The sequence below is a fragment of the Acomys minous genome (assembly GCF_964271855.1).
Source record: "Acomys minous genome assembly, chromosome: 16".
In the NCBI taxonomy this organism is placed as follows: Eukaryota; Metazoa; Chordata; class Mammalia; order Rodentia; family Muridae; genus Acomys; species Acomys minous.
The window spans coordinates 41,393,782-41,462,365 of NC_140498.1; the positions used below are offsets into that span (position 1 = coordinate 41,393,782).

A 68,584-nucleotide genomic window follows, 5' to 3' on the forward strand; every position below is an offset into this window, starting at 1 on the left:
AGTTCTTGTGGTCTGTGGCTCCCAGTCAGGTCCCTTTTACCTGGAAGAAGAGAGGATGCCATATTATACGTGTATTGACGTAAACTGGGACAATAGGAGCACATGTGTGTGTTAAAGTTATGTTGGAAAAGTCATTCCCAAGAATTCATGAGGCTCACCAGACCAAGGAAAGGATACAACTCCCTCACAGAACGAGATGAGCATCTCACACTGTGATGGTGATGTCCCCATGAACCTGCTATTTCACTACCTGAATTGTATACCCAAGGTGGAAGCAGAGAACTGACTAACCCAGGGCTTGTTGCTGATGTGCCTACTCAGCTTCCATCTGCTCGTTTGTCTCTATGCAACACTGTCAGTTGTTCATGTGGATCATGTCCTGCCCCTTACTCCTAGAGCCTCCGTGATCTCAAGCCTCACCTCTGCAGCTGGTCTCAACTCTTTTATGCTGCTTACATCTGTGAACTGCAGCAGCTGGACTCCACATATAAGGGGATTTTTTTTTTTATAAAACTATGACTGCTTCCTGTTAGTTTTTTTCTTAACATGGTTATCACATAAATACTTGAGACACTTATATTTGTTTATAAGGATTTACAACACGATCTTTAACATTTAAATCTGTTCTTAACCCTCTATCCTGGGTTTGCCAAAATCCCCAATAACTTTCTTTTTAGTTATCTCTTTGCTCCATCTGAATCTTCTTCATCTCTCCTGCACCTCTCCTTGTGGCACAGTCCCCTACTTCCTCCTCTAACTCCTCCTCCCCTGGATGGCAGGAAATCCAGCCATATTATGTCCCCTGCTCAATAATTGGCTATAAGCTGCTTTATTGACATATCAGGGGGATAATTGGGGAGCAGCATTTATACAACATTTAGACAGGAAATTCTCAGAACAAGGCTTGCAAACAGATATTGGGGGCACAGAAATCAACATCTGAATTACACAATAACCTCATGCCAGCACTCCACAGTAGCACCTTTGCAGCTAGGAGACCCTTGGATCATTATTTTACTTCTACAAAGACTTTCTTTGCATTTCTTAACAGTTCACCTGTCAGTCAGACCTCTGAAATATCGAGAATTCTCTTCTAACCTTTTAGTCTTTAGAAGCAATTTGGTAATCTATCTATCTATCTATTGGGATTTTATATTATATATGGATGAATGTATATATTCTATATAGAGAGATTTAACATGTGGTACATATTAATACATATTCTAAGAGGTAATATTAGTCATTATAGTAATTAAAATTGATTAAAAATAAAGAACCTGTATTGAGCCAGGTGGTGGTACATACCTTTAGTCCCAGCCCTCAGGAGGCAGAGATAGGTGCATCTCTGTGAGTTTGAGGTCAACCTGGTCTACAGAGTGAGTTCCAATATAGGGCTAAACAGAGAAAGTCTGTCATGAAACAAACAAACAACAAGCAAAACCAAAACACCACTTTTTCAGGATATTTGATCCCACTGTGAACCCTGAGACTGTGAACTGTAAAAATCTGATACTTGTTTGCTGTGGTTTGGTCCTAAAGTGAAAGTTTTTTGTTTCTTTGAAGACTCAGTTGTGTCATGTGAATGTGTTTTTATTTTGATCACAGATGTGGGGTGTTGGAGTGTTTTTCCACTGATGAAAACAGACTGGCTAAAGGGCATATGACATTTTGCAAGAAGATGTCTCCTGCAGCTGGAAAAACATGCTTGTGTGGACTCTGAGATGGATAAATAGAAGGCCACAGGCAGGGAAGGCTCTTTTGCATTGCTGTGCTTTGCAATGGTCCACATCACTTTGCTGGTCTTTGCTTTTCTACTCTTCACTTTGCAGAGAAAAATGCTCCAAAGAACTTTTTGTGGCTCTCTGGCTCTGTTTTATAGCTCCTGCTACTTTGATAGCACACACCATCTGAATGGTGCTGATTTGGCAGAGTCTTGTTTCTACTGAGTGGTGCTGCCATGGCTGCTGTTTGTTGTATGCTGGGCTGCTGGTATCCTGAGGACAAAGACTGGAATCCCTCCAAGGAGGTACATCTAAAGAGGTCCACAACCCACATTTCCTACTTTCTTCCTCCCCTACTTCTGGCTGGTAGGTAGGAAGGGAGGTAGAAGCATTTAAGAACACTAAATAAATTAGGTTTCCGAAAAATCTAAGCCTATACAGCCCTACCACACACCTTTAATCTAAGAACTTTCTGTACACAGGATTTAATAAAATTAACACCAGATCAAAGGCAGAGCAAGAAGCCAGGTGTCCGGGATTAAGTAGAAAGGAAGGACATTGATAGAAGAGTATTTAAGACAGCATGGAGAAGAAAGAAATGTTTGGCTCTTTGACTTTTGGCTTTTTCCTCCTGGCCTGTTGGTGAGCTAGCAAGCTTTAGGCCCTGAGCTTTTGGCTTTTTGGCTTTTTTCCTCTGTGACTTGACTGAGTAGGAAGGTAAACTGGGTGCTATCTCTGTATCTGTGAGCTAGCAAGTTTTCACCCCAGCATCTGGCCCCTGAATTTTTATTAGTAAAGTCGAATGATTTGGGAATTTCTATTTATAAAACAAACTAAACTAAACAAAAAAACTGTACTGAGCTGGTTGGTGATGACACACACCTTTAATCTCAGCACTTGGGACACAGAGGCAGGAGTATTTTTGAGTTTCAGACCAGCATAGGCTAAAGAGTGAGTTCCAAGACAGCCAAAGCTATACATAGAGAAACCCTGTCTCAAAAACCCAAAACAAACAGACAGACAACGCCTCTATTGACATGCACCAAATTACTGGGATAGGACTACCTGGCAAATTGCTGCCAATGAGGCCACTGTACCTTGTGAATTTTTTTTGTTACTCAATAAATTCTGACAATGGGGAACACAAACATATTGATGTTTATGACCTAGAATACTTGTAATAATATCAGTCACCCCAACTCTATCTTCAGAGTACTGAGAAGAGTTTTAGGTTTAAATAAAGAAGAAATTGGGAACTGGTCAGTGCTTCAAATTGCTTGCTATGCAGCCCTGAGGACATGAGTTCATATCCTAGCCCCCATGCAACTTGCTGAGCATGGTCTCACAGGTGTCAATGAACCCTGGGGTTGCTGGGGCCAGATACAGGGGGATCACTGAAGCTTTGGGGCTGTCAGCTTAGCTAGAAAACTGGGAGCTCCAGGTCTGGAGACGGACTCTGCATCAAAGGACTAAGAAGGAGAGTGATAGAGGAGGACACTTTGTCTGCCCTCCGTAGACACACACACACACACACACACACACACACACACACACACACATATGCATAGAACACACACACAAATCACACACACACACACATATGCATAGAACACATACACAAATCACACACACACACACACTCACACATATGCATAGAACACATACACAAATCACACACACACACACACACACACACACACACATACACACACACACAAGAATTGAGGCATGCATAAGTAAACAGTCTTGGTCTATCCATAGTCTTGCCTGTCATTAGCTCCACTGTGTCCTGCAAGGTGCTGGGAAGAAGTTCTTATTGCTTGAAGGAACAAGATGGTTCTCAGGGGGAAATTATGCTACAGGGTACATCCTCACTCTCATGTATCATTGCTCTTATCCAAGAGCAGTCTGTCCTGTGATGTTCTGCTCTTACTGGAAGCCAAGGACATTACAAATTTATGACAATGACTAGAGCACTTGAGGTGCTCTGCAGGGAATGGGGCACTGTCAAAACTGAGAAAGGCCCAATATTCTTGTGCCTGCATCCACAGGAAAGCTAGGTGCCACTGGCTTCTAGATAGAAACTCACTGAGTGATTCCTGTGGTGATTTGCAGAAGCAAAGGCAGCAGACATCAAACAAACAGAGATGCCAGATTTCCATCTTGCTTTTAGTAATTTTGTGAGCAGAAGTGAAGAGGCAAGGCTTCTTAGTAAATGCAACTTCTCAGTGCCTCTTCACACAGGATGGATGTGCAGACATCTGGCTACCACAGCCATTGCATGCAAAGCCACACACATCTCCCAGATGCAGAGTCACCCTGATTACTAGCCAGTCCACCCTCACTCCAGCACAAGAGAGCCTTTCTTGTCTGCCACAGTCAGCCTGGGGCTTACGGGCTTTATGAGCACCACTTTCCATCTTCTCAGTCCTCTTCAAATAACATTAGGGTGTTGGTGGATGGAGAGAAAGAAGAGATACATGGGGCCATATCATGCACAGTCAGCACCATGCTGGAAAATTTCTGGAGCATTCTTAGCTATTTCAGGCTTTTCCTGTAATCTCTCTGGTGGCAGAGGAAGGAGGTGAGTGAAGAATTGACTGCTGTAGGGTGAAGCCGAGTGTTTTGCCTTCTGCTGGGGAAATAGTGATGAACCCAAGGAACTCACGTAAAAGAAACTCACAAGCCTAGCAGTGGTGGTGCAAGCCTTTAATTCCAAAATTCTGGAGGCAGAGACAGCTGGATCTTTGTGGGTTCAAGGACAGCCTGGTATACAGAGAGTTCCAGGACAGCCAGGATTATTGCACATGAGAAGTAATCTCTTTCATACAATACTCATTGTATCTGGATGGTCAGCATGGAAATGGCAAGAGAAAAACAGGCTGTTTACATCTCTATTATATCTTACCGATGCCATCCAGATAAAACCATGCATGTGGGAAGCCATACTGGGTAAGCTTGTTCTGTGGCTGTATGTCATGACTAAATAAGAATTGTGTCATGGTATGAGACACACTTGAAAGTGAGCGCTACGAGCTCTGTCTTCAGTTGATAAGAGGTCTGCAGCTTGGATTTCTGTCTGTGGTAAGACATGTGACCCTAGCAAGGTAAAGGTTCTGAATTTTGCTTTAGAAGAAAATCACACACACACACACACACACACACACACACACACACACACACACACACACACATTTCTTACTCTATGATATGACAGAAAAAAAGCCAATGCCTTGTTAATGAGTTTGAAGGAAAGGATGCTTAGAGGATGGATTTATTAGGAACATTAAGTGCTAGTCTTTTCTATCAAATACTATAAAATTTTATTTACCACAATGAATTTATATTATCCAATCTCCTACATGTTACAAAATATTTGTGTAAACCTTCTAATGAACTCCACATTGTAAAATATTAACTAAAATTGTTAACCTTCACAATTTAGAAAGATGTTTGGAAAACTAAAAAAATTTTTTTGAGTTTTATTTTATTTTATATGTATGAGTGTTTTGCTGAATTTATGTATGTGTACCACACCTGTGACTGGTCCCCACAGAAACCAGAAGCAGGCACTGGAGATAAGGAAACAGGAGTTACAGATGGTTGAGTCATCATGTGGGCCTGGGAACTGAACCCTGGTCCTCTCTGAGAGTAACTCTTGCTGTTCACCTTTCTGCACCTCTCCAGCCTTTATGCAAAACCTAGGAAGGTTGCTACATTCCCAGAACTTGAGCAGCCCAACCCTTCCTGCTTTCCTTCATTTCTATGCACAGGACTCTTTTAAAACTAACCAACCAAAAAACCAAATGAATGAAACAGTGAGGCTTTCCCCAGCTAATAAAAGACAGCAGTGGAATAACAACCTACTGAACTTCCTGCTTGGTCAGGTTTGTCAGTGGCACCTGCTTTGGACCAGAAGGAAGGGTTTGCCATGCGTTGGAGCTTCTGAAAGCCTGAACTTATTTCTAACACAGTCATTTAAAGTGAGAGAAACCATACCTCATCTGGCCACTTCCTGATCAACAGAAGGTCACCTTCACTACTTATTGAGCAGCATATTGATGAAGGGGGTGAGAAAAATGTGCAATTTCTGTCTTAAGAATATTTCACCAGACTTCTATTTTCACAAGGGAAGAAATTTCTTTACTGTTCCCTACTGACCCAGTACAGAATTAAAAAACAAACAAATAAACAAGCAAGCAAACAAAAAGCTCAGCTAGCAAATGTTACCACCCTGGATCTGGATGTTGCTTCCAACATCTGTGATAGGCACTGTTATCTAAAAGGCTGTCTTCAATTTGCTACTCTCTGCAGATGAAGTCAGCGCTACAGGCAAACACATAGACATCATTCTGGGTCAGGGGATGAAAGGGTCCTGAGGGAGAAAGGGGGAACAAAGTCCGAGATGAAAACTACTTGTTCAGTTTAGCTTGTAAAACCTGATGACATGGAAGTCCAAGGAATAGTAAGGCTGGATCCATTGTTCTCTTAAAGGCAAGATAAACTCAAACAAGATGAGTACATAGTAGGGAAACAGATTGAGTCCATAGTTTTAAATTGCCTCAAAGCAGATGAACACATTGCTTTCAAGGTTGGGCCAAAGTTCAGATTCTAAAGGTCAGCTTGACTAGGCATTTCCAGAAGTCATGCCCACAATGGATATGGCTGAGTGGCACCAAGGTATAAAGAAACAAAGGAAGAGGCTCAGGCCACACAGCACAGGTAAGGATGGAGCACATATCTAGCCTGGTGCTGGAGGAGAGGCCAGAGGGGGAAAGGGAGAAAGGCTCGAGCCAGCAACTGTCTGACCATGGGGCATGGATAGAGAGGATTGGAAGATGGGGTTTCTCCAGGAGCATCTTTAGACATTGGGAAGCCCAGTATAATATGACAATGTGGAGTGTCCTGCTCAGCACTTAGTCAGAAGGCTAACACAGAAGTGACTTTGGGGGGGTCATAGTGTGGGTATGTATGTTAAACCATCCCAGGGCTCTTCTGAAGCCTCTTGAGCTGTGAAGAAAGAGAGTTCCTGGATGTTTCCTTGTCTCATCTGCCCATGTGGATCCCTTGTACCTGATGTCTTCTCCTCAGAGCCTTGTTGAAGCCTTGACTTCTCCCTGTGGCTCCCTCTAAGCTCCAGACTTGTGCCCCAAACCCTCAGGAGCCATGCTGCTGTTGATGACATTGGCTGTCCTTGCCAGTTCCACCTGCAGAGCCCAGGTTGAATGCCTGAGCCTCCTTTGTGGCCTCCACCTCCCACCCATGTCCTGTCTTTAGCATAGGGGCTCTGAGTGAGTGAGTGGTCTTGAACACTTTCCTACTGCCCCCCTTTCCCAGATATTCAGGGAAAATGTTTTGGCACCTATTTCTACATTCATGGTGAGGATCAGGGAGAACTCAAAAGCATCTGGGTCTACTTGTCACAAATAAACAGCATCAAGAGGTTAATAGGACACTTAATCCCAAGCTCCCCTGCACCACTCCCCATTGTGTCAACTCCTTGTAGCTTGTCTAGAGCCCTAACCTGAGGTGGCCTCCTCAGACATAGAATGCGTGGGCTTAGGGAAGACTAGGAGGCAGGTGGAGAAAGACATCTGACTTTCTACTTCAGAAACCATTATTGTGGCTTGATGGCCCCTCCTCCAGGTAGTTCTGGAAGGCTTAGTGCTTCTTGGAAGTAACAGAAACTGCTCACATAGTCTGAGAGATGTCCCTGTCCTCACAAGACATGAAATGTGCAGTTCACTCTGCCTCTCTGGACCTTTGCTCTACCCCCAGAAAGGCCAGCTATTCCCTGGGGAGAGGCAGGTCTTGGCTGTTCTCACCACTGTCTGCCTCTTGAGATCTGTTGCTCTTCTAGAGTGCCTCAAAGGCCTTGTGTTGTTGTTTCCAAGCTTGGCAAAGGCAGGCACAGTCCCCAAGTTTAAGAGAATTTCAGAATAGCAGTGAATATTGTTTTCTGCGTGTCCTGTGCAATACTGAAGTTGTCTCAGTCCTTAAAATTCAATGTTGTGGATGTTCCAAGATGGAGGCACCCAGCAAGCACTGTATCTGAGCTACTTCACAGAAACCAGGGACTTGAGTGGAGCCACAGACTGCTAAATCTAGAGAACTTTAGGTGAGTGGCATCTGGCATAAGGCAGACCACCAGCGGGCCTGGACCTGGGTCAAACAACAGACCATGGAGGTCCTGAACCCACTCTCTAGACACTCAAACAGAACCCACTTATGGGCTATAGCTGGCAGATAAAGCCCAAATTCAGTGTGTGAGTCAGTGCTGGAGTTTCTGGCCTGTGGAAGTCACAGGCAAACAGTGGAAGCTGCCCTTGGCCCCATCCACTTGCCCCACTCAAATTTGCTGAGGACCCCAGGCTGCATGAAAACAAGAGCAACTGGGTCCATCTAGCTCAGAGTGAGCAGCACACAGCCCATGGGGCAGAATGCTGCTCACTCTGTGCCTACATTGGAACCTGGCACAGAGGACAGAGCCTGCATACCCGAGCAGTTAGAACCCAGCTTGGACACTTCACACAGCCTTTGCAGGAATTCCCATGTGGCAGGGTCCACCTAGCTCAGTGAGAGCACACACAGTTCGTAGGGTGGAACAGTCCCAAATTGGGGCTGGAATCAGGGTACTAAGCCTACATATCTGAGCAGTTAGAACACAGCTTGGACATTTTACACAGCCCCAGCAGGAATTCCCACACTCTTGAGAGAGGCTGGACACCCCTGAGGTGTCTATATGCAGATCTAAAAAGTGCCATAGCTCAATGGGTCTGAACCAGGCAAGGTCTTGACTACGGGACCACAGGAAGTGCAGGTAACTGGGAGCAATTTGCCCAGCCAGAGCTTGCCAGCCTCGATCTGAGACCCTATAATAGCTGGTCTGAATTGCAGCAATAATTTGAAAGGGGCCAGTCAGAAGCCTACCTTTGCTGACCCAGCCTGGAGCCTAAGGTGTAGAGCAAAGTCTCTAGGAGTGGAAACTAGGTCACCTGCCTGTTCCAGGGAAAATCTCCCTGATTCCCACAGACAAGAGCATGCGACCTATAATCATTCACCAATTATCCACTCTCAACAACCAGTGAGGACACCAGAAGCCACATTCCATCCACAGAAAAGGCAAAATGACTAAAGGACAGAGTAAGAATGCAAACAACAAAATCCAAAACAGCTCAGCATCTCCAGATCCCAGCTATCCCAAAGAAAACAACCCTGAGAACCCAAACACAATCAAAATACAAGAAAACGACCTCAAGTCCTTAGTAAGGAAGATGATAATGAAAGAAATGAATGAAATCTGTAAACAAGTGCAGGAGGATGCAACCAAGCAGGTTGAAGACATAAAAGAGACATATAGAGAGGCACTGGAATAATTTCAGGAAAATACAAACAAACAAATGAAATCAATAAAACACTTCAAGATCTGAAGATGAAAATGGAGTCTATGATAAAGGAACACACAGAAGAAAAACGTGACCAAGAGGCCTTAGAGAAGAAAGCAACCAACAAAGAGATGACCTTCTCTAACAGAATCTAAGAAATGGAGGAACAAATTTCGGGACTTGATGGTACAATCATAGAACTCGAAACAACCATCAAAGAAAATGCTAAATCTGAAAAGTTCCTGGCACACAACATCCAAGAAATCAAAGACACCATGAAAAGATGAAACCTGAGAATAATAGACATTGAGGAAAGAAAAGACACCCGACTCCATGGCCCAGAAAATATATTCAACAAAATCATAGAAGAAAATTTCCCAATCAGAAGGAGATATATATGAACATACAAGAAGCTTATAGAACACCAAATAGAATAGACCAGAAAAGAAAATCTTCCCTCCACATAATAATAAAACCACAAAATACACAGAACAAAGAAAATGTTAAAAGCAGCAAGAGAAAAAAGGAAAGTAACATACGATGAAACCCGACTTTTCAGCAGAGACCATGAAAGCCAGAAGGGCCTGGACAGAGGTCCTGCAAACTGTAAAAGTCCAAAGATGCCAGACCAGACTACTATATACAGTGAAACTATCAATAACCATTGATGGAGAAAACAAAATAGTCCATGACAAAAACAAATTCAAACAGTACCTATCCACAAATCCAGCTTTATAGAAGTTACTAGAAGGAAAACATCACCCACACAGGGATGAGTTACAACCAAAACTACACAGGAAATTGATAACTATACCGTCGCAAAATCACAACCTCACAAACTCTCAACTGTAACAAACATAAAAATGAAGAGACTTAACAGTCACTGGTCAACATCAAATTACATGGAGAGATACTCAAGGAAATTCCTCTAAAATCAGGGACCAGACAAGGCTGCCCACTATCTCCATATATCTTCAATATAGTTCTTGAAGTTCTAGCCAGAGCAATAAGACAACACAAGGAGATCAAGGGGATCCAAATGGGAAAGGAAGAAGTTAAATTATCCCTATTTGCAGATGATATGATAGTGTACATAACTCCCAAAAATTCCACCAGAGAACTCCTATAGCTGATAAATACCTTCAGCAAACTGGCTGGACACAAAATTAACTTTTAAAAAATCAGTAGGTTTTCTATATACAAATGACAATCATGCAGAGGAAGAAATTAGGAAATCTACACCCTTCACATTAGCCACAAGCAATATAAAATATCTAGGAGTTATTCTAACCAAGCAAGTGAAAGACTTGTTTGAAAAAACTTTAAGTCCCTGAAGAAAGAGATGGACGATGACATGAGAAGATGAAGGAATCTTCCTTGTTCATGGATCGGGAGAATTAACATAGTAAAAATGGCCATCTTATCAAAAGCAATTTACATATTCAGTGCAATCTCTAAGAAAATACCTACACAATTTTTTTTCAGAAAATTGAGGTTTTTAATGAAGCACAGAATGACGCAGAAAAAGAATAAATGTCCACATAGTATTTACACATGTTACATTTTTTTCAGGGCTTGAAATCACTTGTAAGCTTCTGCAGAGGCACTGTAAACACACTGGAATAATATCCACATGCTTAAAAGTGATAAATTACATGATTATATTGTTTTGTATGGTTTATGGGCTTGTTTTCCTTAATACTAAGTCTATTTTTTTTTTAATTTTATTAAATGTTTATTGAACTTGGTAAAAAAAAATATGACTGAGCTATGACTTTCACTCAGAGGGTTCAGAATCTTTTTTTTTCCTTTATTAATTTATTCTTGTTACATCTCAATGGTTATCCCCTCCCTTGTATCCTCCCATTCTTCCCTCCCTCCCATTTTCCCCTTATTCCCCTCCCCTATGACTGTTCCTGAGGGGGATTACCTCCCCCTCTATATGTTCATGGGGTATCAAGTCTCCTCTTGGTAACTTGCTGTCCTTCCTCTGAGTGCCATCAGGTCTCCCCCTCCAGGGGACATGGTCAAAGGTGAGGCACGGCTTAGGCTGCAATTCAACAACAACAGAAATAACAAAAAGCCTACACGTATGTGGAAATTAAACAACTCTCTGCTAAATGACACCTGGGTCAGGGAAGAAATAAAGAAAGAAATCAAGGAGTTTCCAAAATTCAATGAAAATGAAGGAACAACATACCCAAATTTGTGGGATACGTTGAAAGCAGTGCTAAGAGGAAAATTCATAGCACTAAGTGCCTTTAAAAAGAAATTGGAAGCATCGCACATAAACACCTTAACGACACAACTGGAAGCCCTAGAAAAAAAAGAAGCAGAAACACCCAAAAGGAGTAGACGTCTGGAAATAATCAAACTCAGGGGTGAAATTAACAAAATAGAAACTAAAAAAACAGTCCAAAGAATCAACAAAACCTACACAATTTTTAAAGACATTGAAAGGTCAATTCTCAACTTCATATGGAAAGACATAAAAACCAGAATAGCTAAAACAATCTTATACAATAAAAGATCTAACACAGTCGCTTTTTCTATTATCCAGTGTTTCTCAACAGACGCTGTTTTTGTTCATTAGCATTCAAGAAATTCAAAGTCAATGAGGCCTTATGTAATCTATCTCTGGGGGTCCTTGATACCCCTCTCTGTTTCATAAACATGTCTTTTAAAGTATAATTGTAGCTTTCAATGACTGCTTGTCCTGTAGTATTATGTGGTATACCTGTAAAATGTTTTATATGCTAATATGTAAAATCTGTTTCATTTTATTAGAGCATATGATGGAGCACTGCTGGGCTTAATTTGTATAGGTATAACCATAATTTCCATAACTTCTAATAAATATGTAATAACAGAATCAACCTTTTCAGAATTTAAGGCTGTTGTCCGTTGAAATCCTGAATATGTGTCTATAGTATGGTGCACATATTACAGTTTACTAAACTCTGTAAAATGGAATTACACCCATTTGCCAAATTTCATATCCTTGGCAACCTTTATGGTTACTTCCTGTGTTAGGGTCTGGGTGAGCTGCTGAAGAAAGATCCCAGACTCAGGCAGCATGCAAAATCAAAGAGAGGTTGTTCTGCAGAGATTTTAGCATACAAGGATTGACACCTTTTTCAAAATGGCGGTCCTGAGGTGAGCAAGCAGACTCAATTAATAGACAGTCAGAAGGTCTTGTGATGGCGTTTAAACTGATTGGTTAGAAGTGAGTCAGAGTCTACGAGGGGATTCAGGATTGGCTACTGTGTAACGACTCTTCCTAGTTACTGGGGATTTTGTTGAGTCATTGATGTTTGGCTTCTTCTCATGAGTTGGCCTTTATCTTGATGATGTAGGGCCATCTGTGTTCTCTCTTGGGGACAGTAAGGCCATAAAGTAGAATAAACATAGTTTTTGGTCAACCTGATCTGTGAGCTGATTGACTGCCTGTGAGCTGTGGTTTTTTTTTCACAGATTGTTTTCTTGAATTCTGAGAAACAGAAACTCAAGCCTAATCAAGAAAAGTGGAAAACTGAAGCCTGTTATGGAGTCAGACTAGCTTGTAAAATTTTGTCCCCCTCATCTGCAGATAATAGAGTTTGTTAGAAAAAAGACAAGTAGGATATTTTCACATAATTTCCTTGGCTTGTTCACAGGTAGTAGAAATTTCTTTCTTTAACCTTTGCTCTTAACATGGTTTTTTGTTTTTTGTTTGTTTGTTTGTTTTTAAAGTTTTTAAAGCTACATTATTTGGGTTTCTTTAATGCTTATATCTCCCTTCTAACCCACCTCCCCTAGATAGGAGAGAAAAGAGGGTAATTGGAGCAGGAGAAGTAGACCTTTTTAGACTCACTTCCTTGGAGTGATTCAACTCTTCCTACTCAGGATTTCAGCAGATCCCATATAGCAAAACGGCAATTCATCAAAGGTGACTGCAACCACAGCACCCAGAATTTGGAGCAGAAGCTGAAACCCAGAGCAGTAGCCGGAACCTTGAAGTGTTCTCTGGAGTGGTTCTCTCCTGGAGTGTCTCAAAGTGAAACAACGAATTGCCAAACAATAAGAAACAATGGCAAAACCAAAAAGCCAAAAAGCTAAGACTCTTGTTTGGGACACACACACACACACACACACACACACACACACATATCCCTTCAGAGACAGTACTAGGATATTTACCAGTTGGCAAAGACCATGTCCCACAAGAAGCAGTTTCTCTGTTAGTGGAAAAACATCACCTGTTCTCTCACAACTATTGTTTCCAGTGGAAAAGCACCACACACCACAACCTCACAAAGGTCTGGTCCACATGCCACACTTGACATCAAACAAAACCATATATGCACCTGCTGTAAGCTTCTAGCACACTTCTTATTAATAGCTGATCGATTTCATCATTACCTTGTGTTAGAGGGCCTAGTAGACCCATATGAGGTCTTGTATGTGTTTATATAATGGAAGGTTTCTATTTCTGCTCACTTGTTGGAATTGAATCAATAGTGAGGTTAAATTGGAATCATCCTTAATTAGATGACCAGTTTCTATATGTAAAACTACTCTTTCAGCATATTGACAATCAGTTACTATATTAAGAGATTCCTGAAAATCTGGTAACATCACCAGAATTGCCTATAATTCTGGTTTTTACACTGAACCATAGGCACTTATATTTTTTTGACTTACAACCTGCCCTTTTTCAATTATTGGCTTCAGTGTAAAATATAGGAGCACCATAAATTAAAATCATCTTTACTTTATGAGGAAGAATCCAATTAGATCTTTTTATGAATTGAAGTTGCTTGCTTTGGGGTATCTGTTGTTAATTTCTTCCAAAAAAAAAAAAAAAAGCTCTCTGTCAGTGGCCACTGCCTGCCCATAATGAATCAATCTCAGCATTAGTAAAAGGTACCATCATCTCAGCTGGATCTATTCCAGATACTTGGCGAAGTCTCATATTTTCCTTTATGATCAATTCAGAAACCTTTTCTATGTGGGTTTTCAATTTTTGCTTTGCTTGTATGGTGAAAATATCCATTCTAAGATACAATCTTCCATCTGCATAAGAATTCCTGTGAGAGAATGAGTGGAAGCCAAGATAAGCAAAATATAGGCCTTCATGGGACCAAGGCAGTCTGTATATGAATCTTGTGATTTCCTTTCTATGAGAGAAAACTCAGTTTCAGCTTTATCTGATAACTTTCTTGAGCTATTTAAGTCCTTATCACTTTGTAAGGTTTGAAATAAATTACTTGGCGCTTAGGCAGTGCAACCATTTGTAGGCTGCAGCAAGCTAATATCCCTCAGCAATTTTTGAAAATCATTAAAAGTCTTAATTGGGTTCTTCTGGTTGTGTGTGTGTGTGTGCATGTGTGTGTGTGTGTGTGTGTGTGTGTGTGTGTGTGTGTGTGTGTGATATAATTTTCTCTAAGCCTATTTTTATCCTAGATAATTAATAGTTTTTGGGGAGCACTCTGTAATACCCAACAAGGCACTTCAGCAAAAATCTGTTACAATATATACTCATATCTGAATCAGCCAATAAGATATCATCCCTATAATGGTAATTTATAGATTGAGGAAATTTCTTATAAATTATCTCCAATGGATGCTGCATTAAATATCGACACAAAATAAGCTGTTTAATACTCTTTTTGTAAAACTTTCCCATGTAATCTCTGTACTGGGCAGCTTCTATTAAAAGTAAATACCAAGAAGGCAAACCTCTCTCTGACAAGTTCATGTAAAGGACTGTGAAAAAGCAGTCCTTTGGATGAATCACTATAACAGGCCATTCTTTAGGTAACAAGGAGGACAATGGGATTCCAGACTGTAAAGTTCCATTGGCTGAATAATTTTATTATTTGCTCTCAGATCTGTGAATATCCTTCATTTGCCAGATTTCTTTTTGATGACAAATACAGGAGAATTCCAAGGGCTGTCAGATTCGTCCATATGTTGAGCCTCCATCTGTTCTTGGACTAGCTGTTATAGTGCCTGTAATTTTTCTTTAGTCATAGACCAGTGTCAATCCAAAAAAGTTGGTGAGTCAACCACTTTAGCTGCAGGGCTGTAGGTGTTTTATCAGCAGTGGTTTCCCAACATACAGTAAAAGAGTCAACTCCTGCTGTATCTTGTTTATGGGCAGCGTGGACAGACTGTAACTGTCTTTGATAACCCTTTCTCATCATCTTAATTTTTTTTATCAGGAGTATCACCTTTTTTCTGGCTTGTCTCTGAAACTGGAGGGATGTTAATCTGGGTGTTCCATTGTTGTAACAGATCTCTTCCTCATAATATTATGGCCATATCAGCCACAAATGGCCTTAATTTTTCTATTTGACCTGATGGCTCTATATATTTAAGCCATCTGCTACTTTAATTTATTTTACACAATGTTCCAATCTCTAGACACTGCGTAGATACCTTTTGAAGTGGCCAACCTAGATGCCAGGAATCTTGGGAAACTATTGTAACTTCTGCCTCAGTCTCTAGTAACTCCTCAATCTCTGTAATTTTACTTTTGCCTCTTTATCATTTATAGTAGTTTGGGTTTTTTTTTCTTTTATTTTTATCCCTATGAGCATCTCTATCTCCATTAAATAGGTGTTCTAAGTCTTCAGTAGCCCTGTTTGTCTTACCACACCTTGAATTTTCTTCTTGTCCTTTAGAATAATCCTTTTCTGGTGGATAGGAAATGAATGGCTCATGCTTTTTCCCGGGCCTTGAGCATAGCCCCTTTGTCAGTTTTCTGAAATTAAGGAATTGCCTTGGATATCTTTGGATGACCTACATTCATAAGCCACATAACTATTCCTTCCACATCTTTTGCATTTCATAGGAAATATTTTTTCTGAATTATTATCATTGTAGAATAATTTATCTTTAGGAACATTTTGTTCACCATACTTTAGGGAATGACATGAATTTTCATAGACACAGAAGTGAGTATTTTGTGTTTTTATGTCTCCTGTAGTTGTCTGTCCAACTACAACTGAATCATGAGCATTTGTTTTAATCCATTGATGAAGAGATGCAGATTGTGCCCTCAAGGGTCTAACAGCCCTTTTGCATTCACCATTAGCATTTTCAAAAGTTAGAGATAAAAGTAGAATTTCTCCAGCATTTAGAACTGCTATAGCTCTATTTAGAGCTTTCTTCTCTGTAAAAACTTAGTAAAAGATTCATTTGAACCTGGGTTATTTTTATAAAGGATTCAGTTTGTCAAACTCTTGGTCAACTTTGTCCTAAACATTCAAGGCTGTTGTTCAGCATTCTTCTAAGACAGCAATCAAGCCTAATCTGTCCTATTAATTCAGAATATGGGCCTTCACCTAGTAACTGATACTTGACAATATCAACACCTCTAGTCCCATTTCATTGCTGCATAAGTAAGGCCTCATCTTTCCACCACGCCAGCCATTGTAATAGGGAACCTGCCTCTTGTATGGCTGTCATCAAATCTTTCTAATCTTTTGGAATTATGCAATTCTGTGTAGTCTAGTTATCAAGTATCTATTGGGCATATGGTAAGTGTAAGTCATAACTCTTTTTCCCTTCCTTAAACTCTTTTAAATCTTGTTCTTCTATAGGTTGCCAATCATAAACCTGATATTTTTGTAGATTATCATATTTTCCTCATCTCCTGGTAGTTCCCTTATCAAGGCTGGGAAAATCATTTTAGTTTTGTAAACAAATATAGACTACCCTGGAGTCTTGTTACAAAGTGGTGTTGCATGTTCTGGCTCTTTTTCTCCTTGTTCTATCTTAGTATCATTATTCCTAGTTATAAGCCCTTCTAATTTGCCTTCTAAAGTTTGTTTCCAAATTTCATATTTTTCATTTTGCTTTGTCTGATACTCTAGCACTTTCCTCATTCCAATCTATAAATTTTGTAATTTTTTTCTCCAAAGCAATTCCTCTGAAGAAGTACAGAAAGCAAAAATTATTATTAAAGTAAAAACAGTTCTCACAATCTGCAATAGTATCTCTTTCCTATTTGTATCTTGGGATCATTTGAAACAGCATTTAACAAACTCCAAGATCTCTGCCTTATTTTGTCTTTCATTTTTATATGCTTATTTGCTTCTAATCTTAAATTTTTTTGTCTCTGACTATAAAATTTTAAATCCAATTCTCTCACCTTATAACATAAAAACAGAAATTTTTACCTCTTCTGGGGATTCATCATCAGAGCTCCTCCATGAGAGTTGAGCCTCACCTGTGGAGGCATGTGTGCCAGGCTAGCAGTATGCCTTTCGGACCACACAGGGTTATAGGAAAGAACCACCATTGCTAAGAAATTGTTCCTCCTCTCCGTCTTACCAATAGGTAGAGTTTGGGAAATGGCTTGTCTCCTGGCCATGTGACATGATCCTTAGAGGCATCAGCTCTGCTTTCCTTAATCCACTCATTTCCCATCTGCCTCTAGTAGGTTCTAAGCTTGCGCTATCTCATTGGGAGCTTATTCTCCCCATCAAACTAGGATAAATTGTGATTTTTAAGGTTGTGGATACATTAAATTCATTGGGTGCTAATACGATGAATTAAAATTATTTTTTCCATATTAATTAACACAGTAAATTATTAAGACATTAGTTTTCTTTTTTATTTAATGAATTTATTCAAATTACATGTCAATTGTTATCCCATCCCTTGTATCCTCCCGTTCCTCCCTCCCACTTTCACCCTATTCCCCCCTTCCCTATGTCTGTGACTGAGGGGGACCTCCTCCCCCACTATATGGTCATAGGCTATCAAGTCTCATCCTGGTAGCCTGCTTATTCTTTCTCTGAGTGCCATCAGGCCTCCCCACCATGGGGAAGTGGTCAAATATGGGGCACCAGAGTTCACATCCAAGTCAGCCCCTGCTCTCTACTCAACCATCTATTCCTGCTAATGCCCTCTTCTGACACTTAGGTGTACATCCAGATAGAGCATTCATATACATGAAATAAATAAAAATCCTTTTAAATATATAGTGGTTTATTATATATCCTTAGCTAGGCCAGGAACTAACTTTATAGACCAGGCTGTCCTTGAACTCATAGAGATCAGCCTATCTCTCATGCCCTATTGCAGGGGTTAAAGGTGAGAGCTACCATGCGCAGCACTAATTTGCTTTTGTGTGCCTGTGATGAATAACATGACCAGAAGCTACTTGGGATAGAAAGAGTTTATTTCATCTATATTTTCCAGAATTTTCAATAGGAACAGTGTGTGTGTATGTGTGTGTGTGTGTGTGTGTGTGTGTGTGTGTGTGTGTCTGCATGCATGCATGTGCATGTGTCTATATTAAGATGATTATAGATTGTGGTCTGGGTTGTCCAATAATAAAAGCTGTCTCCTGTTAAAAAGGCCAATAATCTGGAAGTTGTTCAGTCCATAAAACTGAAAGCCTCACAGTCTCAATCTGGAGCAGGAGTCCCAGAGGAGTCCTAGAGGCTGCTGGTCTTCAGTATATGTTGAAAGCCCAAAGAAGTAAGTTCTACTACCAGTGAAGTCATTCCTCAGCTGCAGGACAGATGAACTTACCAGCAAGAGTGAAGGCAAACAGGCAAAAGCAAAAGCTTCCTTCCTCATTGTCCTATTGTGTGGGCTGCTACCGGAAGGGTGTGGCCCAGATTCAGGCTGGGTCTCCCACCTCAAGTTATATCATCAAGAACCTCTCACAGAGGTGCCCTGCTGCTAGGGTCTTAGTTGATTCCGTATGTAGTCAATGACAGCCAAGGTTAGCCATCATGTTATATTGACTCTGATTCCTTAAAGAATCTACTCTATAAGGGATTTATAAAAGGCATGTACCTCCCTTACAGCCCAACAACCCTAAATAGGATGCATTCCATAACTGATGGCAGATTCCTTTAAATGTTTTAAATCCAACATATCTGTTGGATGCCATGTCATTTCATCATACTCCTCAGCACCATTATGAGTAGGCATGTGTCTCATAGTAACTGGAAAATCTGGTGGAGTCTTGTGACTTTGGAGAGTTCCTCTATTGGAACATTTCTCTCCAAAAGACCTTTCTGTTCCTCTGCTCCCCTGATCCTCTAGTTTCTGTTTTTCTTCACCTTCTTTTACCAAAGGTGCTTTTTGCTTTCCCAGCCCTTCACCTTCTTTCCACACTTTCTTCAGTTGTTCAGTCAAGTCTGCAATTGTTTCTAAAAGGATAGAATATACTGATACTTCCAGTTTTCCCATCTTATCAGCCTTTCTTACAATCCTTCTAAAAATGAAATATAATAAAAAGACAAAGAAAAAAACAGAAATTTTGCTCTAAGTATAATGCAGGAAAGAGTTTTGCACTAGCAGTTGTGATTTTGCTGATACCCTGAAACAGCATTTCTATATTCTCAATTTTTGAATCTTCCCTCATAGCTTTAGAAATTACAGACTCATCAGGCCCCATGTCCAGCGCCACTTGGTGGCTCCAATTCCTTAATGATTTTCCTTTATTAGGGATTTATTAAAGGAATATACCTCCCTTACAACCCAACTACCCTAAGTAAGAGGGAAAGGAGATTAAGGAGAACAAGAATGAAACCTTCTGCATATCAGTTGGAGGGGGGGGCAATTCCCCTGATGTAGTTCCTAGGAGTCTAGCAGATCAGCTATCTGACAGAAGAAGTTACACCATCCATGGACCAAACCTGGAGGGTTCCACCAAGCTCAGCCCTGCTGCCAAATCTTCAACTCCCCACGGCCCCCCTCCACTGTGGGACAGAAATTCCAGTTTCTATCTCAGGTTCCCCAATGTCCTTCCCCCCCTTGCTTCCTCCTCCTAATTGATGATCCTTTGGCAATACAATATCCCAGCCTGAATCTCAGGCCCCTGTCTTTTGTCCTGGGTTGATCCTTCCTCCCTCTCAGTCTATACTGAGATGTTTATCAGTTTGTAGAGACTAAGTCTCAATGGGGTCAAGCATCCCAAGATTGTGATCACCTTGGGCCCAGACTAAGGCAATATTACACTCTCATCACAATGTTACCTATCACTTCAAGAGGAGTTTACAGAGTGAGTTCCAGGACAGCCCAGGGCTATACAGAGAAACTCTGTATCAAAAATACAAAACAAAACACGAGAAACTAACAAGTGTAAAGAACAGAAAGTAAAAGAAAGGAAAAATACAATTAAGACATGCAAACTAAAGCCAAAAGTGATGGTGCACACCTTTAATCCCAGCACTCAGAAGGCAGAGGCAGTCTGATCTCTGTGAGTTCAAGACCAGCCTCCTCTACAAAGAGAGGCCAGGACAGGCAGGCCTCTGTGTAACAAAGAAACCCTCTCTGAAAAAAAAACAAAAAACAAAATAAAAACAACACACACATAAAAAAACAAGACATGTAAGCTAATAGTCACTTTATAAATGATCCAGTTCTTTAATGTGATCAGAACTACACTTGTCATCATGCTAAGTACTGATGTAATTAATTACAGGGGTAGCTTTACTTAGTCTCCTATATATGTCTTCACAGTTAAGCCTAAACCAAGCAACTAGAAACAAGCAAAGCTTGTCTAGTTTATACACATTTAATAGATAATGGTCCTCAATCTCCTCAGAGAGCTACTATATATGGCATTAAATGCTTAATTTTTAAAAATCTTTTTGTGATGAGAGACATGCCAGCTCCTTGAGAGGAGCACAAATTTTCATTGGCCAACCAGAGTCCATGACAGGCTCTGTTCTGCACTGTACCTGACTAGGCCTGAGTTTCTGTTTCTCAAAATTCATAAAACCACTTCCTGGACTAGCAACAGCTCAAGGGCAGACGATGAGCTCTGGGTGAGGTTGACCAGAAGCTCACTTTGGTCTCACTTTATGGTCTTGCTGTCCCAAGGAGAGAACACAGATGGCCCTAACCACACAAATTAAAGATCACCTCCTGAGTAGAAGCCAAACCTCAATGACTCAACAAAATCCCCAGTAACTAGGAAGAGTCCCCAAACAAGTAGCCAATCCTGAATCTCCTCATAGACTCTGACTCACTTCTAACCAATCAGTTTAAAAGTCATCACAAGACCCTCCAACCGTCTATAAATTAAGCCTGTGTGCTCACTTCGGTGTTGCCATTTTGTGAAGGTGGTAACCCCTGCATGCAGGAAATCTCTGCAGAATAAATGCTTGTTTTTTGTATACTGAATGAATCTGGGATTGACCCTGACAGAGAGAGACTTAAACACGGAGGATGGATGAAGGGGATTGATATATGGGGTTTCCCCAGGAGCACTTTTAGGCTTTGAGGAGCCCACTGTAATATGAGAACATAGGGAGTGTCTTGCTCTGAGCTTAGTCAGAAGGCTAGCACAGTGATATTGGGGGGTCACAGTGTGGGCAAGTGTGTTAAACCATCCCAGGGCTCTTCGGAAGCCTTTTGAGCCTGTGGAGAAAGAGAGATCCTAAAAGTTCTGTGTCTCATCTGGCCATGGGGATCCCTAACATGATATCTTTTCCTCAGAGACTTGGTGAAGCCTTGACATCTCCCTGTGGCTGCCTCTAAGCTCTGGACTTGTGGCCCAAACCCTCAGGAGCCATGCTGCTGTTGATGACATTGGCTGTCCTTGCCAGTTCCACCTGCAGATCCCAGGGTGAGTACCTGAGCTTCCTTTGTGGCCTCCACCTCCCACCAGGGTGAGTGAGAGAGTGGTCTTGAACACTCTCCTACTGCCTAGATTTACCAAAAATACATGGCAAACGTGTTGGCACCTATTTCTACATTACGAATGAAGAAGAGGAACAACTCAAGGGCATCCGAGTCTCCACATCAATACTGAATGAAATCAATGGGTGAGTAGGACATTGAATCCCAGGATCCCCTGCACCACTCCTCATTGTGCCCACTTCCTGTAGCTTGTGTAGAGCCCTAACCTGAGCTAGCCTCCTCAGGCCTAGAATGGCTGGGAGGCAGGTGGAGAGGGACCTCTGACTTTCTAGTTTAAGAGACATCACTGAAGCTTGAAGGTCCTCCTCTAGGTAGATCTGGAGACTTTAGCTCATCTTGGGAGTAACAGAAACTGCTCACAAGGTCTGAGATGTCCTTGTCTTCACAGGACATGAAATGTGGAATTCACTCTGCCACTCTGGACCTTTGCTCTGCCCCAGAAGTGCAGCCATTCCCTCTAGACAGGCAGGTCTTCACTGTCCTCATCAATGTCTGCCTCTTGAGATCTGTTGCTGTCCTAGAGTGCCACAGACACCTTGTGCTGCCAAGCTTTATAACAGCAGGCACAGTCTCCAAGGTTAACTGAATTTCAGGTGAACAATGCATATTGTTTTAGAGTTTGTACTGTGCAATATTGAGGTTATCTTAGTCCCTAAAATTTTTGACACTGGGTGACTGGGGAGGAAGCCTGGAGGATAGAGTGTCAGCATGCAAGTGTGAGGCCCTCAGTTTGGACCCCAGCACCCATATGAAATCTCAGAGCAGCAGCAGGGTCTGTACCCTAAATTTGTGGGACAGGGAGAACTGAGGGGCTAGCTGACCAGGTGCAGATGCCTGACCTGCACTCTCTGAGGTCCTATGATGAGGGAAGGGTCTGAAAGTGGCATAAAGAGGAAGGACTCTGGGCAGGGCACTTCTGGAGATTGAACTGTGACCAGGACACTGGGGCACAGTGCACATGTCAGAAAGAACTGGCATTCCTGAGGTTGTACTGACTTGATTTCTCCCCAGCATCCAGCTGCTGTTTGGCAACAAGGAGTTTGGTATTTATGGAAACTGGTCACTACATAATGAAGAGATTCTTCTGGAAGATGGAGAGCACGTGATACAGGTGGATGGCAGCACTGGTGACTGCCTGGCTACCCTGACCTTCATCACTAACAAGGGGCGTAGTGTTTCATGTGGTCTTAAAAAAGGAAAGAACGTGTTTAGTGACAATGGAGGTAAAAACAAGTATCTAGAAACTGTCTATGGTGTGAATTCACCAGGCCACTGCATTAAAGGGATAGGCTTCATATGGAAACCTGTTACAGAGCCCATGGAGAGCTCTTAATTTTTACAAAGAGAAGGAAGACCTGTCAGAAGAAGGCAAAGACAGTGAGGAAGACAACAGCAGAGATGATGATGATGATGATGACAAGGTTGCCAAGGAAGAAAGTAAGAGGAGTAGCATGCTCAGGGCTTAGTGCTGCATCCTCACAATACAGCATCTCTTCTCAAACACCTGGAGGGATCAATATCCTAGGTGTCCCTGTATCTCTGTGTCCAATAAACTATGTGCATCTATGTGAGCCTGTGTGGTCCTTGTCACCAAATGGAATGGGCTGGGGATTCCCCAAGAACCTCTTTACCTGCCCACTTTTGGACCCACACCTGTGCTGTGAGTCAGGGTTTACACAGAAGGAACCTGGCCAAGTCTTCAGAACCGAGGTCCCCAGCATGAGGGCAGCATCCAGCCACTTCCTGTCTCAAAGCAGCATGGGCCTGGAAGGAGAGCTCAGTGTGTGCTGACCAAGCTGGCAGGGACTGGCTCTGCAGTGGTCCCGTTTAGCTATATGTGAGCAGGTGTCACTGCCTCCTGTTCCTCTCCAGATCCTTGTGCTGTCCAGTGTCCTCATCCTCTCCCTTCTCCTGTCCTGGTCACTATCCAACCTTACTAAGCGGGGCTGTCTGCAAGGCCTCTCGCATCCCTTGGCTCTGATTCCTTAATGATTCCACTTTACTAGGGATTCATTAAAGGCATGTACCTACTTACAACCTGGCTACCCTAATTAGGAGGGAAAGGAGATTAAGGGGAACAAGAATATAACGTTCTGTGTATCAGTTCCATGAGACATTTCCCCTGGAGTATTTCTCGGGAGTTTAGCAGATCATCTATCCTACAGAAGGAGCAGCGCTGTCCCTGGACTGAACTTGAAATCCAGACACCATGAGTAGGGACCTCTGTCTCCCTCTCTGGTTCCCCAGTCTTCCTCTTCTCTCTCTCCCCTGATTCTTCCTCCAAATCAATGGTCATTTTTTGCAATACCATACCCTGGTGGGGAATTGTAGGCCCCTGTCTTTTGTTTTGAGCTAATACTTCCTTCCTTTGAGTCTATACTAAGATGTTAATCCGTTTGTAGAGACAAAGTCTCAATGGGATCAAGTATTCCAAGATTGCTTTCACCTTGGTCCCAGACTAGGGAAGATTACATTCCCTTCACACCTATCCAATTGCAGATTAAACCTAGGGCCTCATGCATGATAGACAAGGATTCCACCACTAGCCACATTCTTAGCTGGCACTTATCTGTCTGTCTATCTATCTATCTATCTATCTATCTATCTATCTATCTATCCATTCATGAGATAGAGTCTCACATAGCCTTAGTTGGTCTAGTTTGCTTTCCTGTTGCTGTGATGAATAACATAACCAGAAGGTACTTGGGATAGGAACGGTTTATTTCATCTTTATTTTCACGATGTTTTAAAGAAATAGTATAGGTCTCTCTCTCTCTCTCTCTCTCTCTCTCTCTCTCTCTCTCTCTCTCTCTCTCTCTGTGTGTGTGTGTGTGTGTGTGTGTGTGTGTGTGTGTGTGTGTGTGTGTGTATGTTAGGATGGTTACAGGTTGTGGTCTGAGTTGTCCTAGAGTAATAGCTATCTCCTGATTTTAAAAAAAAGGTCAATAAACTGGAAGTTGTTCCATCCATAAAACTGAAAGCCAGGTGCTGCAGAGATAGCTTAAAAGTTAAGAGCACTGGGTGCTCTTCCAAAGGTCTTGAGTTCAATTCCCAGCAACCACATGGCGGCTGACAACCACCTATAATGAGATCTGGTGCCCTCCTCTGTGTGCAAGCATATATGTAGGCAGAACACTGTGTACATAATAAATAAATACATCTTTTTAAAAAACTGAAAGCTTCACAGTCTCAATCTGAGGCAGGAGTCACAAAGGATTCTTAGAGGCTGCTGTTCTTCAGTTTATGTTGGAATCAAAAAGAAGTAACTTCTACTACCACTAAAGTCATGACTCAGCTACAGGACAGATGAACTAGCCAGCAAGAGTGAAGGCAAACAGGCAAAAAGCAAAAGCTTCCTTCTTCTAAGTCCTATTGTGTGGGTTGTTACCAGAAGGGTGTGGCCCAATTCAGCCTGTGTCTTTCACCTCAAATTATATAATCAAGAACCTCTCTCAGAGGTGCCCTGCTGCTAGGGTCTTAGTTGATTCCATATGTAGTCAATGACAGCCAAGCTTAGCCATCATATCACCTTCCATTTCCAGATTAAAAGCTCATACCTGAGGGACCAGGGCAGGAACCATGGAGAAACTCTGCTTATGGCTTGCTCTCTGCTTTACTCCTTGTAGCTTTTTTATAGTTTCAAGTCAGGAATTGTCTCCTGGAGGATGTGGTGAACATATTTAATCCCAGCACTCGGCAGGCAGAGTCAGGTGGTCTCTGAGTTTGAGGCCGGCCTGGTCTACAGATTGAGAATCTTCTGTGAGCTCTGGCTGTCCTTGGACTTGCTGTGTACACCAGGATGAGTGCAACCCAGAGGTCCACTTGCCTCTGTCTCCAGGTTGCTGGGATTTGAGGCAATTGGCCACCACATCTGACATATAGATAGCTTTTAAAAAGAACATCCAGGACTACCTGCCTGAGGAGTAGTTCCACCCACAGTGGGCTAGGCCCTCCCACATCAATCTATTATCAAGACAATGCTTCACAGATGTGCCTATAGACCAATCTGCTCTAGACAACTTCTCAATTGAGGCTCCTTCACAGGACTCTGGACCATGTGAAGTTGACAGTTAAAGCTAACTAACAAAGACATTCCATCCCTAGTCCACTTGAAACACAACACATCACTTTAAGCCATAACCTTTCATTTCTCATTCACTTGATTTCATGTTATTATCACAATATAGATGAGCACAATCCACATTCTAATCCCACTCTCTTTCAACTTTTTCAGTATTGTATGACTATAATATCTCTTTAAAAGGTCAAAGACTCTTAACAGTTGTCTCCTGAGAGATTAAAAAAAAAAACAACTTATGTATTGTTGGATAGATGCTTCAGGAATGAAGAACACTTGCTGCTCTTGCAGAAGACACAGACTTAGTTCCCAGAACTTACAAGATATCTCATAACCATCTGTAACTCCAGTTCTAGGGCAACTGACATATCCTCTGAGTTTGTCCAGCACCAGGAATGCACGTGGTGTACATACATACATGCTGGTGAAGCACTCATATATACATATATATTAAATAAGTCTAAAAATAAAAATAAAAATCTATGTACTTTTTATTCCACAAGGGAAGAACCACTTTATAGGAGTAATCATATTAAAAGAAAATTCAAAATCCAGTAGTGTAAATCCAAATTCTGTAGCTTGGTGTCCAACATCTGGAACTCACTCATGGTCTGCTGGGCTCCAAAGAGCCTGTGCCTTCCTGCTTCTTCTGCTCTGCCATCCACAGAAGACACAGCTTGTCTGTTTGCCCAGGCCAGCTCCACTCCACACCTGTTGCTGTGCTCAGCAGATGTCCCATGACCCTGTCATCTTCAGTATCCAGGGTTTGCACTGTACATCAGGTTGCACCTTCACCAGTGGCCTCGCTTGGCCTGTCTTCAGGAAGTCTGAACTCACTGTTAGAGTGAAGCAAAGGTTTTGCTTCCACAGATTCCAAATTGAGATACATTGTCCTCAGGAGAGTGTTTAAGGAGCTCTCAAACTTCTCTCTGAAATTTATAAGCCAGGCCTCCGTTGTCTGTATTTCTCTCAGTATTCTTATCTTCCAAGGCCCCCACCAACAGCCCTACTCAACCCTGAGCACTCAATGACTTTTACAGGTCAAAAGTTCCAAACACTTGTAAAATTCTCAGACACAACATGGTGAGGGTCATTACAGCTATAGCCCATTGCGAAGCAAGATATGTTCTAGTTTCATCTCTGTTTTAAGGGTTTCTGTCTTAGCTTCTCTTGGTGATGGAGAGTAACCTTAGGATGAGAAGGAAACCTCTTCTCTCCATGTCTCCATGGGAGACTGTGTTCACCACAGCAGCAGACCTGAGCGAAGGGTCTTGCTATGTAGCTCTGGCTGGTCTGGATCTGGCTGTGTAGATCAGGATGACCTTGAGGTCACAGAGATCCACCCTCTCTGCCTCCCAAGTGCTGGGATTTAAGGTGTGCACCACTACACTCAGCTAAAGTGTTGTTCTTAAGGCAGGATCTCAGGTCTCAGACTCCAAATCTTCCTGCTTCAGTCTTCTAAGCCCCCAAGATTGCAGGCATTTGCCATAATGAGTGGCATGCTTCCATTTCATTCCAGATCACTTTCCCCTGAATAACTTTCTCTGAAGATGTCACTCATTAGCTGCCTTGTGGCTATGGTTTTCAGTTGTCTCTCAGTGGGATGAGGCTGTCTCAGGAGATCTGATCCTGACAGTGCCAGAAGGGAAACTCAGCCCAGCACTGCTCCCAGCAGCCTGATTACATGTACATTTCAAAGGCTATACTTTACAACAAAGTATAAAGATTGAGGATAGCTTAATATTTGAAATTTAAAGGTAAAAGTGTAAAAGCTACTTTACTTTTCTTAAGAACTTCCTTATGTAAGTGAAACTGTGAGGTGACATAATCAGTGGGCTGTAGAGCACTTAGAAGAGAGGAGCGTTTGTTATGACATGCTCAAAACTGTGGCCCCTCTGTTAACGCCTGCTCGTCTTTAGCATAACAGAGGTCATTTTGTTTTTCTGTCTCCATTTTGATTATTAAGGTGAAATTAAGTTCAGGTTCTCAGGCTCTACCCGCCTGGCAGCCTGAAGAGCTTTTTACTTACAATTCAATACTTGCTGAGCATTCTGCTGGAATTAACGATATATGTTCTACTTAAACAAAACCACAGTACCCTACTATGTTCCCTTCTCCCGGAACAGTGGGGTGCTGGGAATTACCCAGGCCTATATCCTAGTCAATCAGCTTAAAATGCATGGTCTAGCTATCTTAATACCATGTACTCAAGCAAACTAGATTCTTCTTCTGTTTAGCTAATGATGTAATGCTGCCCTCTCCCTCGCTTCTCACCTGGTTACCTGGCTGTTACCGGGTTATGGTTTTTCTTATAAAAGGCCTGCCTTAGAAACAGGCTGGCATCACAGTTAGGCTCCCGAGTCCTTTCTGTGGCCCTGATTGCAGTCAGCCTCGCCGTGGGGTGTGCGTTCACTCAATAAACCATCCTTGTCTGACTGAGACTGGAGTCTGAGTGGTTTGTGCGATTATGCTTACACTACCACAGTGTCGATATGGCCACACCCAATGTTACCAGCGTTCTGGCCCTAGATGATCACAGTTCATTTGTTGCTTAAGCATCCTTGTTTGAGATGTGTGGAAAGCACACGTTATTATCTCCATAGGCCGCTTTGGCTTTATCAGTTGCATTAAAGGTTTCTTGACTCTCAATCAGCTGGAAAGGCAAACTAGATCCTACGATGAGAGACTTTCCTTTCACACATCCTCTAACTTTTTGCTTCTCTCTGTATTACCTCTGTTCACACTGGGTAAGACAAATGACCTCATCGTTCAATTCAAGCAGCTTGGAGGTGGAGAGCTTGTGAAGATGGGTGTCAGTAAGAGCTTGTACCCAGCAGCATTGTATATACTATCTGGGTTTGGTAGCACACACCTGTATACTTGGCACCGGAGATGGATACTGGAGGAACACTGGAGTATTCTGGCCACACAGTGTAGCCAAATGGGCAGACTCTGAATTCAGTGGGAGACCAAAGAATGTGGTAATGGAGGACACTTGACAGTGACTCCTGGCCTTAACATACACGGGCACACATGTGCATGTGAGTACACACAGTGGACACATAAGTATGTACATCTCACACACAGACACATGCACACACACATACATATAGACACACACACACACTGTGGGTGATGCCCTAGTATATCAAGCCTTGGCTGTTCTGGACTTGCTTTGTAGACCAGGCTGGTTTCAAATTTACAGAGTTCAGCCTGCCTCTCCCTCCCAAGTGCTGGGATTAAAGGTGTGTGCTGATATGCCTGGCACATTAAGGCTTTTTGAACGTGTGTGTGTGTGTGTGTGTGTGTGTGTGTGTGTGTGTGTGTTTCTATATTTGTGTGTGTATTAACTTGTTCTATTAAAATCTATATTTCTGAAGAACGCAAACAGATGGCAGTGTAAGGTTTTCCAGGAAAATATAGATAAGAGATAACTAATGAGTAAATATTCAAAGAAAAAACACTAGGAAAATAAGTATTTCTTGGAGTCATTTTCCAAGAGTGTGACTGTAAATGCTTTAGATAAGTCTCCACACTGTGGCTGTCAAGAGACTCTTAATTAGGCAGTTAGAATAACCGTCTACTTGTTTGGAACCAGCTGCTCCCCCAGCCTGCCTTCAGTGACTCATCACCCGCAGCCACGTCATCACCAATTACCAAATTCAACACATTTGCCACCAGTCACTTACCCTTAAAAAGTCCCTGCCTTCACCTCTCTCTCTCTCTCTCTCTCTCTCTCTCTCTCTCTCTCTCTCTCTCTCTCTGTCCTAGGTGGCCTTTCAACTCCTGCCCAATAAATCTATTGCATGAGATCTGTTGTGTGATTTGATCTTTGCAGCATTCCTTAGCTGTGATCTGCCAGGACACTCTCTGGGGGGGAAAAAAACCCTAACTTTGGTGCCAAGACTCAGTAGGATATCCTGGTGCCTGGCTGCCCCCCTCTCAGGGGTCCAAGCTGCACTAGAACCCTATCCCTCATCTCCTGGCCCACCCATCACTTGGCCTTCATCCATCCACCAAAAATAGTAACTTACCTCTCTCTATCGTAGTAAATGCTTCCTTACATCGTTGGTATTCTTGGAGGCAGAGGTCCCCACACTCCAGGCCCTTTCCCTTAGCTCCACCTTTGTGTTTTAGCTCGGTCTTCACCTTTGACTTCCCTCAAAAGCTCTGGTAGCAGGTGCCAAGTCTCATCCAGCTTTTAGTCCTTGATCCTCATGCAGTGAGGTGACCATGCACTGACTGGCCTGTGTCTTCCTTGTTCCATCCCTCTGAGTCCTGGGGACACCTTGGACTTCAGGCATCTCTTCCACACCTATGGGAACAGAGTCGTCCAGAGAAAACCTCCAGCCTCTTCACCTGGCACCCAGCCTGAAAGGCTTCGATTTATTCACCTTTGAAATAAAACCTGGGGCCCGTATCCCTTAGGTAATTAATTCAGGTGTGGCTGACTAGCAGCACCTAGATCCTAGTGTTATCTGGGAGCCATACAAATCCTGTGAGCAACTGAGGGAAACGGAAAAGGAATTCCCCATTCCCTATTTCTTCTCTCTCTGCCTCAAGCCCTGTTTGTTTTTGTCTGGCCTCCTCCACAGATGGAGTCAATGTCTTGTTGTTAAATGACAGTTGATAGATCGTAAGTTTGTTGCAAAGTGTGAGCTGCAGCTGGACCTAGCAGGAGCTGGAAAAAGCAAAGGAGAAGGCCAGCCCCAGCGAGAACACACCCGGACACACCTGTTCTCCCAGGCAGTGTCCTTTGTGAGCCAAGCTGCTGCTGCTGCTGACCTGGCTCTCCTAGGCTCTGTGTGCATCCTTCGTTCCTGGTGGCATCCAGAGCCTGCTCTTCAGCTGCAGAGGCCTACGGAAGGGAAGTAGGCAGAAGAGGGAGGGAGGGTGGGAATGGGAAGATAAGAGCTGGGGAACAACAACTGGGATGTAATGTGAATAAATTATAATAAAAAAAATTAGTTCCTAAGATCTACTCAGGTTCACAGTAATACTGGTCTAGCTTCTTTGTCTTTGCTCACATTAAGCTTTAGCTATTTTCATAAACCAAACCATACAAAAAGCTGCAGTATTCTATAATAGTGCTGTGGAGGAATGTCTTGAGTTGATGTAACAACTGTCAATAAAGTGCTGTTTAGCCAATCAGCTGGACAGAAGGACAGGAAGTGGAAGGCAGGAATTCCTAGAGAAAGGGAGAAACCAGAGTTGACAGTTGAAGGCTGAGAGTTGGAGGAAAGAAGCTGCCAGAGAAGGGACCAGATTGGTAAATGCTTAGGATATATGTAGGTTATGAGGATTAGGGTAGTTTGTTTTGGTTTACTGTTAGATTAGTAGCAGTTTAGGTTCTGCCCTGCATAGTGCTTGCAGCTTTGAATTACCTTTCAGTCTCTGTGTCAGTTATTGGCCTCCTAGGCTGAACAGATACAATTTATTGTAACAAATTGGCCCCCAATGAATTTAGTGTATCCACATCTATGAAAAGTCATACTTTGTTATAGTTTGGTGGAGGGAATAGCTCCCTAAGAGATAACCCAAATCTAAAAAAAAAAAAGACTGTTATGGATCCTTTTTGGCTTCTTTTTCTTTCTTTCTTTTGGCTTTTGGCTCTTGGCTTTTGTTGTTCAGGTAGAAAGGCAGAAAGCTGAGAGATGCCAGGCTAAGTTAACAACAATGAGAAGGAAAGAAGGTACCAAACTTTTTTCCATAGAGTTGATAGTGGCTGAAATTCAGAACTTATTAGCTGGAAGGTGTTTGTCAGCTCTCTCTAGAAAGGGTCCACCTATGTGAATTAGCAATAACTAACTTCAAAAGAATGATGTCAGGGTTTTGCTTATTGCAGCCTAAATTGGCTCAACTAACCCAGGACTTAGAATTTTTTGGTTAACTCTTGAATATTACTTGAGATTTCTGTAGATTCTGACTGGAATTTGTTCAAGGTTGTAGAAGCACATAACCTTAATGTTAACACAATAGAGAAAAAGACAGGTGGATCTCTGTGAATTCTATACCAGCCTGGTCTCCACAGGAGGGGGGGGGCCGGAGGAGGGATGGGGGGGCGGGAGAGACAGCCTGCTGATGAGTTACTTGCAAAAACAGCCTAGGATTTAAACCAACAATTTTTTTTCCTTAACAGACAGGCAAACTGCATGCCTCCCACGTAGAAAAGCCCTTGTATGTTCAGTTGAGGTGTCACTGCTCTGGCAGCTGGCTTATCCCTCTAAACATGAGCTAGTCACATGGGGGACAGGTGGCGGTCACACCAGATGCAAAAAGACACAGAGGACTTACAGGTGACAAAGTACACGTCAGCTTAATTAGGTCCCAAAAAAATCAAAGACTACAATTCATATACTTAAAAGGGAAGCTTAATGCCTTTTCTTTTGCTCAGGGCAACCGGCTTGTCTCATTTTCTCTGGAGAGAGGTAGCAGCCTTGCCTATACATCAGGCACCATAGAGCCTAGAGAAGGAGATTTAGTTTAAAAGGTGGACGTGTCCACCCCCTATAGAGAGAAGGGGTGAGACAAAACACTTGCAGCAAATGTAAAAACCCAAGTACAAGATGCCTGGGGTATGCATAAACTCTAAAATGAGAGCTTATATAAAGTTTAAAAGGTGGAAGCATACATTCCCAATGGAGAGAAGGAGTGAGACAAAAACACCTTCAATAAACGTAAAAACCCGGGTACAAGATGCCTAGGGTATGCATAAGTTTATTTAAAGCTTAATGCCTTTTCTTTTGCTCAGGGAAACAGGATTGTCTGTAAAATGGGATACATTTCTTGGGAGACAGGTAGTGGCCTGGCCTATACATCAGGCTCCATAGAGCCTAGAGAAGGGCATTTAGAACTATACCATCTTGTTTTGATTTCAATTAAATAATGATTGTATGTTCTTTAGTAACAGTATATTATACTTCCTCCTTGAAAGAGGTCAAAATGAAACAGACCTGGATGAAAGGGAGACTGCCAACTTAAGTCAGTCTATACATGCATGAATTCAAAATACAGAACCAGCTTCAATTGTTCTGTGCACCCTGCACATCTCATGCATTTATAGTTTTAGAACTATATAATGCTTGTGAGAAATTATATATTTTCAGAGCAAAACAACCAGACACTGATAATAGATCAGACCCAAAAGGATTCATCTGAGATGCTGGCATCCTGCATTCTTCGTGTTCTGGCCACAAATGCCTCAGTTGCTCTTCATCATCAGACCAGACCTGCTCCCAGGATAACTTCGATGAAAGCTCATGATTCCAATTGGTCCAGCATTTCAGACTGTCCCACGCAGGACTTTTATTAAGCCTAGAGTTTCTCAACATTTTGAGACTGGACCACAAATGCTATCTCTAGCTTGTTTAACCATTTCCCCATTTTTACTTGGGCTCCTACATAGGTATTATTCATCCCAAATCAACTGGAAGAAGCCTTAAAAAGAGAACGGCATCCTATTTCCCTTAAGGGGGGTTGGGTAAGGTTTTGGGCTATGAATGTTTATTTTCATTGGGAAGTGATTGTGTTATTATTAATCTTATTGAAAAAGAAAACAGTATTGGACTCAGGGATTTTTCTCTGAGAATATATAAGTATATAGGGGTGATAGGACAAAAGGTAGATTATTGAATCTCCTTTTCAACTTAAGGCCTTATTTGTTACTCACAAAGTTATTTTTAATTCATTGGTATAGAATTTGTATATTGATGTAAAATAAGTTTCATTTTATTTCATTGTACTACTCAATTTTATCACAAGAATATACATCCTAGGTTCAATAGATAGATAAAGTAAAATATTTAGATAGGTCATTAAAAACCTCAGAGACCTACAGAATATGGCATTTAAAGACTTTTTTAAAAATTGTTTTGAGGATTCTTTGAAAATGAGATAGGTTGACTCCTGGCAATACCCAGCCTGCCTCAAAGAAGGTAATGAGCATCGAGGAACCTCCTTATGGAGATGGCTTCAGATGTGGCAAACCAGTCACTGGGGAAAAATGTCCTTGTTTTCTGCCAGACAGAATTCTGCCAGAAATAGGCAAGCTTGGATACAAGTGGCGTTGACGGCCAAACTCCGCCAAGTAGGCAAGTCCTCAATAGTCCCTGCTTCACAAATATGTCTGTCAGATATACTGGACCAGAAGGCTGAAAATGATGGTCCAACATGTTAGAGAGTTTTGAGTGACTGGGCAGCAAAGTGTCCCTGTCGTTTTTTCATTTTGGAAGCTGTTAACTTGCACTTCCTGTTTACATGGATAATTAATTTTATTTCTTCTCAAGTCTCTAATGGGGTTGAAGACAGCAAAACATTATGAGTATAACATGAATATAGTGATTGTTTTGTGGGTTTTGTGTGTGTGTATTGTATATTGTTGAAATAATATAAATATATAGGTAAAAAGTTTTTATTATTAGACTAAAAAGGGGAATTGTGGAAGAATGTCTTGAGTGGATGCAACAATGGTCAATACGGCACTGTTTAGCCAGTCAGCTGGGCAGAAGGACAGGAAGTAGAAGGTGGGACTTCCTGAAGAGGGGGGAGAAGTCAGAGGTGAGAACTGACGGAGAGTTGGAAGAGAGAAGCCGGAGAAGGATCAGATTGGCAACTTCTTGGAATATATGTAGTTTATGAGGATTAGAGTAGTTTACTTTGGTTTATTGTTAGATTGTAGCAGTTTAGATTCTGCCCAGCATAGTGCTTGCAGCTTTGAATTATGTTTCAGTCTCTCTGTGTCAGTTACTGACTTCTTAGGCTGAACAGATACAATTTATTGTAACATGTGCACTATAAAGGGACAAGTAAACTTGCTAGTCTCCCTATGGACTGTATCTATGGTACATAAGTAGTTAGACAAACATGTTAAATCAGCTTTTGTCACTCTGGGTAGATCTTTTTAAACTGCTCCTGTACCATTAGGACAGCTTTCATGGCTATGATGTCATGGTCCATGTGGACCCATGGTGACTTCCTTCTTGCTGGCTTCCTGGTCTTCCTCTCCCTTCCTCCTGGCTGCATGGTCCTCTGAGACCCCAAGCCCTGGAACTTAAGCTGTGCCTACTTCTCTTCTGCCCCAGCTATAGGCTGTCAGCAACTTTATTAACCAGTCAGAGATAACGGGAGAGCAAAGTCTACACATCATTTGGTGCACATGAGGGCAGGACCAGATCTGCGGGGAGAGGAAGTAACTAGCATTAATAATACCAGACTAACCCCTAACAGGATTCGTTCCATTTGGAGTATTTTGTCTCCTCTAAAGAGGCAGCTATTTTTATCACTAGCACAGAAGACTGAAGTTTAACACATCAGTTAAACTCCGAGAGGGTTCCTTTAAGTCCAGACTTCATCCACAAAAGAGAAGAAAGCCAAGTCCCTCCTCCTGGAACTCATAGGCTCCCCACTAGGGTGACTCAACTCAACAGCAGGCTTCCGTAGGAAGCAAATGAAGAAGACCCTGGCTGCGCTTTGTGGTGAATGAGGTGGCACAAAACTGAAGGCTATAAACAAAATACAGTGGAATGTCTTGGGTTAAACCACAGCCCCTAAAGGAAAAAGCAGCATATCTGTGTTGTAAATATTGACTGTGTATGTAGGTGATGTCTGCATGTGTGCTTGCCCTTGTGTGTGTCTTCTTCAATCACATTCCACCTGGCTAGGGGCATGGTGTGTGTGTGTGTGTGTGTGTGTGTGTGTGTGTGTGTGTGTGTGTGTGTAGAGGGTAGAGCTGGCCATTGAGTGTCTTCCTCTATGACTATCTGCCTTATTTCCTGGAGACAGTCTCTCACTAAATGGAAGCTCAGGGTTGCACCTAGACCATCTGGCCCAAGGAGCTCCTGGGTTCTACCTGTCGCTCCCTCCAATCTTAACTAACAGATGCTCCTATGCTCCCAGGCTATTTTTCCTTTTATATGGCTTCTGGACTCTGAACTCAGGACTTCCTGTTTGCACAGATAATGCTCTTTCTTACTTTCCCTGCCATTTCCCAGGCAGTCCACCTTATTTTCTCAGATAGAGTCTCCAAGTGAACCTGGGACTTGCCCTTTGAGTAAAACTCTGATCATCCCATGTCCCCTTGATGGGGAGGCCTGGTGGCACTCAGAGGAAGGATAGCAGGTTACCAAGAAGAGACTTGATACTCTATGAGCGTAGTACCAAGGGGGTACTACAGGGGGAGGAGGTGCCCCTCAGTCACAGTCATAGGGGAGCAGAGTAGGGGGAAAGCAGGAGGGAGGGAAGAATGGGAGGATACAAGGGATGGGATAACTATTGAGATGTAATATAAATGAATTTAAAAAACAAAACAAAAAACTCTGGTCAGCAAGCCCGGCAGGCTTTCCTGTCCTTGCTCCTACAGCTGTAGGGTCAGAAACCTGTGCTGCTACTCTTAAATTTCACATGAGTGCTGAGACCCAAACTGAGGACTGCACACTTGCACAGCTGACACACTGTCCACCAGGCCTCCTCCTCAGTTACCCAACATCGAATTCTTAAGGACTAAGATAACCTCAGTATTGCACAGGACACACACTAAAACAATATTTATTGTTCACCTGAAATTCTGTTAACCATGGGGACTGTTCCTGCCTGTGCCAAACTTGACAGCAACAACACAAGGTCTCTGTGGCACTCCAGGAGAGCAACAGATCTCAAGTGGCTGATGCTAGTGAAGACAGTGAAGACCTGCCTGTCCTGAGGGAATGGCGGCCTTTCTGGAACAGAGCAAAGGTGGCCTGAGTGGCAGAGTGAACTGCACATTTCATGTCCTGTGAAGACAGGGACATCTCTCAGACCACGTGAACAGTTTCTGTTACTTCCAAGGAGACTAAGGCTTCCAGATCTACCTGGAGGAGTGGCCGTCAAGCCCCAATGATGCTTCCTGAGGTAGAAAGTCAGATGTCCCTCTCCACCTGCTGCCCTGAGGACTGTCCTGTCTTACACAAGCCTGGGAAATCTAGCCCTGAGTAAACTAGCTTAGATTAAGCTGGAGTAGGAGAGGCCAAGGGGATGCTGGGTAATATTGGAGGTGTGAAGTCAGCAAATCTTCTCAGGGCTCCAGGCAGTAAGCTATTGGAGGAGGGTACCACTTGGGCATGACAAGGAAGTTCAGGAAACGGAGTTCTACTCACCCTTTGATAATGTCTAGATGACCTAAAAAGACCCGGATGCCCTTGAGTTCCCCCCTGATCCTCACCATGAATGTAATTCATGCCAACATGGTTGTGCTATAGATCTGGGAAAGGGAGGCAGAAGGAGAGTGCTCAGGACCACTCCGTCACTCTGAGTCCTTTACACCAAGGACAGGACATGGGACCAAGGGGGAGACCACAAAGGAGGCTCAGGTACTCACCCTGGGCTCTGCAGGTGGAACTGGCAAGGACAGCCAATGTCATCAACAGCAGCATGGCTCCTGAGGGTTTGGGGCACAAGTCTGGAGCTTAGAGGGAGCCACGGGGAGATGTCAAGGCTTCAACAAGGCTCTGAGGAAAGGACATCAGGTGTAAGGGATCCACATGCCAGATGAGACAGGGGAACATCTGGGAACTCTCTTTCTCCACAGGCTCAAAAGGCTTCCGAAGAGCCCTGGGATGGTTTAACACACACCCCCACACTGTGACACCCCTATGTCACTATGCTAGCCTTCTGACTAAGCTCTGGGTAAGACACTCCATGTTGTCATAATGCTCTGGGCTTCCCAAAGTCTAAAGGTTTCCATGTTCCAATCCTCTCCATCTTTCCTCTGCAGTTCGCTCTCTATTAGGGTCAAGCCCTGATTCAGACAAAAAAAAAAAAAAGAGCATTTATCCTGCAGAGATTTCCAGCATGTAGCGGTTACCACTTTCTCAAAATGGCAACACCAAAGTGAACACACAGGCTTAATTTATAGACAGTCGGAGGGGACTTTTAAACTGATTGGTTAGAAGTGAGTCAGAGTCTACGAGGGCATTCATGATTGACTACTTATTTGAGGACTCTTCCTAGTTACTGGGGATTATGTTGAGTCATTGAGATTTGGCTTCTACTCAGGACTTGGCCTTTAATTTGATTGCACTGGGCCATCTGTGTTCTCTCCTGGGAAGAACAAGGCTATAAAGTAAGATAAACATAGTTTCTCGTCAACCTCACCTGTGTGCTCATTGGCTGCCCTTAAACTGTGGCTACTCAAGAAAGTGATTTCCTTAATTCCGAGAAACAGAGACTCAGGCCTCATCAGGAAAAGTGGAAAACTGAAGCCTGCCATGGAGTCAGTCAGGCTTAGGAGAATTTGTGCTCCTCATCAGGATCCAGCATGTCTCTCAGCGCAAAGAGGGTTTTGTTTTAATTAAACATTTAATGCCATATTCAGGAGCTCTCTGGGGAGATTGAGGACCATTATCTATTAAGTATATATAAACTAGACAAGCTTTGCTTGTTTCTAGGTGCTTAGTTTAGGATTTTCTGTGAAAACTTATACAGGAGGCTAAGTAAAGCTACCCCTGTAATTAATTACGTCAGTACTTAGCATGACTATGAGTGTAGTTCTGAACACATTAAAGAAATGGATCAAAAAAAAAAAGACCTTGATCATTTATAAAGTGACTATTAGCTTACGTGTCTTGTTTTGTTCTGTTTTTGTGTTGTTGTTCTGTTGTTTTGTTTTTCCAGACATGATTTCTCTGTTACATAGAGCCCTGGCTGTCCTGGACTCTCATTGTAGACCAGGCTGGCCTAGAACTCACCGCAATCCGCCTACCTCTGCCTCCCGAGTGCTGGGATTAAAGGTGTACACCACCACACTTGGCTTTAACTTGCATGCCTTATTCGTATTTTTTTCCTTTCCTTTCTTTTCTGTTCTCTTTGCTTGTTAGTTTGTTTTGTTTTGTTTTTTGAGACAGGGTTTCTCTGTGTGGCCCTGGCTGCCCTGGAATCACTCTGTTAACTGGTCTGGTATCAAAATCACAGAAATCCATCTGCCTCCTGAGTGCTATGTTTGAAGATGTGCACAAGCACCATCAACAGATACCTTAATTATCTTTAACAGTTTACAATAAGTTAGTAGCTTTTATAAAATTAGTATTTTATTACTTGGTATTTATTTTACAGGAGCCCAAACTTAAGAGATTTTGAGCTTTTAAAGACATTGAGCCTATAAAATATTGAGAATTTTAAAAGATGGTATGATCTATATTGTGAAAGTAACATGAAATCAAGTGAATGCGAAATAGAAGGTTATGGCTTAAAGTGATATATTTGCAGCCAGGTGTGGTGGAGCACGCCTTTAATCCCAGCATTCAGGAAGCAGAGGTAGGCAGATCTCTGTAAGTTCGAGGCCAGCCTGGTCTGCAAAGCAAGCCCAGGACAGCTAAGGCTACACAGAGAAAACCTGTCTCAAAAAACCAAAAAGAAAAGTGATGGATTTGTGTGTCAAGGGATGGAATGTCCTTGTTAGTTAGCTTCGGCTGTCAAGTTGACACAGTCCAGAGTCATGTGACGGAGCCTCAGTTGAGAAGTCTAAAGGAGATTGGTCTACAGGCACACCTGTGAAATAAATTGTTTCTATCCCAAGTAGCTTCTGGTCATGTTATTCATCACAGCCACAGAAAAGCAAACTAGGGTTGGGCATGGTAGCTCTTGCCATTAACCCCTGCACTAGAGAGTAAGAGACAGGCAGATCTCTATGAGTTCAAGGACAGCCTGGTCTATAAAGATAGTTCCTGGCCCAGCAAAGTATACATACATATATATATATATATATATATATATATATATATATATATATATATATAATAGAAACTATATTTCTTAAAAGGATTTTTTACTTTATGTATATGAGCACTCAGAATGTACACCTGCAGGCCAGAAGAGGGCATTAGAGGGTATAGATGGTTGTGAGCCACCATGTGGTTGCTGGGAATTGAACTTAGGACCTCTGGAAGAGCAAACAGTGCACTTAATTGCTGAGCCATCTCTCCAGCCCCAATAAAACCATATTTAACAAAAACAAACAAAGAACAATGTGAAGGAATGTCTTGGATGGGTGTAGCAGTTGTCAATACAGAGCTGAGCAGATGGACAGGAATTGGAAGGTGGGACTTCCTGGTGGAGAGGGAGGAATGTTCTGGACACCAAGAGAATGGCCTTAACATTTTACTGTGTCTTTTAATAAAGAAAGAATAATTTTTCATTCAACACAGGAACCTTACTTTTACTTCCAATAGTAAGTAGAGCCAAGCAGTAATGGAGAAACATCCCTGGAGCATGGTGGGTAACCTGACCCTAACTGTAGGTCTTCTCACCTCTTCCTCCCATTACCAGTTTTTATGGTGGAGGCCTATGCTCTGGCAGCTCCAACAGCTGCCTTGACTGTCTGTCCCCAGTGGCCAAAAAAAGTGGCAACTGATGAGGAAAAGCATGTCAGTCGAGTGCACAGACACCAGGTTAGACAAAAGGAGGAGGGAAGGGATGTCAGAAAGGCTGCCTGGAGGATGGGACATTTGAGCTCGTCTTCAAGGATGAGGGAGCATCAGCTGAACCAGCAGGATAAACACAGCAAGGGCAGACCTGGAGTGACATGGAGACCAGCTTCCACATCGCACCTGCCCACTGTCCCCCACCAGCCCTGCTTGCGGGACATCCCACAAGAAGGAGCCGCTTTGGAGCCACTTTGAATAAAACTTTGCTTTTGAATGGTTTAAATGAAATTTAAGTTCCCAAGACTTCCCTAGGACACTGACATCCTGCTTGGCAATAAGAGACATGGATGTGGGTACCTGACATTCTGCAAGTTGAGACACGAATGCTAGGCAAGCCACCTTGCCTCAATTGAATACCCCAACCACTGCGAACAGGAAAAATGTACCACAGGACACGTTCCTAAGGAAAGTCTCCTCTCTCTAAATCCTGATTGGTGGGATGACTTGCCACAGCTGTCTGTGGATTATAGACTTAAAATCTCTGTAGCATTGTGGCTCAGGGTTCAAGTTCAGCTCCTCAGTCTGTTCTTTAGCTCAAGTACAGTAAATTGTTGTCATCTGCTTAAATACCCAGATGACATGGCAGTCAACTCCTATGCCTGTACTGTTGTTCCTGACTGGTCAATTTTTGCTGCATAATTCAGTAAAGATTTTGCTCTGCTGGACTCTTGTCACTCATTGGGTTGTTTGGTTTTTTTTGGATCTCTGACCTGTACAGTAATTCGAACTCTTGACTATTCTAACCTCTGTGAAATTCTAGCATCACAAGTATGGGTGAACACGCCCAGATGTCTAAGGCTCTTTTCTTTATGTTTTAAAATGTGTGTGAGCAGTTGTCTGCATGTGTTTATGTATGTGTATAACTTGTTCATGCTTTGTGCCTGAAGTGGGCATCAGATCCCCTAGAGCTGGAATTACAGAGGGTTGTGAGCTGCCCCATGTGGTGCTGGCAACCAAGCCAGTTCTTCTGCAAGGGCAGTCAGAGCTCTCTTAACCAGGGCCAACCATCCAGGGCCTGCCTGCCTACCTTCCTTCTTTTCTTTTCTCCTTCCTTCCTTCCTTCCTTCCGTTCTCACACCTCCCTCCCTCTGTCTGTCTCCTTCTCCCTTCCCGTCCCCCACCAGCCCTGCCTGCAGGACATCCCACAAGAAGGAACCGCTCTAGAGCCCCTTGGATAAAACTTCCCTTTTGAATGGTGTTAAATGAAGTTTAAGTTCCTAAGACCTTCCTGGGACACTGACATCCTGCTTGGCAATAAGAGACATGGATGTGGGCACCTGACATACTGGTTGGCAAGTTGAGACACGAATGCTAGTCAAGCCACCTTGCCTCAGTTGAATAACCCAACCACCGGGAAGAGGAAAAGTGCACCACAAGACAGGTTCCTAAGGAAAGTCCCCTCAGGCTGGAGAGATGGTCAGAGGTTAAGAGCACTGTCTGCTCTTCCAAAGGTCCTGAGTTCAATTCCGAGGAACCACATGGTGGCTCACTACCATCTACAATGAGATCTGGGTCCTCTTCTGACAGACAGGCTGACATGCAGGCAGAACACTGTATACATAATAAACAAATATTTTTTAAAAACAAAAGAAAAAAAAAGAAAGTCTCTCTCCCTAAATCCTGATTAATGGGAAGCTTGCCACAGCTGTTTGTGGATTATAGACTTACAATCTCCGTAGCATTCTGGCTCAGGGTCCAAGTTCAGCTCCCAAGTCTGTTCTTTGGCCTTAATACTGTAAATTGTTGTCATCTACTTAAGTACCCAGGTGACATGGCAGTCAGCTTCTACACCTGTGCTGTTGTCCCTGACTGGTCAGTTTTTGCTGCACAATTCAGTAAAGATCTTGCTCTGCTGGACTCTTGTGACTGACTGAGTTGTTTTGGTTTTTCGGACCCCAACAATTCACACGAACATCTTTCTCGTAGTTTCCTTGTTTCTCTTATAATTTTGGGATTTGAGGAGATGTCTTAGGTGTTAAGAGCAGTCACATCAAAGGACTCACATTTGCTTCTAATCAGTTCCAGGTGATCTGATGCCCTCCTGCCTCTAAGGACCCCATCTCCAATCAGTGCACAGACCCATCAGACACATATATATATACATAATTTTATAACCTGTTATAATTGTTATAAAAATCATTCTCAGTACGTGAGTAGTGAAGCCAGGGCCTTGTGAAGCTCTCTGTCACACCTTTGTTGTGTTTGTGTTGAGTCAGGGTCTCCTGTAACCTATTCTTACCTTCACACTTGCTGGCTGAGGTTAAATGTGGTGACTATTCTTGGTTGTCAGTTTGACTACATTTAGAATGATCTACAATCCAGAAATGGAGGATACACCTGTGAGAGGATTTCTCTTTCTTATTCCCCCCCCTCTTGGCTTTATTTGAAGTAGGTGGATCCAATTCTAGTCCGAATCTTTGAAGTAGAAAGACACACGCCTTTGATCTAGATCTCTGCTGCTGGAAAGCACAATGCCTTGGATCCAGATCTTTAGGCAGGAAGACACGCCTTAAGTCTGGACCACACCTTCTCTGGAAGCCTTACCTGTGGACATGCAGAAAGGAAGGTTTTTCTCTGAGGCTGTTTGTCTTCACCTTACTCAAGCCCATTTCTTCACTGGCATTACAGCCTACTTCTTTGGGATTCCAGTGTCTACTGAAAATCAACGGAGACATCCAGCCCTTGTGGTCTCAGTAATTTCCATCCCTAACCACTGTTGGATTAGTTTGACCATATCCTTTATGTCATCCTAATAAATGCCCTTTCTTTATTTATAGAAAGAGACACTCATTCTATAAGTTCTGCTACCCTAGAGATCCCTGACGTATACAATAAATTTGAACTCCTGACCGTCTTAACCTCTACCAAATTCTTGCATCACAAGCGTGGGGCAACATGCCCAGCTGTCTAAGCCTCTTTATGTTTTAAATTGTGTGTGAGCAGTTGTCTGCATGTGTATATGTATATGTATAACTTGTTCATGCTTGGTGCCTGAAAAGGGGTCAGATCCCCTGGAGCTGGAGTTACAGAGGGTTGTGAGCTGCCCCATGTGGTGCTGGCAACCCAGCCAGTTCTTCTGCAAGGGCAGTCAGAGCTCTCTTAACCAGTGCCAACCATCCAGGGCCTGCCTGCCTGCTTGCTTTCCTTCCTTGCCTCCTTCCTTCCCACCTTCCTTTTTTTCTTCCTCACTTTCTCTCTCTCTCTCTCTCTTCCTCTCTCTCTCTCTCCCCTCTCTCTCCCCTCTTCTGTTTCTCTCTCTGACATTAAAAAAAACTTAAAAATTGAAGCCAAAAGACACATACCCAGGCAACACTCATATGCCCATAATAAATAAAAATTAATAATATTTAAACTGTCCAAAATAAAAATGTTTTCAAAATAATTTTTGAGGCAAGGCCTCACTAAATTGCTTAGCCAGGTTATGAACTCTGAATCCTCCTTCCTCAGTCTCCCAAGTACCTTGGATTACAGGTCTGTGCCACAAAGCCCAGTTAATTTAACTTTAAATGTTGATTGGAGGTTTCAGTACCCTGGAGTCTGGAGTCAGAACAAAACTCAGGGAATACACTTAACAGGGATGGAGAAAAACATCTCATTTGCATCACCCTGTTCTGCAAGCTTCCCTTGACAGTAGGATCATAGTACACATCTCAGAGTGGTTGCCACATCTGTCACAAGCTGCATGGGCATCTTGAAGTGTACATTCATCGACTTACACTATATGGTTGCCATCAACATGCCATGAGAGATAATATAATCAAAATGGAAAGATCTATGAGTCTAAAATTCTGCAGTGGGTACTTGCTGCTGTGCAGGGAGAAAGGAAGCCATGAGAATTGGCTGGAGACTCTCCTGCCCGTTGCAGTCCACTGAACTGCTGACTAGCTAGCTCTGTTTTTTATCATTCCTTGAGCCTGGTGAGATGAAACTTATTTTCTATGCTAAGCAGGCTTGGCATTCTTGTAGACCACCAATGGCCATGTGAGACTCTATTTCATGAATAGATAGATAGATAGATAGATAGATAGATAGATAGATAGACAGATAGAAAGCAGATGGTAGATAAATACAGATTTGTGGATAGATAAACAGAGGGGTATGTCATACAATCTAAATGGGGCTCCTTGATGGAGTATTTGTCTAGCATACTTGGGGCCCTAGGTTTAATCTACAGTTGGATGCGAGAGGCATTCCAGACAGCCCCGCTTAGTGAGGTTGGATAGTGACCAGGACAGGAGAAGGGAGAGGATGAGGACACTGGACAGCACAAGGATCTGGAGAGGAACAGGAGGCAGTGACACCTGCTCACATATAGCTAAACGGGACCACTGCAGAGCCAGTCCCTGCCAGCTTGGGCAGCACACACTGAGCTCTCCTTCCAGGCCCATGCTACTTTAAGACAGGAAGTGGCTGGATGCTGCCCTCATGCTGGCGACCTCGGTCCTGATGACTTGACCAGGTTCCTTCTGTGTAAACCCTGACTCACAACACAGGTGTAGATCCAAATGTAGGCAAGTGAAGGAGGTCCTTGGGGAATCCCCAGCCCATTCCATTTGATGACAAGGACCACACAGGCTCACATAGATGCACATAGTTTATTGGACACAGAGATACAGGCTACTTGGTTTGCTTCCTCCAGCCCAGGGTCACCTGGGATACTGGTCCCTCCAGGTGGGTGCTCCTGTCTGAGAGGAGATGCTGCATTGTGAGGATGCAGGGCTGAGCCCTGAGCATGCTATTTCACTTACTCGTTTTCTTTCTTGGGATCTTTGTTGTCATCATCATTATCTTTGGCACTATCATCTTCATCTTCATCTTCGTCTTTGTCTTTTTCTTTTTCTTTTTCTTGATCATCTTCATTATCTTCATCATCATCATCATCATCATCTGCATCTTTATCTTTCTCACTGTCTTTGCCTTCTTCTGATACATCATCCTTCTCTTTGGAGTCTTCAGAGCTCCCCATGGGCTTTGGGACAGGTCCCCATTTGAAGCCCATCCCTTTGATGCAGAAGCCTGGTGAGTGCACACCATAGACAGTCACTAGATACTTTTTTGAACCTCCAGTGTCACCAAAGGTATGGCCCCTTCTAATACCAAAGGAAGCCACACGCCCCTTGTCAGTAATGAAGTTCAGGGAAGTCAGGCAGAGCCCTTCGCTGCCATCCACCTTTATCACATGCTCTCCATTCTCCAGAAGAAACTCTTTATTCTTTAGTGACTGGGTTCCATAGACATCACTCCACCTGTTGCCGAACAGCAGCTGGACGCTGGAGAGACATCAAATCAGTACAACCTCAGGAATGCCAGTTATTTCTCACATCTGCACCATGCCCCAGTGTCCTGGTCACAGTTCAGTCTCCAGAAGTGCCCTGCCTGGAGTCCTTCCTCTTTCTGCCTCTTCCAGACTCTTCCCTCCTCATAGGACCTCAGAAAGGCTGGCGCAGGTCAGGCGTCTGCACCTGGTCAGCTAGATCTGTCAGTGCCATCCATTCCTGAGCCTGAATCTTTTGCAGGGTCTACCCAACTCATAGCTTCCCCTCTGGAGCCTCCTCCCCTATCAGCCCCAAACTAGGCAGCAGCCACACTGCTAAGGTCTGGAGACCTCATGGGCTGAGACCAGAGACACAGGGTCTGTTCTCACTGCATTTTCAGTTGGGAACACGAGAGCCCTGGAAGCTGTTCTACTGAGGAAAGAAGCAAGATAACCAGTCCAAGTCTTCTAGACCATTCCTATAGCCAACTTCTTTCTTTGCTTGTGAGGTAAATCAGACCCCATAGAAAATACAGGAAGAATGTCCAATATAATTAGAATCTCAGATCATCGTGAGTAATTTTCAGTACAAGTATGTGTCCCATGTTACATGTTTTATTGGCTTGTTTTTGACAGTGATTCATTCTTTATTGTGTGCACATGTGTGCATTTATATATTTGTGCATGTCTATTCATGTGCCAAGGCTTTAGTGGAGGTGTGAGGAGAAACATTAGATTTCCTTCGCTTATTTCACTAAATGGGTCCAGGGATCAAACTCAGGTGGTCAGTTTGGCCACTTTCCTGACAGAGCCATCTTGCCAGGCCTTACTGCTTTATGAACCTAGGGTCCTGTATGTTCTAGGCAAGTCCTATGCTACATCCTCTCTCTCTCTCTCTCTCTCTCTCTCTCTCTCTCTCTCTCTCTCTCTCTCTCTCTCTCCTTTCCTTTAATTTGTTTGAGACAGGACCTCACTCTGAAGCCAGGATTTCCTTGAACTCTTGATCATGGACATCGTCCTGGCTCAGCCTCCTGGGTTCCGACATATAGGGCACCATGCTGGGCTCAACCCATTCTTTGCTTTCTATTCTGAGACAGGACTTTGCTAAATTGTCCAGGTGACTTTAAAGTGACTTAGTAGCACAAACTGGCCTCAAATTTGCTATTCTCTGGCATCAGCCATCTGGGTGGCTGAGATTACAGGACTGGACCACCAGGCTAGGTTCCAATGTGGAAAGTCCAGCTATGCTCTCTCTAGGAGTTCTGAGGATGAGGTGGAATATTCCAAGCTGAAGGCCAGCCTGCAGTGCATAATGAGATCCTGTCCCACAAAACTGAGGGCTGAAAACTATACAGAAAGCACAGTGGTATGCTTTTAGTTAAACCCTGATCACCTTAAAAAGGAAAAACAGTTTATCTGTGTTGTCAATATTGAATTGTGTGTGTGAGTGATGTGTGCATGTGTGCTTGCCCTTGTGTGTGTCTTCCTCAATCACACTCCAACTGGCTATATGCAAATGGAATGTGTTGTGTGTGTGTGTGTGTGTGTGTGTGTGTGTGTGTGTGTGTGTGTGTGTGTTTATGTGTGTGTTTTGCAATTTTCTGTATGCCTGTCTGTGCATGAGTATGTAGAGGAGAGAGCTGGCCACTGACTGTCCCTTCTATGGCTATCTAACTTACTGCCGTGTGGAAGCTCAGTGTTGTAACTAGTCTAGCTGGACTAAGGAGTTCCTTGGTTCTCCATGACCCACAGCTGTAGGGTCACAGGCCTGTGCTGATGCTCTCAGATTTCACATGGGTGCTGGGGTCCAAACTGACGGCCTCATGCTTGCATAGCTGACACTCTTTCCTCCAGGCCTTCTCTCCAGCAACACAACATAGAATTTTTAAGGACTAAGATAACCACAGTATTGCACAGGATACACACTAAAACCGTATTCATTGTTCATCTGAAATTCTATTAACCTTGGGGACTTTGCCTGCCTTTGCCAAGCTTGGCAACAGCAACATAAGGTCTCTGTGACGCTCTAGGACAGCAACAGGTCTCCAGAGGCAGACACTGGTGAGGACAGTCAAGACCTGCCTGTCTAGAGGGAATGGCTGGCTTTATGAGGCAGAGCGAAGGTCAGAGTGGCAGAGTGAGCTGCACATTTCATGTCCTGTGAAGACAGGGACACCTCTCAGACCATGTGAGCAGTTTCTGTCACTTCCAAGAGGCACTACGCCTTCCAGATCTACCTGGTGGAGGACCTTCAAGCCTCAGTGATGCTTCCTGAACTAGAAAGTCAGGGCCCCTCTCTACCTGTCTCCTAGTATTGCCCAAGCCCAAACATTCTAGGCCTGAGGAGGCTAGCTCAGCTTAGGGCTCTACACAAGCTACAGGCAGTGGGCACAACAGGGAACAGTGCAGGAGAGCCTGGGATTCAGTGTCCTACTCACCCCTTGATGCTGTTTATTAGTGTCAGGTAGACCCGGATGCCCTTGAGTTCTCCCTGGTCCTCACCACGAATGTAGAAATAGGTGCCAACACTGTTGCCATGTATTTCTGGGAAAGGGAGGGAGAAGGAGAGTGTTCAGGACCACTCCGTCACTCTGAGGCCCTTACGCCAAGGACAGGACACTGGAGGGAGGTGGAGGCAACAAAGGAGGCTCAGGTACTCACCCTGGGCTCTGCAGGTGGAACTGGCAAGGACAGCCAATGTCATCAACAGCAGCATGGCTCCTGAGGGTTTGGGGCACAAGTCTGGAGCTTAGAGGGAGCCACAGGGAGATGTCAAGGCTTCACCAAGTCTCTGAGGAAAGGACATCAGGTGTAAGGGATCCCCATGGCCAGATGAGACAAGGGAACATCCGGGAATTCTTTCTCCGCAGGCTCAAAAGGCTTCCGAAGAGCCCTGGGATGGTTTAACACACTCGCCCACAGTGTGACACCCCTATGTCACTGTGCTAGCCTTCTAAATACTGAGCAAGACACCCCGTGTTGCATATTATACTAGGCTCTCCAAAATCTAAGGGTGCTCCTGGAGAAACCTCATATTCCAATCCCCTCCATCCGTCCTCCGTGGTCAGACTGTAGCTGGCTCAAGCCTTTCTCCCTTTCCCTCTCTGGCCTCTCTTCCTGTACCAGGCTAGGTCTGTGCTTCATCCTTACCTGTGCTGTGTGGCCTGAGCCCCTTCTGCTGTTTCTTTATACCCTGGTGCCACTCAGCCATAGCCAGTGTGGGCGTGACTTCTGGAAATGCCTAGCCAGCTGACCTTCAGAATCTGAACGTGTGCCCAACCTTGCAAGCAATGTGTACATCTGCTTTAAGACCATTCAAAACTATGGACTCCACCTGTTTCCCTACTGTGTACTGATCTTGTTTGAGTTTATCTTGCCTTTAAGAGAACAATGGATCCAGCCTTACTATTCCTTGGTTTTCCATGTCATCGGGTTTTACAAGCTGAACTGAACAAGTAGTTTTCATCTCGGACTTTGTTCCTCCTTCTCCCTCAGGACCCTTTCATCCCCTGACCCAGAATGATGTACATGTGTTTGCCTGGAGCGCTGACTTCATCTGCAGAGAGTAGCAGATTGAAGACAGCCTTGAAGATGACAGTGCCTATCACAGATGTTGGAAGCAACATCCAGATCCAGGGTGGTAACATCTGTTTGTTGGGTTTTTTTGTTTGTTTGTTTGTTTGTTTCTCTGTGTGTTTGTTTGCTTGCTTGCTTCCTTTGTAATGCTGTACTGGTTCAGTAGGGAACAGTAGAGAAATTTCTTCCCTTGCGAAAATGAAAGTCTTGTAAAATATTCTTAAGACAGAAATTGCACATTTTTTCACCCCCTTGATCAATAAGTAGTTAAGGTGACCTTCTGTGGATCAGGAAGTGGCCAGATGAGGTATGGTTTGCTCTCACTTTAAATGACTGTGTTAGAAATAAGTTCAGGCTTTCAAAAGCTCCTAAGCATGGCAAAACCTTCCTTCTGGTCCAAAGCAGGTGCCACTGACAACAGCAGATCAAGCAGGAAATTCAATAGGTTGTTACTTCACTGCTCTCTTTTATTAGCTGGGGAGAAAGACCTCGCTGTTTCACTCTTTTGGTTTTGTTTGTTTGTTTTGTTGTTGTTGTTGTTGTTGTTTTGTTTTGTTTTTTGTTTTTTGTTTTTGTTTTTGTTTTTTTTTTGGTTGGTTTTAAAAGAGTCCTGTGCATAGAAATGAAGGAAAGCAGGAAGGACTGGGCTGCTCAAGTTCTGGGAATGTAGCAACCTTCCTAGGTTTTGCATAAAGGCTGGAGAGGTGCGGAAAGGTGAACAGCAAGTGTTACTCTCAAAGAGGTCCAGGGTTCAGTTCCCAGGCCCACATGATGACTCAACCATCTGTAACTCCTGTTCCCTTATCTCCAGTGCCTGCTTCTGATCTCTGTGGGGATCAGTCACAGGCGTGGTACACATACTTTTTTTTTTCTTGCCATTCCCATGTTGACCATCCAGATACAATGAGTATTGTATGAAAGAGATTACTTCTCATGTGCAATAATCCTGGCTGTCCTGGAACTCTCTGCAGACCAGCCTGGCCTTGAACCCACAGAGATCCAGCAGCCTCTGCCTCTGCCTCCTGAGTGTTGGGATAAAAGGAGTGCACCACCAAGCCCAGCTAAGTATTCTCTGCCTTTAAATTAAAAGTGTTATTATACAGCATTTATATAAAGTTTAGGCATATAGCTATATACATTTTAAATTTGTTTATTTATCCTGTGAGGGAGCACATGTGCCACTGTACGTGTGTGCACGTCAGAGAACAATTGACAGGAGTCAGTTCTCCAGCATCTCCTCCTCCATGTGAGTCCCAGGGACTGAACGCAGGGCATCAGGCTTAGCAGCAGTCAGCTTTACTTGCTGAGCCATCCTGTTGGCCCTACACACATTTTAAACCTATTTATAGTTTATTATTATTTTATTAAATGTGTGCATACATTTTTAATCACAGCTATACTGGGTGTTAAATGTACTTGGATCACTTTTGAATTTATAATTATTTATAAATGGTCCTTGAAAAGACTTCAACATAAATAGCAAATACTTAAATGAACTTTTTCTGAGTACCCATACAAAAATATCAGAAAACAGAAGCAACTATCTTTTTTTAATATTTATTTTATTTTTAATTATGTGGAAATTTGTGGTGGGAGCAGGGGTCCTCAGAGTCCTAGAAGGCTGTCACATCCCTTGAAGCTGTAGCCACAGCAGTGTGAGCTTCCAGACACAGGTGCTGAGAACTAAATCTGGATCCTCTGGAAGAGCAGGAAGCTCCCTGAACCACTGTGTGGCTTCTCTAGCTCTATAAGCAGTTATCTTAACAAAACATACGATCTTGATAATTTTGCAATGTCATGCATGCGACATTAGATCTTAAAATATCCAATCACATAGCAATACTTACCACTGCGGCTCCTTAAATGAGAAAGCCCTTCATTGACCTGGGTATTTGGTTCTGTTTAGGGAGGTTTAGGAGCTGTAGCCTTGATGGGAGACGTTGATCACTTGTGTGGGCTCTCAGAGTTTAAAGATCAAAACATTTCTAGTTTATCTTTTCTGCTGTGAGCTTGCAACTGAATGTGTCAGCTCTGAGCTTGCTGCTGCAGAGGTCAGACTTGCCACCGGCTACCACACTGTCCCCACCATCATGGCTTCTAACCCAAATAAACCCTTTCTCCTCTAAGTTGCCTTGGTCACGGTGCTTTATCATAGGACTCAGACAGCCACAAAAATATTTTATCTGTGAGTAGACACCACCAACACCCCATCCACTGTGGGGCAGAGGGAGCATATATCTGTCCTGCTGACACTAATGGTACAGCCACTTTATTTTCTGCCTCCATCAGCCAATTATCATAAATTAAAACACAAATGACACACATTAAATTGCACATTTAAACCATAAAAAGACAGTTCGGTGCCAGAGGATGTTGCTCAGCTGGTAGAGGACATGCCTAGCATGTACAAGGCACTTGGTTGGGTCCCCAGCATCATGCAGACTGGACATGGTCTCTCAACCTGCAATCCTAGCACTTGAGAGATGGAAGTAGTTCATTTTGGGCTGGATAGCAAGTTTGCGCCCATCCTAGATTACATGTGTTCCTAGAACACATGAGTTCATGTGTTTATTAAAAAATGAAGACTATTCAATGAGAAATGCTCTAGGGGTGCATGAACATGTGCATACGGGAGGAGTAGAGAGAGGTCTCTGGCCAAACCATTAGCTTTTTTAAATATTTATTTATTATTATGTATTCAGTGCTTTGCCTACATATACATCCACAGACCAGAATAGGGCATGAGATCACATTATAGATGGTTGTGAGCCACCATGTGGTTGCTGGGAATTGAACTCAGGACCTCTAGAAGAGAAGTCAGTGCTCTTAACCACTGAGCCATCTCACCAGCCCCCCAAACCATTAGCTTGTTGAATCAGCTAGGCTAGGTGGCTGATAAGTGAGGAGACTCGAGGCAGCCCAAGCATGGCAAACATGGCTCTGGGAGGCCTTGTCCTTCCCCTCCACTCCCTCTGCCTTGCTAAAAACCATTAGATTACATCCCTAAAGCCAGCCACCAAGGCCTATTCCCTTATTTGGCCACTTCCTCCTTCTTCTCAATCTGACTACCGAGGTCCAGCTATCAAAGTATTGAAGTCCAGCAATCAAAAGTCCCCTTTGGCCTAGCTAACTAACATTCCCAATTAAAATTAAACACCTCATCCTAACACAGACTTTCCCATTTTACCTTTATAAACTGCCATTTGCCTATGGGCGATATCTGTCCCATTTCTATCCAGCGTCAGTCCTTTGTCCTCCAGGACAAACACCCATCCCTGCTCTCCCTTGTTCCCTTCCTCTCCTCCTTCATCCCCTGTCTGCTGTGTCTCTTATTTCCTGCCCTCTGTCTCTCTGGGACAAATAAAATCTCCTTTGTCTTAAAGGTTCTGCACAGATATTACCATAACTTGGATACTGGCCTACAGGATGACCCCATCCCCCACCCCCCTTTAGCCTGGTTCTCACACATTCGGATCTCCAGGCACCTGCCTTCTCCATCCAGCAGAGGCTCACAGGAGAGTCCCCTAACCCCCTGCCCTCCTGCACTTCTGACAAGCACCTTCCTTTCCACTCCCTGTGCTTGGCAGGCTTTTTCTTCACCTTTGGTGGCTGCACTGCCAGGATCCAATGTCTGCTCTTGAAGGCTTGGAAACCCTGCCAGATAGGTCCCGGATTTCTGGGCCCCACTGGGGGCCTTCTCTTGGTGACAGAGTCTGGGTGATGACCCCCCTGTCCCAGAGACATCTATTCTTAGCCTTTGGAGAGAGATGGGGACCTCTGCTCTCCACCTTGGCTCACTGTCTTCCACTACTGATGGAAACGCTTCCTCAACCTGAACACTCATGTCAGTGCTGCACTTTAGCACCAACAAAAACTTTGGCGCCTGAAAGTGTCTCTGCTTTCTCTTCTGTCTGCTCCAAGCCCTCTGTGTGACTCTTACACCCTCTGAACCATGACATGCCTTGCAGCCTCTGTGCCATGTCATGCCTATTTAACCCTGGGCAAGCTGCAGGAATACTGACAGCCAGGTACTCTGTGCTCAAGTAAGCCCTCACATTTTAAATGATACCAAAACTATTTAAATTCTAATTCCTACTCACATTTACCAACCTCTGATGACATTGATGGCTAACTGTAGCTTTAACAACAACAACCACTCAGCTGCCTGATCAGGCCATTTCATGGGACAGGCTTGCTTTGCTGACAGCCTTCATGCTAAGAAAGATGTGGAGTTTCTAAAAGTTATGAGAAACAGACAAGTAAGTTATGTAGGTCAAGAAAAAAATAAAAAAAATACAGGTGATATAGGTCTGAAAAAGTTATTTAAAATACATATAGATCTGAAGTTACGACAATTCAAGAAAATGTGCTAAGGTCTGAAGATATAAAAGTTTAAGTAAGTTGTAAAAGTTTGGGAAAGTCATTTTGGGTCTGAGAAAGTCATTTAAGGTACATGACAAGTTGTCTCAGATTTCTTTCCTCTCCCCTCCCCCTCCCCTCCTCCTCCCCCTTCTTCTCCCCTCCCCCTCCCCTCCCCTCAGGCAGGACACACACTCAGCCCTCCAGTCCTCTCCATTAACTAGCTCCTTTCAGGATTCCTCTCCTCATTCCCTCATGTCCTTGTCCCTTACCAGGAAAGGATATTTTCTCCAGAACTGACTTAAACTTTGCAGAGAGAAATCAAGAGAGAAAAGAGTCACCGTGAGGCAAGATGGACGATGAGCCCTGAGGACAGACTGATGGAGCCGAAGCCGCTCCACAGCCATCAGATTGGCAAGTGATTGGCTTATGTGGGTTTTATGAGTAATAGGATTAGAGTAGCTCAGAATCTGCCCAGCATAGTGCCTACCGCTTAATAATAAATCACAGCTTCTGTGTCAATCATTGGGGAACTAGCTGGCTTTAAAAAAAAAAACTGTTGTGGGGGATTCCAAGATGGCAGCGCAGAACACACACTGTAACTGATCTACAGGAAGGAGACTAAGGACCCTACTGGGATCCACAGACCACAAGACCCTGGAGAACACTAGGTAAGAAGGGTCCTGACAGTGCAGACCACAAGCGGGCCTGGCCCCTGGTCATCCAATGGCCCATGGAGGATGGGAGCCCACTCCCCAGAATCTGGACTGGAACCCACCTATGAACTGGGAACTAACTCGGTATATGGAACTGAATTCCGGGCAGTGAAGCACCAGAGCTCCTGGCTGGGGTAAATCTCAGGGGAACGGGAGAATCTGTCCTCAGACCCACCCCCGCACCTCCACCACGCCAGTCCACGGAAAGCCCCAGATGCATACAGGGTCCCAACAGCTTTGGACACGTTATCCAGCCACAGCTGCATGCCAGGAACCTAGCTACTTGCCCCAGCGGACTGTCCCTGCACAATTGGGCAAAACTGATCCAGCCTAGCCGGGCTCCAGAGCCTAGCAGGGCCTCCCACACTCTTGGAAGAGGCTGGGCAGGACTAAGCGGATAAAGCAGAAAAATAACCAGCCGCCCTAACCCAGCAGGACTGAGACGCCTCAGTTGTGTAGTCTGAACAGGACCGAGCAGGAACCTAGCAACCTACCCCAGTGGACTTCCTGCACAATTGGGCAGAAATTACGTGGCCCAGCCAGGCTCCACAGCCTAGATGTGCCTCCCATGCTCTGTGGAGAGGCTGGGAAGGCCTAAGGGGATAGAGCAGAAATGTAGCCAAGCAACAACAATCAGAAGACAGTAGATGCTCTCTTCCTGATGGGCGGAGCCTAGGCCCTACTTCCTGGATGCGTTAGGCAGAAACCTAAACTACTAGAAGCCAGCAGGGGTTCAGGCACTGTAGGGTGATCTGAGCCTACGACCCAAAGTCCCAAGGACCGAGGTCAGGGTATTCAAAGTCAAGCCAAAGACAGGATAACCAGCTCAACAAACACTACCTCAAACTGATCTTGAAGTGGCAGAGCACCAGCACCTACCTCTGCTGACTGAGTGAGGAGCCCAGGGTGTGGAGCAAAGTCTCCTGGAGCCGAAACCAGGTCACCTGCCTGTCCCAGAGAAGAGTTCCCTAATCCCCACAGGCAAGGGCCCTTGACCTATAATCACTCACCAACTATCCATTCTCAACAACCAGTGAAGGAAACCAGAGCTACCTCCCAACATCAGAGACAGCAAGATGACTAAAGACCAGCATAAAAACAAAAAAACAAAGAAACAAAAAATGGCATCTCCAGATCCCAGCTATCCCAAAGAAAGTAACCCTGAGAACTCAAACACAATTGAAATACAAGAAAATTACCTCAAATCCTTAGTAATGAAGGTGACAATGAAGGAAACAAATAAAATCCATGAACAAATGCAGGAAGATGAAGCCAAGCAGGTTGAAGACATAAAAGAGGCCTAAAGAGAGGCACGGGAAGAAATTCAGGAAAATACACATAATCAGATGAAGGAAATCAATAAAACATTTCAAGATCTGAAGATGGAAATGGAAAGAATGATAAAGACACAAACAGAAAAAAAATGAGAACAAGAAACCTTAGAGAAGAAAGCAAGCAACACAGAGGTGAGCTGCTCTAACAGAATCCAAGAGATGGAGGAATGAATCTCAGGACTAGAAGATACAATCGTAGCTCTTGAAGCAACCATCAAAGAAAATGCTAAGTCTGAAAAATTCCTGATACAAAACATCCAAGAAATCAAGGACACCATGAAAAGGTGAAACCTGAGGATAATAGGCATTGAGAAAAGAGAAGACACCAGACTCCAAGGCCCAGAAAATATCTTCAACAGAATTATAGAAGAAAATTTCCCCAATTTAAAGAAAGAGATGCATATAAACAGACAAGAGGCCTACAGAACACCAAATACAATAGACCAGAAAAGAAAATCTTCCCGCCACATAATAATATACAGAAAAAAGAAAAACTATTAAAAGCAGCAAGGGGAAAAGGCCAAGTAACATATAATGGCAAATCTATCAGAATTACACCTGACTTCTCAGCAGAGACCATAAAAGCCAGAAGGGCCTGGACAGAGGTCCTGCAAACCCTAAGAGATCACAGATGCCAGACCAGACTACTATATCCAGTAAAACTATCAATAACTATTGATGGAGAAAACAAGATGTTCCATGACAAAAACAAAGCCTTATTGCAACTTGATGTGCCATGGTTGGTGGTATCTCTGGGAGGAGAGAGACAGGTTGGTGGGTCCTGGGAAATTGGAGAGATAGTGTGGGTGGGGTAAGATCAAAATACATTGTATAGAAGCGTATAATTCTTTAAAAAATATAAACTTCTCTTAAAGATTCTCTCTGGGTAAGGAACAGCCTGGAAAACAAAACAAAACATTGTTTCAGCCAGGCATGGTGGCACACGCCTTTAATCCCAGCACTTAGGTGGCAGAAGCAGGTGGATTTCTGTGAATTAGAGGCCTGCCTGGTCTACAAAAAGAGTTCCAGGACAGCCAGAGCTGTTACACAGAGAAACCTTCTCTGGAAAAGTCAAAAACAAAACAAAAACATTGTTTCATTCATTACGGGGTAACAGAGCAGGACATACCCTGACCTCACATTGGACCTCGTTACCTGCTGTTCTTCCCACTGTAGCAACAGGGACTGAACCCCTTTTCTCTGCTTCCACTCTTACTTGTCTCTTAGTCATACTGTGGGGGATGGGTGGCCCTTTGTCAGAAAAAAAAAAAACCCGTAACAATATCTCAGAGGCAACCCTGCTGGCTAAAGGTCTTAAAGAGCTAAATGTAGTAACACACATTTTTCATCCCCGCTCTTAACAAGCTAAGGCAACAACCACAAGTTCAAGACCATCAGCAGGTCCCAGGCACACACCCAGTACATAGACATATATGCAGATGAAACACCTATACATGTGAGATAAAATAATAATTTAAAGAAGTACTTGTGGTAAAAAAAAAAAAAAATTCAAGGCCAGTCTTGGCTGCACAGCAAGTGTCAGACCAGCCTAATGTCAGCAAAACCGTGTCTTAGAGAAACAAGCAAAATATGGGGAACACTGATGATCAGGGGCGTACTATTTTAAAAACACACACACACACATACTAGATAAATGCAATGCAATCATTACTTTTGAAAGGGAGAGAATTTAGTGACCCTGAGACATGACAAAAAGACAAACAAAATTAAGGAGACATATATGGGAGAGAAGCCTCTTGCCCTGGGATCTACGTGGCTTTTGTGGGGACACTGTCAAAAGAATGATGCATGAACAGTGCCTCAGGGAACTGTGACAGAGGCTCCAGGGGGAAAGGCCTTGTACCTCCGGTGCGTTTTGTTCTCTGGATTGTTCTTGGACTTGATTTCGTGCCTCCTGTGACAAACACTGACGTTCAATTTATAGACGTGTTTATCCTAGTTGGATGTAAGAATATAGCTATGGAACCCAATCCGGTCAGTGTACCCTGAACCTGGATATGGCCTTCTGCCTTGCTTTTGTGCTTTCCCAGACATAAATCATAGGACGTGCCAGGCAGTTGTGTTTAGGTTGGTCTGTCCTGAGGAAGTTCTAGGAAAGGGCTGCTCTGTTAATATTTAGTGTGTAGTTACTGGCATTTACTTAGATGTTTTTCCAAACTCAAACAACCTTCCCCGGATCATTGCTCTCTTTGCTACTTTCCTGTATAAAAGTACAGTAAAACTAGACTAAGGCTGTCTACAGCATCAGGTCTTTAGATCCCAGCTCTAGCAGACAAGATCCGCACAGGTCGGCAAAAGTTGACAAGTGGCACCCAGATCAGGGACCTGAATGAAAAGTTATAAGAGGACGCAAGGACTCCCGGACAACAAGGTACACAAGGGCTAATACGGGGCTAAAAGTAGGAAAACTTATACCCTATATAGGCTTGATATATCACTTCTTTAAAAAAAAAAAAAAAAAAAAGAGTGGTGCTGCCATGTCTAAAGTCCAGCTGCAAAAATGTTGGGATTTAATAACAGAATCTAATCCTTGGTTTCCTGGAAAGGACACTCTAGACCCCGAGTGTAGGATCAAGTCAAAGAAAATATAGTCAAAGCCCATAGACAAGGGATGTGATTCTGAGTGACTCGGGCATTGGTCTCTAATGTGATGCAAACAGTACGTGGTGATGAGCCAAAGGATGTAGAAAAGGCTCCCACACAGACTCTTTACACAAGTGTAGGCTAGATAATGAGACACTAGAAAAAAAAAATCTTACAAATGAAAAAAGAGGTTTTTTTCCAGTGCAAGGTCAGAAAGGACTGAGTAGACCAAAGTCAAAAGCGAAGGTGTCGGCTCCAGCCCAGGGTGAGCACCTGTGGCCATCCGCTCTCCTGCCTGAGATACTCTCTCCTCCTCTCCCTGAGGACTATAGCGATGACTGGAACAAATGGAACGAGGGGAAAGATGATATGCCGCGATTCCTGAGAGGAGAGCCTTTGTTTTCTGGGAGAAAAGACACACGGCCTTGAGTTACCAGATTCTTGGGGGGGGGGGGGAAGACAGAGGAACTTTCTAAAATTAGACAAGAACCTGGTAAGTCATATCGAGATTTTGTTTCTCATCTCTTCTTACAGGTGGTCAATTATCTTGTAGTTGATGGAGAGGCAGAAATCCTTCTTACCAACATATTAGAATGCTAACGCAGGGCCGGAGAGATGGCTCAGCGGTTGGGAGCAATGTCTGCTCTTCCAGAGGACCCAGGTTCAATTCCCAGCCACCCACATGGCAGCTCACAACTGTCTGTAACTCCAAAACCTGACGCCCACAGGCATACAATGCACATAAAATAAAAATAAATAAATTATTTTTTAAAAGAATGCTAATGCAGCGTGCCAGACTGCTACCATCCCTTTCAAAAGAAAGTCGATATTAGTAATTGCATCTACCTCTGGACTGATGTTGGACCTTTGTATGCTCAAGGGTTAACTCCTGCTATGGCCCTCTAAGGACAGACCTTTATTTACATGCTTTAATTTACTAGTTTAAATGATTAGTTAACCCCTCCCCCCTTTGGAATTTAAAAGTTTGTAAAGAGAGCCTGCCAGCTCACCTATGGTCACCATTGTATCTAAGTGGTAAACCCAGCATGCTAATGATTGCCTAACCACACACACCCCCTTGAAATGCCCCAAGGTGTCTTTTTTAAAGGCCTGCAAGCTCACCTTGGGGTCACCATGGTGCCTAAGCAGTGACCCGAGCACACTGGATTTCTGCAGAATAAACGCTCTTTGTTGCTTGTATACTTTTTGAGTCTGGGGTCTTTTCTTCAGCACATTCAGAACCCTAACAACATACACCTCTGAGATGATATTGGGCCATTGCATACCCGAGGGTTAACTTTGGCTATGGCCCTCCAAAGACAGACAATGCCTCAACTGTTGGCAGTCATTCAACAAGGAATAATTGACAAACAGTAGCCCAACTTTATGTCAAAAGTTTCTTCCTTCTATGGCTCAGCGGTTAAGAGCACTCACTGGCTGCTCTTCCAGGGGATCCGGGTTCAATTCCTAGCACCCACATGGCAGCTCACACTGTCTGTAACTCCAGTTACCCTCACACAGATAAATATGCAAGCAAAACATGAGTGTATATAAAATTAAATTAAATTAAATTAAAAGAATACAGTTCTTTGGCTGGGTGGTGGTTGTGCACACCTTTAACCTCAACATTTCATAGATAGAGGCAAGTAGGATTGTGGCAAGCCTGGTCTACATATCCAAGTTCCAGGATTATATAGGGCAACTCTGTCTTAAAAAACAAAAAAAAAAAAATAAATAAAGTTCTTCCAACTAGGCCCCTGTGATGCTTAGGTTTCCTTTAAGCCCAATGTTTTTGCTTTTCTATTTTTTTAAGCATTAAACTTGTAATAATTTCCTTTGAGAAATCCAAGTAAAGTTAAACACTATGAAAGTAAGTGTTCACTCGAGCATCCTTTGTTGTGGTTGAGGAGACAGTGTCTCTCACTGTGTACCGCTAGCTGTCCTGGAACTCACTAGCCCCAGGCTAGCCTCAAACTCACACAGATCTGCATGCCTTTGCCTCCCTAAAGGCATGAGCCATCCTGCCCAGCTATCCTATACACGTTAAGGATAGTCTAAGCCCCTATAAACAAATAATTGTACTTTAGTATACGTATAGCTGGCCGAATGTGTGTGAAGAGAGATTGACCTACTTGATTTTAAGAAATTGGTTAAAGGTAAAAGCTCATAGGCTACAAAGGGAAGAATTGCTGTTCCGGTGTGAAGGCTCTGGGAACTCTTTTCTCATAGGCCTGCAATGAATAGCTTCAGGTGCATCCACATTTATAGAGAGTGGTTGGTTTTACTCAGGGTATGCTGATTTAAGAGAAAATCCTATCTGAAATACCTCCACAGTCACATCTACATTAGTGTTTGGTCAAATATTTGCACATGATGGCTTACATAGCCAAGCTGACACATAAAATTAACTACCACGGGGAGTCTAATAGAAGTCACGTCTTTCAGAGAAAGGCAAACGACCACACCAAGTGACTGACAGTATAAGAGAGCAATGGACGTCTAGGCTGGACTCACTTTGTATGAAAATCTGTCTGATTTTAAAGCCCAAAACCTACTTTCATAATCAAATCTATACTAGTTTCACATATTAAAGCTCTTTGCTTTAAGACATAGTAGCGCACACCTTTGAGCCCAGCACTCAGGAAGCAGAGGCAGTTGTATCTTCGTAAGTTTGAGGCCAGCCTGGTCTACAAAGTGAGTCCAGGTAGCTAAGGCTGTTACACAGAGAAAACTCTGTCTCGGGGGGAAAAAAAAAGTGTGTCCCTTCTTCTTTAAAAAGAGCTAACTTAACCAGGTGTGGTGGCTCACGCCTTTAATCCCAGCACTCAGGAGGCAGAGGCAGAGGCAGGCGGATCCCTGTGAGCTTGAGGTCAGCCTGATCTACCAGGTGAGCCCAGGACAGCGAGAAACCCTGTCTCAAAAAATGAAAAAATAAATAAATAAATAAATAAAAATTTTAAAAGCTAATTTTTTTTCTTCCTGCTTTTATTATACATTATATGATTGAGGGCTGGAGAGATGGGTGATATTCTGTTCTCTTTAAAAAAAAAAAGTCGTAATAATAAAATGCTGAAAGATTTGTTTACAAAAGTAAAAATTGGATTAACTGTTTTAATTTGTATTTCTCATGAAAAAATTTTTTTAATTTTTTTTGTTAAATAACCTGGATGACTTAGCACTGGCTTTTGCTATTTTATACCCCTGTAAAATACTTAAAAACTTGCAGTGCTCTTGTATACATTGCCACACCTTTTTTTAAGGAATTTTGCCAATAGTTTGATATAACCCAATTCAAAGGCATGCCATATGATACGGTCAATCTTTTGTGGAAAGAGCTAATGGACGGACAAATTACACACTGTTTATAAATAAAGGAGGGAGAGTAGGGCAATATGATTGACTACTCCTCAAAGTATTTTATATTCTATTTGATAGTCTTAAAACTTTTTAAGGCTGGGCATGGTGGAGCACGCCTTTAATCCCAGCACTCAGGAGGCAAAGGCAGGCGGATCACTGAGTTCGAGGCCAGCCTGGTCTACGAAGCAAGTCTAGGACAGCCAAGGCTACACAGAGAAACCTTGTCTCAAACAAAACAAAACAAAACAAAACAAACTTTTAAAAACTTGGGCAAGGATGGCCTTACTGCTGCAGAGCATTCTTGGGCCCTTCCAAAAAATATTCAGGGTCCTCAGAGAGATGTTGTGTCTGGCCAATGGGGCTCCCATAATTCACTAGTGCCTCGGCTGCCTTTGTGGTTTTTCCTGGGGTGCTGACCAACCCTACAGAGGCTACATCTGAAGGAGCAAAAGAGAATGGAGCGACAGATCTGTCTAGTCAAGTGAATAAAGTCTCCATACCAATGATGACTCAGATGAGGAAGCTGGTGTCGGAGGGAAAAAGAGCTGACGAGTTCTCAGGGGAAGGGCCTGGCTGCAGAATGGATGTCTGTGCTGTGTCTTCCCCACTGACCTCACCTGTTCCTGCTGAGACACGTGTACCTGGGCTCGTGTACATTGCTGGGCTTACGTGCCTGATGCTCTCATGCCTCACCTGGTTAACTGGGAAGAGGATAGCGTTCCTGTTTACACCAATAGCTCTGACACCTGGGTGTCCTCACTATTCATCATATTGTTTCCCAAGAAAAGATGGTCACCTGACAACTTAAGCATTGATGGTGAAGCCTTACATGATAAGACATTAACTACTCAACATTCAAAGTTTGATAAATTGCCCTCCTCCAAAGCTCCTGTTTCCGCCTTATTACAGACATTTGGTATTATGCGTAATCCCACAGCTTTCACTAGCAAAGTTTTTTTTTAATCTGTTATAAATGATAAATTCAATATATCACTGGAATTACTTACAAACCAAAGGGTTAAGTGTTTGTAAAACATACACATTTAACCCTTAAAGTGCAACTTTTAAAAATTAAAAAGGGAGAACTATGCTCCATGATATTCTTATTATTACCTTATTTATTTAAATTTTTTTCTAATTTGCCTCAAGAGAAACCTATTACTCAAATGTCCTAGCATTTTCAGGATGCTCAGCACCATAGGCGGCCATTGTCCTGCCCCATATGAACTCTTTATATATATTGCGTATTAGCTCTTTGTCAGATGTAGGGTTGATAAAGATCTTTTCCAAGTCTGTAGGCTGTCATTTTGTTCTGTTGACAGTGTCCTTTGCATTACAGAAGCTTTTCAGTTTCATGAGGTCCAATTTATTAATTGTTGATCTTAGAGCCTGAGCTGTTGGTGTTCTGTTCAGGAAGTTGTCTCCTGTGCCAATGAGCTCAAGGCTCATCCCCACTTTTTCTCTTAACAGATTTAATGTGTTGGCGGGAGTGCAAACTTGTACAGCCACTTTGGAAATCAATCTGGTGCTTTCTCAGGAAATTGGGAATAATTCTACCTCAAGACCCAGCCATACCACTCCTGGGCATATACCGGAAAGATGCTCCACCATACAACAAAGACATTAGCTCAATTATGTTCGTAGCAGCTTTATTCATAACAGCCAGAATCTAGAAACGACCTAGATGTCCCTCAACCGAAGAATGGATAAAGAAACTGTGGTATGTTTACACAATGGAATACTACTCAGCTATGAAAAACAAGGAAATTGCCAGGTGGTTGTGGGGCATGCCTTTAATCCCAGCATTCCAAAGGCAGAGGCAGGTGGATCTCTGTGAATTTGAGGCCAGCCTGGTGTACAAAGGGAGTCCAGAACTGCCAAGGCTACACAGAGAAACCCTGTCTTGAAAAAACAAAATAAATAAATAAAACAAAAACCAATGGATGGAACCAGAAAAGATAATCCTAAGTGAGGTAACCCAGACCCAGAAAGACACACATGGTATATACTCACTTATTAACCGATATTAGCCATATAATGCAGGATAACCACACTACAGTACAGAGACTGATGCACCAACCAAGGCCCATGTATGATGTGGACCTAGGCCCTCTGCTCACATGTAGTACATAGACAGCACAGTCTCCTTGTGGATTCCACAATATGGGGAGTAGGGACTACTTCTGACATGGACTCTGGCCCCCTAACATTGATCACTTCCCCCTGGCAGGGCGGCCTTGCCAGGCCACAGAGAAAGAGGACACAGGTAGTACAGATGAGACTTGATAGGATGAGGTCAGATGTTAGGGGAGGAGGGCTCCCCTTTCTGAGGACTAGAGGGGGGAGGGAAGGGGGATCGGGAGGAGATGAGGGAGGAGGTTACAATTGGGATGTGAAGAATTCAAACTGCAGAACAAGCAGGTAACTTATATTGCTAATCCCACTACATAGGAATAGCTCTGAGGCTGGCTGAGACATGAATGTCTAGGCATAGACAAGGCTTCTTGCTGGCTACAGAGTCCCTGTGATTTAGGATTAGATGCCGCTCTTCATATGGCATGAATGAAGATTTACAGATGTCTGTCTTCTGCTCATACAAAGAGCAGAGAACCAGCCTTAATTGTTCTGTGCATCCCGCACACCTCATAATCTATAATTTTAGGGCTGTATAATGCGTGTGAGAAAATACGTTTTCAGAACAAAAGAACCAGATACTCACACCAGATTCCTTCCTCTCAGCATGCTAGATGCTGACACCCTGCATCCTTCATGTTCCAGCAACAAGTGCTTCAGTTTCTGTTCCTCATCAGAACAGAACAGCTCCCGGGACAGCTTCGAAGAAAGCATCCAATGCCAATTCATCCAGCAGTTCAGACTGTCCCACACAGGACTCTAATTAAGCCTGGAAATTCTCAACATTTAGAAACTGAACCACCAGCTAAGGCTACACAGAGAAACCCTGTCTCAAAAAACCAAAAAACAAATAAACAAAACCATAGCTGGGCATTGGTGGCGCACGTCTTTAATTCCAGCACTCAGGAGGCAGAGGCAGGTGGATCTCTGTGAGTACAGTGCTAGCCTGGTCTACAAAGTGAATCCAAGACAGAGAAGTCCTCTCTTGAAAAACCAAACAAACAAACAAACAAAAAAAAAACCAGAAACTGAAGCACAAATGCTATTCCTAGCATAGTTAACCATCTCCCCAATTTTATTTGGGCCCCTACATAGGTATTATTCATCCAAATCAGCCAGAAGAAACCTTACAAGAATGATGCCCTATTTCCCTTAAGAGTGGTTGGATAGGTTTTTGGTTACTTTCTTGGGCTATAGATGTTTATTTTCATTGAGAATTGGTTACAAGTCATTATTAGTCTTATTCAGGGAGTAAATGAGGTTGGACTCAGGGATGTCTCTCTTTCTCAGGTTTGGTGATAGGGGCTGAAAACAAAGAAGGGGAAAGCCAAACATGGTGGCCCACGCCTTCAATCCCAGGACTTGAGAGGCAGAGGCAGGTGGATCGCTGTGAGTTCGAGGCCAGCCTGGTCTACAAAGTGAGTCCAGGACAGCCAAGGCTACACAGAGAAACCCTGTCTCAAAAAACAAAAACAAAAAAAGAAGGAAAGAAAGAAAGAAAAGGAAGGAAGAAAGAAAGAAAAAAGAAGAAAAGAAAGAAGGGGATATAGAAATATATAGGGAAGATAGGACAAAAAGTAGATTATTGAATCTACTCCACAACTTAATGTCTTAGCTGTTACTCACAGGTTATTTTTAAATCACTGGTATAGAATTTTGCATATAGCTCAGTTTGGTGGTGCACGCCTTTAATCCCAGCACTCAGAGGCAGAGTCAAATGGATCTCTGTGAGTTCAAGGCCAGCCTGGTCTACAGAGTGAGTCCAGGACAGCCAGGGCTACACAGAGAAACCCTGTCTTGAAAACCAAAAGAAAAAATCTGCATATTGATGTAAAATAGGTTTAATTTTGATACAGTGGTATAGAATTCAAATTCAAGATTATTCTTCTCACACATTATATATATGTGTGTGTGTGTGTGTGTGTGTGTGTGTGTGTATGTGTGTATATATATATTTCTACTCTAATATGAGGTATTGTACCATACCACTCAACTATAATACAAGGTTTACTTCCAATACCTTGAAACTGCTATTGTAGGCTATTTAGGATAATTAAATTAAAGTTAATTGTTAGTTGATCAAATCATGGTCATATCAATTACTAGCCTAATTTTTTCATAAGAATATATATCTCAGGTTTAAGAGATATGATTCTATAAATAGATAAGATAAAATAGTTAGATAAAGTCTTCAAAAACTTCAGAGACCTACAAAATATGGCATTTAAAGATGCTTTTAGTATTTTAAAGATTCTTTGACAATAAGATGGGTTAAGTCCTGGCAACATCCAGCCTACCTCAAAGAAGATGATAAGCCGCAATGAACCTCCTTAGGGAGACGGCTTCAAATGTGGCAAACAAGCCACTGGATAAAATGTTCCCGTTTCATCCACAGACAGAATTCTGCCTAAACATCGGCAAGCTTGGAAGCAGGCAGAGTTGACGACCAAACTCTGCCATGACAGGGTAAGCAAATCATCGATAGTTCCTGCCTCAAAATATGTCTGTCAGATATATTGGTCCAGAAGGCTGAAGATGATGCTCCTGTGTTATAGAGGGCTTTGGGTGACTGACTGCTCAGCCAGCAAACTGTCTCTGTCATCTTCTCATTTTGGTTTTTCTTTTTTTCTTTTTTCTTTCTTTCTTTCTTTCTTTTTTTTTTCTTTTGTTTGTTTGTTTGTTTTGCTTTTCTGTGTAGCCTTGGCTGTCCTGGGCTTGCTCTGTAGACCAGGCTGGCTTCAAACTCACAGCGATCCACCTGCCTCTGCCTCCCAAGTGCTGGGATTACACAGGCATGTGCCACCACACCCAGTTCCATCTTCTCATTTTGGAAGCTGCTAACCTGCACTTCCTGTCTACTCAGATAAATAATTTTATTCCATCTCAAGTCTCTGATGGGGTTAAAGACCAGATAGCTTGGTTTTATAATTAAACTTAGTTGTTTTGGGATTAAGATGATTTTAGGTCTATATAGATGTTTTAAGTTGATAGAGAGAAGATATGATAGATATTGATTTACATTCAGAATTTTAGATGCACCAAGATAGGAAAGATTGCCAAATTCAAGGCTGCCAAATACAAATAGTTGGAACACTATGAATGTAACATTTATATAATTCCTGATTGTTTCATGGTTCTTTTTGCTGTAGGTAATTTATTGTATATATGTGTAATAATATAGATGTATAAGAAAAAAGTTAAATAAAATATACTAACAAAATAAGAAAGAAAGAAACAAGCAGACAGCCTGGTGGTAGTGACATACATCTTTAATCCCAAACTTGGGAGGCAGATCTCTGAGTTCAAGGCCAGCCTGGCCTACAAAGTGAGTCCAGAACAGCCAAGGCTATACTGAGGAGCCTTGTCTTGAAAAACTAGAGAGAGAGAGAGAGAGAGAGAGAGAGAGAGAGAGAGAGAGAGAGAGAGAGAGAGAGAGACTGAGAATGAGGAAACCTCAAAGAAAGTCATACTTGGAAAGAGTAAGACACACCCTTTCTGAGTCACACAGAGTTTCATAGACAGCCCTGGAGCATTTGCCCAGAGGAGGGAATTCTGGGAAGGAATTATTAAAGGAATAATTATTCCTCCTACCTCTTTTGTATAGCTTCAGGTGGACCAGCCTACTTGTGGAGTGGTCCTTAGCTAAGTGATTGACTTACTCAACTGGATTATGTCTTAAAGAGACAGACAGAAGCACGCCTCTATCTACACGTATATTCCATAATTTATTGTAACCAAAGTGGGGTTGTCTTCACCCTCCTAAAGAGAGAAATTAGCAGCCCACATCACTGAGCATGCCTACATTGTAGATGCTATCCTCTGAATGAGAATGTTTGTTCCATCAAGGCATCGGATCTCTGACAGTACTGTGTGGCATCAAGTAACGTGTGCAAACATTTTGTCACTGACAAAAGCAGTAAAGGCAGAAGGAGGAGTTCCCTTTAACCTTTTGGGGGCCTTGCTCAGGTAAAACCAGGTCCTAGGCTTCAATACAGAAAATAATTTCAGGATAAGCCAGTATGAAGCAGTGTTGGACTTTATTCAGAATAGAAAGCTGCCTGGGGGAAGAATAAGGCATCTCGAGAACTTCCTCAAACAGTCGCATTTAAACGACCTGACATCAGCTGCTAAGTCCAAAGGAAACTCCAGAAGGCAGTCCAGATATCCAGAAGGCTTGGCCTGTCCTGGGCAAGGATTCCTGGTGACTAGATAAAAACCAACATTCCTCGGGAGCTTGTGAAGCTGGCTCCCCTCTACAAAAAGGAGTCATTTCCCTCACCACAGGCAGAAGGGGCACGTGGCTACCCGTGGCGCCTATTAGCACACCAAAGCACATCTGGCCTCCAGGCTCCCTCAGCATCACAAGTACCTGTTGCCCATTTCAGAGTCCACGCTAGCATCTCTAATCCCTTCCTGCCCTGACCTAAACTCCTTCCAGCTCACGGGCTTCCCCCTCGGCAGCTACTCATCCTCCTTATAGCCCTGTTATGTCTGGACATTTACTCTTACGTTCTCTGTTCCCCCTCCCCTTTGTCTTTCCCCACTCTTACTCTCCTTCCGGTCTCTTATGCTCCTCTCTCTATGCCTCTCTCTATGCCTCTCTATGTCTCTCTCTCTCTCTCTCTCTCTCTCTCTCTGTGTGTGTGTGTGTGTGTGTGTGTGTGTGTGTGTGTGTGTTCTGCCCCTGCTTCTCTCTTGGCCATGTTCAGATCACGGCTCTCCTGTTCCTCTGGCTGTTCTCTCTCCTTCCCCTGAACCACACAGGAAGTGATCATGTCTCAGTTTATACATCAACCATGTGATCTGTTTCAGGGGCTCTCAAATGACATCTCAAAGGGTTGTAAAAAAAAAAAACACTTTCTTTTTTCTTCTTCTTTTTTTTTTTTTTTTGATAAATGAGGTTATGGAGTGACTTCAGAGACGCCTCAGATGAAATTACAATCAGATCAAATAA

General features: G+C 43.2%; 2 protein-coding genes across 3 annotated transcripts; one reads left to right on the forward strand and one right to left on the reverse strand.

The window, feature by feature from the left end:
* Nucleotides 1-2,006: 2,006 nt before the first annotated feature.
* Nucleotides 2,007-23,294, forward strand: LOC311587012 (prostatic spermine-binding protein-like). Of its 2 annotated transcripts, none has more exons than XM_084763404.1 (4): nt 2,007-2,026; nt 21,563-21,692; nt 21,777-21,891; nt 22,778-23,294. In XM_084763404.1, the coding sequence occupies exons 2-4, from the start codon at nt 21,638-21,640 to the stop codon at nt 23,097-23,099; spliced, it is 492 nt and encodes a 163-aa protein (XP_084619530.1). In that variant the 5' UTR covers nt 2,007-2,026; nt 21,563-21,637; the 3' UTR covers nt 23,100-23,294. The 2 variants fall into 2 exon arrangements, with proteins under 2 accessions (XP_084619530.1, XP_084619531.1); XM_084763405.1 differs by having other exon boundaries at nt 2,023-2,040.
* Nucleotides 23,295-44,460: 21,166 nt separating this feature from the next.
* On the reverse strand, nt 44,461-48,320 carry LOC311587144 (prostatic spermine-binding protein-like; the record flags this gene model as incomplete). Its single annotated transcript, XM_084763650.1, has 4 exons — nt 48,213-48,320; nt 47,990-48,095; nt 45,189-45,567; nt 44,461-44,571 (listed from the first exon to the last, which is right to left on the reverse strand). Exons 1-4 carry the CDS (start codon nt 48,265-48,267, stop codon nt 44,461-44,463), a joined length of 651 nt encoding a protein of 216 aa, XP_084619776.1. The 5' UTR covers nt 48,268-48,320.
* Nucleotides 48,321-68,584: the final 20,264 nt, after the last annotated feature.

Excerpts from the sequence above, each read along its gene's own strand:
- LOC311587012 (XM_084763404.1), top strand. The coding sequence starts at position 21,638 with ATGCTGCTGTTGATGACATTGGCTGTCCTTGCCAGTTCCACCTGCAGA. Across the intron at positions 21,693-21,776 it reads TTCCACCTGCAGATCCCAGG|ATTTACCAAAAATACATGGC; the intron begins GTGAGTACCTGA and ends CCTACTGCCTAG. Across the intron at positions 21,892-22,777 it reads ATACTGAATGAAATCAATGG|CATCCAGCTGCTGTTTGGCA; the intron begins GTGAGTAGGACA and ends ATTTCTCCCCAG.